The 72,089-nt window shown below is 38.3% G+C and overlaps 2 protein-coding genes across 4 annotated transcripts; both read left to right on the top strand.

Annotated features, from left to right (window-relative positions):
* Window positions 1-48,636: 48,636 nt before the first annotated feature.
* Window positions 48,637-55,025, top strand: LOC107804363 (serine acetyltransferase 2-like). 2 transcript variants are annotated; one of them, XR_012701501.1, is made up of 10 exons: window positions 48,637-49,169; window positions 50,061-50,258; window positions 50,339-50,398; window positions 50,894-50,989; window positions 51,092-51,116; window positions 51,258-51,352; window positions 52,846-53,012; window positions 53,111-53,184; window positions 54,244-54,514; window positions 54,701-55,025. XR_012701501.1 is itself a non-coding variant. In XM_016628253.2 (10 exons), the coding sequence occupies exons 1-10, from the start codon at window positions 48,915-48,917 to the stop codon at window positions 54,736-54,738; spliced, it is 1,068 nt and encodes a 355-aa protein (XP_016483739.1). In that variant the 5' UTR covers window positions 48,637-48,914; the 3' UTR covers window positions 54,739-55,025. The 2 variants fall into 2 exon arrangements, 1 of the variants encoding a protein (XP_016483739.1); XM_016628253.2 differs by having other exon boundaries at window positions 54,244-54,303.
* A 1,066-nt stretch (window positions 55,026-56,091) lies between these two features.
* LOC107804362 (protein GRIP) lies at window positions 56,092-70,772 on the top strand. 2 transcript variants are annotated; one of them, XM_016628251.2, is made up of 23 exons: window positions 56,092-56,398; window positions 56,790-56,958; window positions 57,084-57,591; window positions 57,798-57,913; window positions 58,879-59,048; window positions 61,039-61,132; window positions 63,681-63,767; window positions 63,860-63,940; window positions 64,194-64,319; window positions 64,980-65,088; window positions 65,166-65,245; window positions 66,603-66,731; window positions 66,841-66,941; window positions 67,259-67,392; window positions 67,490-67,587; window positions 67,660-67,779; window positions 67,909-67,939; window positions 68,042-68,100; window positions 69,088-69,159; window positions 69,235-69,282; window positions 69,551-69,656; window positions 69,782-69,840; window positions 70,278-70,772. In XM_016628251.2, the coding sequence occupies exons 3-23, from the start codon at window positions 57,087-57,089 to the stop codon at window positions 70,386-70,388; spliced, it is 2,436 nt and encodes an 811-aa protein (XP_016483737.1). In that variant the 5' UTR covers window positions 56,092-56,398; window positions 56,790-56,958; window positions 57,084-57,086; the 3' UTR covers window positions 70,389-70,772. The 2 variants fall into 2 exon arrangements, with proteins under 2 accessions (XP_016483737.1, XP_016483736.1); XM_016628250.2 differs by lacking the exon at window positions 56,790-56,958.
* Window positions 70,773-72,089: the final 1,317 nt, after the last annotated feature.

Below are 72,089 nucleotides of genomic sequence, written 5' to 3'. Positions count from 1 at the left end.
ACGGACAAATTCAAATCAACATATAGACGCACAAATCCATATCAACATATAGAAGATTAACCCCATGACAACATATAGAAGGAAAAATTCACATCTAAAAATTTGCCTAAAGCACAAAGGACTAGAATTTTCTCCTCCTTTTGTCAATTGTCGTTGACTTAATATTTACCAATCTTTTTTTTCCGCCTATGTAGTTTTGAAGAGATGGTTCACTTCAAAGACTACACATCTCTATCCTCCAAGCACAAGTATTTCGTAATTGATGCTAAGAATTGAGGGGTTATAACCAAGCTGTTGACTTACACTCCACTAGTTGGTCGATATGCAAATTTGTGGCCACCTCTGCAGAATTCCCTCCATATAATAGATTTCACTTCAGAGCACAAAATGTGGTCTCTTCAGACTCCTCACCAATGAAAACCCAATATCGTGAGTACCCTTCCTTGCCTAGGACAATGTATAATTCAAAGGGAGATACATTGGGGAGATTCTTTGAGAATTGATGGTGAATATCTTCATATCCAGGATATTGGGAAAGGGCTGAAGACATACTTGGCAGAAGTCAAAGGGCTTTGGAGACAGCAAGAATTTATGATGACGTCTATACTTCTTTATTTACATATGATCGAAATTCAAACATCTTGCAAGCATTTTTTGAAGCTTGGTGTCCCACAATAAATACCTTACTTACATCCGTCGGAGAACTATTAATGTCTCTTTTGGATTTACATACCATTAGTCGTTTACCTATTAGAGGTTCTCCCTATGAATAAGTTATGCTCGAAGCTATCGAACTCACATGTGTTAATGAGAAGAATGAAAGATTTACTCCTCAAGCTTGTGGATACCTGTTTACCGCCTTTAACCATCTTCAAGAAGGGGAGAGTCATAATCCAAAGGTCTCATTTAGCAAGTGGATTGAATTTTAGTGCAAGAGATACTTGAGATATAAACCTGCTCCAGCAAGGAGAGAGGAAAAGTCGACACGTTTGAAGTCAGCGCACAATCCCACTGGAGCTATACCAGAAGTAGTTGCATGGTCTAGTGCGGATGAGACGATGTTTGCTAATCTTGGGGTTCGACATAAAAAGAGAGAAGGGACGTATCTAGCGGCATTTTTATTTTGTTGGTTATGTGCATTTGTATTTACCTCTCAAGATGACTATTTCATTTGACCCGAGACTTTTAAAACGGTGAGCATGATGGCATATGGATTGAAATTCAGCCTTGCAATCCTAGTTCTGGCGAGCATCTACTATGGTTTGAATAAGATCTCAAATTCCTCGCATCTCGAGCATATCAAAATCTCTTTTCCCATTCATTATGTATATGGTTGGCTTGCTCACTACTTTAGGACACACTATGGGCTTCCAAAAGGACCATATGTTCCATTGATGGTGGTATTTTCTAGGGAAGGCACTGCACGGTATTTGGATGATACAAATGCAAGAAAACGCATCCATCAAGCGGATAATGCATCTTGGACTTCTACCATGCCGGAGGGGTCCGAACCTTACTATTTTGAGGATAATGATAAAGCATCGAAACGGAAAGTCAATTATTTTATGAGTATCCATTTTAATTATCTCCCTTTGAGGTATGGGAACTCTTTCATTCTTGAACCATATAGTCCACATCGATTCAGCCGTCAATTTGAATTTTATCAGACTAGTCCATTGTATATTGGAAAATGACCTTCATAGTGCCTCATTAGAAGAAGGACTCAGATTTTGGCGAATTTGTGTGTCACATAATTCCAGCAACGCGAGGGCGACTTTTTTCCGTCTATATCTATGGCAAAAAAGCTATTTTTGTCAGAGTACAGATCCTGGTGGACAAGAGTGTATGATAGCTTTTTGAAGATCATTTAGAATCTTTGGTGACTTTTGTTGGGCCAATCAATGTTGCGCCTTTAGAGATAATGCCTTAAGAATATAACAAGGAGGACAAACCTCCTACTTTAAAATCCAAAGTAGTTTCACCACGCGACATCAAGGGACCTCTATATAAAGAAGTTCAAAAAAAGATGGGACCTTCTCAGACTCATCAAGTCAATAAGGGTTCCTTTCTGTGGCGATTCGGCTGCTCGTTTTGAGAGTTATAGCCCCGATCCACTATTAACTGCTCCCCCTGTATCTTTTTCTGCTATTGTGACTTACCGGGAGGTTTCATTTTGGTTTTTGGAGTATTTCGGGACACTTAGTCCCTAAATGGGAGCTTGTGCCTTAGGATTTAGACTGCAGTCAGAACTGTGTGAAGATAACTCCGGAATGGGGTTCTGTTGATTCTGTTAGCTCTGTTAGGTGATTTTGGACTTAGGGACATGTCTGAATTGTGTTTTGGAGGTCTGTAGCTCATTTAGGCTTGAAATGGCGAAAGTTAAAGTTTTGGAGATTTTGACCGTAGTGGAATGTTTGATATCGGGGTCGGATTCCGATTCCGAAAGTTAGAGTAGGTCCGTAGGGTTGAATATGACTTGTATGCAAAATTTTAGGTCAATCGGACGTGGTTTGGTTGGTTTTGGCATCGGTTGTCGAATATGGAAGTTTCAAGTTCTTTAAGTTTGAATCGGAGGATGATTCATGATTTTAGCGTTGTTTGTTGTTGTTTGAGGGCTCGACTAAGTTCTTACAGTGTTTTAGGATTGGTTGGTATGTTTGGTTGAGGTCCCGGGGGCCTCGGGTGTGTTTCGGATGCTTAACGGAGGAAATATTGGACTTAGGAAATTTTAAAAGTTAGCTGGTTTCTGGTATTTCACACCTGCGGTAGGGGAATCGCAGGGGCGGGGCCGCACATGCAGATGAATAAGCGCAGAAGAGGATTTGGAGGGAGTGTTTAGGGGCCGCAGGTACGAGGTGAGTTCTGCATCTGCGATGCCCGCAGATGCACTGGAGAGATAGCAGGAGCGGTGGAGGACCGCAGAAGCGGACATAGGTCCGCAAGTGTGACCTTTTGATCGCAAAAGCAGGCAATGCGTTTTAAGTGAAAACCGCACATGTGATGGAATTTCAGCAGGTGCAGAACCGAATATGCAGTTGAAGGCCCGCAGAAGCGGTTTGACTGTCAGAAAAAGGGCTAAGTGTGAGGGTTTGATTTCATTCTTCATTTTTGGACTTGAGAGCTCGGAATTTGGCGATTATTTGAGGGATTTTAAGTGGAAGTTTTGGGGTAATGATTCCTAACACGTTGTTGGTTGTATTCCATTAATCTATAGCTATTTTCTCCATTTAATTTCGGATTTGGTGTTGAAAATTTGGGGAAAAGTTGAGAAAAGTTCTTAAGCCAAATTTTGGGATTTTGATCGAGATTTTGGTATCAAATTTGAGTTATTTTTGTATGAGTGAACTCGTGAGTGAATGGGTGTTCATATTTTGTGACTTTTACCCAATTCCGAGACATGAACCCGGGGAGGCATATTAGGGCGATTTTCCAATTTCTTGATTTAGCTTTGATTCCATTAGCTAGATTAGTTCCTTGTAGTTATATTTATGTTATGTAATTGATTTTGGCTAGATTTTGGCCATTAAGAGTTGGATATTCGTGGAAAGAGCATTGTTACGGATTGATTGAGCTTGGTTCGAGGTAAGTGGCTTGCCTAACCTTGTGTGGGGGAACTCCCCTTAGTATTGGTACTATTTTGATATGTGAACATCGTGTACGCGAGGTGACGAGTACGTACACGGGCTAATTATTGTAAAAACCTGATTTCTGCTAAGTAATAACCTGTTTTCCTTCTTATTTGAGTTGTATCAGCATGTGTAGTATCCTGTTAGATTAGAACAGCATGACTACTTGCCTTAATTGTTTATCTGAATTCCGTGCGGCATGTCTAGTAAATTTATTGTTTTTCCTTGTCTTGTACTTAGTTTAAATTGTAGGATCTCGTGTTGTAGCTGTTGAATTATATTGTTTGAGCTGTATATTTACTTTTGGGACTACGAAACACTATTTCGGGAGATCCCCCTGCATATTTACTTTTAGGACTACGGAATGGTATTCCAGGATATCCCCCTGCACATTTACTTTGGGACTACGAAACGGGATTTTGGGAGATCCCCTTGTCTTGCATATTTACTTTGGGACTACGGAACGGTATTTCGGGATATCCCCCTGCACATATACGTTTGGGACTACGAGACGGTATCTCGGGAGATCCCCTGTTCTTATTTCTGTGTACTGAGCTGTTACCTTTCTATGTTTTCATTCTTGTTAAATTTCTGTCTTTATTTTATTATGATATTTCATTCTGCCTTATTTTTATTATATATATACCAGTAGGGCCCTGACCTGACCTCGTCACTACTCGACCGAGGTTAGGCTTGGCACTTACTGGGTACCATTGTGGTGTACTCATGCCCTTTCCTGCACATGTTTTTCGTGTGCAGATCCAGGTTTCTCTTACCAGCCTCGTCCTTAGTTGCAGTTATTGCTGTTTTCAAAAATTTCAAGGTACATCTGCCCGCCCGCAGATCCTCGAAGTCCCCCTCTATTCCCCTATGTTCATTCTTCCCTTATTTTTATAAACAATGATGTATAGAACATTTAGAATCTCGTAGAAGCTTGTGACTTACGGTGTTCCGGGTCTTGGGTGTGTTATGTACATTCCGACTGTTGACTATTGTATATGCCGAGCGACATCTCAATTACTTATATAGATTATCTGCTACTGTTAGATGTTAATTTTTATGTTTTTATTTTATTTTCGCAAAGTGTTAGGCTTACCTAGTCGTAGAGACTAGGTGTCATCACGACATTCACGGAGGGAGAATTTGGGTCGTGACAAGTTGGCATCAGAGCTCTAGGTTCATAGGTGTCGTGAGTCACAAGCTGGTTTATTAGAGTCTCGCGGATCGATACGGAGACGTCTGTACTTATCTTCGGGAGGCTATGGAACTGTAGGAACAATCATACTTCTTTTGATTCCTTGTCATGCGAGTTATTGGCATCAAATTCTAAACTTCTTTATTCTATTCTTTCTCACATATGGTAAGGACCCATACCGGGAGATCTGACGACCAGGCACCTGTGCCCCCTACTAGAGCTGCCAGAGGCCGGGGCCAGGGTAGAGGACGACCACGCAGCCAAAGCACCCGCGCGAGCTGCGACAGAGGAACCCTTAGCAGCTCCAGCTGGAGGGCAAGCACCGGAGGTTCCTATTGCTGCACCAGCCCTCCAGGAGACTCTAGCCCAGTTCATGAGCATGTTCAGCTCCTTAACTCAGGCTGGACTGATTCTACTAGCTCCTACCACATCTCAGGCCGGGGGAGGGGCACAGACTCCTGCAGCCCGTACTCTTGAGCAGAGGGTCCAGGTTGATCAGGCCCTAGAGTTCATTCCTATGCAGCCGGTAGCTCCGGTTGAGCATGAGACCAGGACAACCTCTTCTAAGGCGGAGCAGCTTAGACTTAAGAGGTACAAGAAGTACCACCCACCTACCTTCAGCGGATTGGCTACAGATGATGCTTAGGATTTTCTGGAGGAGTGTCATCGTATTCTCCGTACCATGAGAGTAGCGGAGACGAGTGGGGTTTCTTTTACCACTTTCCAGCTTAGAAGAGCAACCTATCAGTGGTGGCATGCTTATGAGTTAAGTAGTCCGGATGAGGTAGCCTCACTCACATGGACTTAGTTCTCAGATATGTTTTTGAGAGAGTATGTCCCTCAGAACCTCAGGGATGCATGGCGCGCGGAGTTTTGAGTAGTTGCACCCAGGTTCTATGACTGTGTCAGAGTATGCAGTCTGTTTCAGTAATTTGGCCCGACATGCACGGGTCTTGGTTGCTACAGTTCAGGAGAGGGTCCGTCGCTTTATTAAGGGACTTCACCCCAATATCAGGATTAGAATGGCCAGGGAGTTGGAGATGGATATCTCTTATCAGCAGGTTGTGAGCATTGCCATGAGATTAGAGGGCATGCTTGCTCAGGACAGAGAGGAGATGGAGGCCAAAAGGTCACGAGAGATTGGTTATTATTCTAGAGCTCGTGCCCCAGCTGCTCGCCATGGTAGGGATTATGTGAGTCGCTCTGTTCATTCAGCTCTTCTAGCCGCCAGTGGTGTTTAATCCCCTTCTAGACCCTAGGAGCCTTATTATGCACCACCATTATCTAGTGCGCCTCCTGCTCGAGGTTCTATTAGCGGCCAGTCCAGCAGACTTGGCCCGAGTCAGTCACAACAGCCACGCCCTCCGAGGGGTTGTTTTTAGTATGGCGACACTCTCCATATGGTGAGGGATTGCCTCGGACTTAGGAGGGGTGCACCTCTACAGACGTCTAACCCACCACGTACTCTACCAGGTCCTCAAGCTATGATTCCAGCACCAGCTACCGCCCCACCTGCTCAGCCAGATCGAGGTGGAGATCGGGGAGGTCGTGGTCTCCCTAGAGAGGGAGGCTAGGCCAGGTATTATGCTCTTCCGGCTCGTGTAGAGGCAGTTGCTTCCAACTCTGTCATTACAGGTATTGTTCCAGTTTGTCATTGAGATGCGTCAGTATTATTTGACCCATGCTCTCTATATTCCTATGTGCCCTCTTATTTTGCCTCATATTTGGGTGTATCTCGGGATTCTTTGAGTTTCCCTATTTATGTGTCTACTCCTGTGGGAGATTCTTTTGTTGTGGACCACGTATATCAGTCGTGTTTGATTGCTCTTAGTGGTTTTGAGACCAGAGCCGATTTATTATTACTCAGCATGGTAGATTTTGATATTATCTTAGGCATGGACTGGTTGTCGCCTCATTATGCTACTGTTGATTGTCACGCTAAGACCTTGATGCTGGCTATGCCAGGCTTACCGCGATTAGAGTGGAGAGGTATCTTAGAGTATACTCCCCTCAGAGTTATTTCATTTCTTAAGGCTCAATGAATGGTTGAGAAGAGGTGTGACGCATATTTAGCTTATGTGAGAGATATCAGTATTGATACCCCTACAATTGAGTCAGTTCCAGTAGTGAGGGATTTACCATATGTGTTTCTGGCTGATCTTTCGGGCATGCCGCCTGACAGAGATATTGATTTCGGCATTAATTTTTTGCCAGACACTTAGCCCATCTCTATTCCTCTATACCGTATGGCTCCTCCTGAGTTGAAGGAGTTGAAGGAGCAGTTGCAGGAGTTGCTTGATAAGGGATTCATTCGGCCCAGTGTGTCGCCTTAGGGTGCTCCGGTCTTGTTTGTGAAGAATAAGGATGGTTCTATGTGTATGTGTATTGATTATAGCCAGCTGAACAAAGTTATAGTGAAGAACATGTATCCATTACCTCGTATTGATAACTTATTTGATCAGTTACAAGGTGCCAGGGTGTTTTCCAAGATTGACTTACGTTCAAGCTATCATCAGTTGAAGATTCAGGAGCTAGATATCCCGAAGACCGCCTTCAGGACCCGATACGGTCACTATGAGTTTCTTGTTATGTCTTTTGGGCTGACCAATGCCCCAGAAGACTTTATGCATTTGATGCACAGTGTGTTGCGGCCTTATCTTGACTCCTTCATCATTGTGTTTATTGACGACATTCTGGTGTACTCCCGGACTCGGGAAGATCATGAGCAGCACCTGAGGACTATGCTTCAGACTCTGAGAGAAAAGAGGTTGTATGCAAAATTTTAGAAGTGTGAGTTTTGGCTAGACACAATGGTGTTCTTGGGTCATGTAGTATCGAGTGATGGGATCAAGGTAGATCCGAAGAAGGTGGAGGCAGTGCAGAGTTGGCCTAGACCGTCATCAGCTATAGAGATTTGTAGTTTTCTTGGTTTGGCGGGGTATTACCATCGTTTTGTAAAGGGATTCTCATCTATTTCAGCACCTATGACTAGACTGACCCAGAAGGGTGCTCCGTTAAGGTGGACAGAAAAGTGTGAGGAGAGCTTTCAGAAGCTCAAGAGAGCTTTGACTACAACCCCAGTTTTGGTATTGCCTACAGGTTCGGGGTCCTACACTATATATTGTGATGTGTCGTGGATTGGTCTTGGCGCGGTGTTGATGCAGGACAGTAGGTTGATTGCCTACGCATCCAGACATCTGAAGGTACATGAGAAGAACTATCTTGTCCATGAGCTTGAGTTAGCAGCTATTGTTCATGCCCTGAAGATTTGGCGCCACTATTTGTATGGTGTTCCTTGTGAGATTTACACTGATCATCGGAGTTTACAGCATCTGTTCAAGCAAAAGGATCTTAATTTGCGTCAACGGAGGTGGTTAGAACTACTTAAGGATTATGATATCACCATTTTATACAACTAGGGAAAGGCCAATGTGGTGGCCGATGCTTTGAGTCACCGGGCGGAGAGTTTGGGGAGTTTAACATATCTTCCAGCAGTAGAGAGACCCTTAGCATTAGATGTTCAGGACTTAGCCAGCCAGTTTGTGAGATTGGATATTTCTGAGCCGAGTCGAGTGTTGGCTTGTGTGGTCTCTCGGTCTTCTTTTTATGATCGTATCAGGGAGCGTTAGTATGATGGCCCTCACCTGCTTGTCCTTAAGGACACGGTCCAGCACGGTGATGATAAGGAGGTCACTATTGGGGATGATGGAGCATTGAGGATGCAGGGCATGCTATGTGTGCCTAATGTAGATGGTTTGCATGAGTTGATTCTTCGGGAGGCTCATAGCTCGCGGTACTCCATCCATCCGGGTGCCGCGAAGATGTATCAGGACTAGAGGCAGCATTACTGGTGGAGGAAACTGAATAAGGACATAGTGGAGTATGTGGCTCAGTGCCTAAATTGCCAGCAGGTGAAGTATGAGCATCAATGAACGGGTGGGTTACTTCAGAAGTTAGAGATTCCGGAGTGGAAATGGGAGCGGATCACTATGGATTTCATTGTTGGACTCCCACGAACTCAGCGGAGGTTTGATGCGGTTTGGGTGATTGTGGATAGGCTGACCAAGTTAGCTCATTTCATTCCTGTGATGACTATATATTCTTCTGAGCAGCTGGCTCGAATCTATATCCGTGAGATCGTCAGACTTCATGGCGTACTAGTATCTATTATCTCTGACCGGGGTAAGCAGTTTACATCACGGTTCTGGAGAGCCGTACAGCATGAGTTGGGCACTAGAGTGGAGCTGAGCACAACATTTCACCCTCAGACAGACGGACAGTCCGAGAGCACTATTCAGATATTAGAGGATATGCTCCGTGCGTGTGTGATGGAGCTTGGAGGGTCATGGGATCAGTTCTTGCCACTTGCAGAATTTGCCTACAACAATAGTTATCAGTCGAGCATCCAGATAGCATCGTATGAGGATCTGTATGATAGGCAGTGTCGGTCCCCAGTGGGTTGGTTCGAACCGGGCGAGGCCAGATTATTAGGTACAGACTTGGTCCAGGATGACCTGGATAAGGTGAAGGTGATTCAGGATCGACTTCGCACAACCTAGTCCAGACATAAGAGTTATGCAAACCAGAGGGTTCGCAATGTAGTATTCATGGTTGGAGAGGCGGGTCTTGCTTTGGGCATCGCCTATGAAGGGCGTTATGAGGTTCGGAAAGAAGGGCAAGCTAAGCCCGAGGTACATTGGTCCTTTTGAGATGTTGCGGCATATTGGGGAGGTTGCTTATGAGATTGCCTTACCTCATAGCCTAGCAGGAGTTCATCCGGTATTCCAGGTTTCAATGCTCCGAAAGTATCACGGTGATCTGGCTCATGTATTGGATTTCAGCTCAGTCCAGTTGGACAAGGATCTATCTTATGTTGAGGAGTCAGTGGCTATTTTGGACAGGCAGGTCAAAAAGCTAAGGTCAAAGTACATTGCTTTATTAAAGGTTCAGTAGAGGGGTCAGCTAGTGGAGGAGGCGACTTGGGAGACCGAGCAGGATATGCGCAGCCGTTATCCTCATATGTTCATAGCTTCAGGTATGTCTCTATACTCATTCGAGGATGAACAATTGTTTTAAGAGGGGGAGAATGTGACGACCCAGCCGGTCGTTTTGAGAGTTATAGCCCCGATCCCCTATTAACTGCTTCCCCCATATCTTTTTCTGCTATTATGACTTACCAGGAGGTTTCGTTTTGGTTTTTGGAGTATTTTGGGACACTTAGTGCCTAAAAGAGAGCTTAAGCCTTAGGATTTGTACCATAGTTGGAAGTATGTGAAGACGACTCCGGAATGGAGTTCTATCGATTCTGTTAGCTCCGTTAGGTGATTTTGGACTTAGGGATGTGTCCGGATTGTATTTTGGAGGTCTGTAGCTCATTTAGGCTTGGAATGGCAAAAGTCGAATTTTTGGAGATTTTGACCGGCAGTGAAATGTTTGATATCGGGGTCGGATTCCGATTCCAGAAGTTGGAGTAGGTCCGTAGTGGTTGAATACGACTTGTGTGCAAAAATTGGGGTCAATCGGATGTGGTTTGGTTGGTTTCGGCATCGGTTGTCGAATTTAGAAGTTTTAAGTTCTTTAAGTTTGAATCGGAGGATGATTCAAGATTTTAGCAGTGTTTGATGTGGTTTGAGGGCTCGAATAAGTTCGTATGGTATTTTAGGATTAATTGGTATGTTTGGTTGAGGTCCCGGGGGCCTCGGGTGTATTTCTGATGCTTAACGGAGGAAATATTGGACTTAGAAAATTTCTGAAGTTTGGTGGTTTCTGGTGTTTCGCACCTGCGGTGGGGGGAACCGCAGGTGCAGGGCCACACGTGCTGATGATTAAGCGCAGAAGTAGATTTGGAGGGAGTGGTCAGGGGCCGCAGGTGCTAGGTGAGTTCCGCATCTGCGATGCCCACAGATACGCTGGAGAGATAGCAGGAACGGTGGAGGACCGCAGAAGCGGACATAGGTCCGCAGGTGCGCACACGCAGGTGCGACCTTTTGATCGCAGAAGCGGGCGATGAGTTTTAAGTGAAAACCACACCTGCGATGGAATTTTCGCAGGTGCGGAACCGCATATGCGGTTGAAGGCCCGCAGAAGCGGTTTGACTCGCAGAAAAAGGGCTAAGTGTGAGGGTTTGATTTCATTCTTCATTTTTGGACTTGAGAACTCGGAATTTTGCGATTTTTCGAGGGATTTTTAGAGGAATTTTTGGGGTAATGATTCCTAACTCATTTTTGGTTGTATTCCATTAATCTATATTTGTTTTCTCTATTTAATTTCGGATTTGGGGTTGAATATTTTGGGAAAAGTTGAGAAACGTTCTTAGGCCGAATTTTGGGATTTTAATTGAGATTTTGGTATCGGATTTGAGTAATTTTGGTTGAGTGAACTCGTGAGTGAATTGGTATTCATATTTTGTGACTTTTACCCGATTCCGAGACGTGGACCAGGGGAGGCCTTTTAGGCAATTTTCTAATTTCTTGCTTTAGCTTTGATTTCATTAGCTAGATTAGTTCCTTGTAGTTATATTTATGTTATGTAATTGATTTTGGCTAGATTTGGGCCATTCGGATTTGGATATTCGTGGAAAGAGCATTGTTACGAATTGATTGAGCTTGGTTCGAGGTAAGTGGCTTGCCTAACCTTGCGTGGGGGAACTCCCCTTAGGATTTGGTACTGTTTTGTATGTGAGCGTCGTGTACGTGAGGTGATGAGTACGTACACGGGTTAATTGTTATAAAAATCCAATTTCTGCTAAGTAATAACTTGTTTTCCTTCTCATTTGAGTCATATCAGCATGTGTAGTATCCACTTAGATTAGAACAACATGACTACTTGCCTTAATTGTTTATCTGAACTCCGTGCAGCATGTCTAGTAAATTTATTATTTTTCCTTGTCTTGTACTTAGTTTAAATTGTAGGATCTCGTGTTGTAGCTGTTGAATTCTATTGTTTGAGCTATGTATTTACTTTTGGGACTACGAAATAGTATTCCGAGAGATCCCCCTGCATATTTACTTTTGGGACTACGGAACGGTATTCCGGGATATCCCCCTGCACATTTACTTTGGGACTACGAAACGGGATTGCGGGAGATCCCCTTGTCTTGCATATTTACTTTGGGACTACGGAACGGTATTTCGGGATATCCCCCTGCACATTTGCATTTGGGACTTCGAGACGGTATCTCGGGAGATCCCCTGTTCTTATTTCTGTGTACTTAGCTATTACCTTTCTACGTTTTCATTCTTGTTAAATTTCTGTCTTTATTTTATTGCGATATTTCATTCTGCCTTATTTTTATTATATATATACCAATAGGGCCCTGACCAGATCTCATCACTACTCGACCGAGGTTAGGCTTGGCACTTACTGGGTACCGTTGTGGTTTACTCACGCCCTTTCCTGCATATGTTTTTCGTGTGCAGATCCAGGTTCCTCCTACCAGCCTCGTCCTTAGTTGTAGTCACTACTATTTTCGGAGACTTCAAGATACATCTGTTCGCTCTCGTAGTTCCTCGGAGTCCCCCTCTATTCCCCTATGTTCATTATTCCCTTATTTCTATAGACAGTGATGTATAGAACAGTTAGAATCTCGTAGAAGCTTGTGACTTACGGTGTTCCGGGTCTTGGGTGTGTTACGTATATTCCGAGAGTTGATTGTTGTATATGTCGAGCAACATCTCAATTGCTTATATAGATTATCTGCTACTGTTAGTTGTTAATTTTCATGTTTTCATTTCATTTCCGCAAAGTGTTAGGTTTACTTAGTCGTAGAGACTAGGTGCCATAACGACAATTCATGGAGGGAGAATTTGGGTATCATTGTCCGTACCTCCAATATTCAAACAAAGAAGGAGACACTGATTTGGTTGTAGTCGAGATTACTGACAGTATTGGTAGTGCTTCAAGGGCTTTGACGGTCATTAAAGAGGTAATGCTTAAAACTTTCATAGTCTTATAATATACAGGTAACTTCACTAACCGTCTATCTTTTTTTCTATGCAACCAAACAATGATCTTATTTCGATAGTGTCACACTAAATCAAGCCACAGGGTGGTAGTGAATCTGTGGCGGATCCGGACTCTAGGAAATCACTTCCAATATCTAAGTCGGACCTACAAGCGACTTCCATTCCTAATCTTGGAGCAAATTCGGGGCCTGATTTTCACCAACGATTAGCACCAACGATGTGTATCTTTGACGGAAGAAAAGTTGTCTTGACTTTTTGAAAAGATTTCATCTTGAATGCATGGGCTAATTCATGCCAAACTCTCCGACCTTACTGTAGACAATGCTTTTTCTCTTCAATTCGAGATCCAAGTGATTCTCGAGGAGATGGATGGAAAGGGTAGGGATATTTCCCCTCTAAAAGACCTATTGACGTCTTTCTTTAAGCTTGCCACTTCATATGACCAGGCACAATCAACTCTTTCTCATAAGGTTATGGACGTTGAAAAAGAAGAGCCATTTTTAAAAGCCAAAGAACATCTTAATCTTGTATTGACTAAAAAAGGGGAGAAGGTCGAGGAACTGTCTGTCACCAGTCAATCTCTCAAAGAGGTCAAGGAGAAGGTGAAACAGTTAAGAGCTCTCAGAGATGCTGCCAAGAAAGAGGTTGAAAAGATTGAATTTAGAGTCTCATCTGCTGAAGAGGAGTACCGTGGATGTTCTGATATTTCCTTGGCCGATGTGGAGACGAAGAAACAACATAGAGGCCACCCTTAAAGACTTGATCAATTACAAGTTGTGTTTAGATTAGCCTATATATAGTATTTTATTTGCCTCTTATTTTTTTCTTGCATTTGGTTAACTAGCGACTATTCTCGAAAACGAAAAATTTATATGTTTTACTTTATATTGCGTGTTTTTATTGATGTTTCCCTTTTTTGGGATCAATGTCAATTGTTGCTTGCTTAGCACGATGCATTGACATTACGTAATAGAATTTAGCTTTTTTTTAAACATCATTGTCGTTCATGTCTCGAAGTTCTCTGTATTTGAAGATACATCCTCATTTTCCTTTGAAGATAATGTTGTTCATCACCTTTGTAGCTTTGTGGTAAGAAGTACATATCTCAATGTGAGAACGTCAAAAATACTTTCGTAGAAATTAAACTTTATAATCTAACACGTATCCAATATCTGCAATCAAGCATCTTTAGAATCGTCCTAGACAATATTTTGAAGCCAACTTTATATTGCACCACACTGTTAATTTCAGATTTGTGCAGTTTCTAAAAAATCTGTATCTTAGTGTAGAAATGTCGAAATTATGAACTGTTTAATTTCTTGGAAACCAAACTTCAAAATCTAAGATATATCCAAAATTTAGAATCAAACACTTTCAGAATCATACCAAATATTATTTTGAAACTAACATTAAATTCTGACATGTTGATAGTTTCAGATTTGCGTAACTTCACCAAAAACTTTGTATCTTAGTGTAGGAACATCGAAATCATGAACCGTTTGATTTTTTGGAAACAAAATATCAAAATATAAACTATATCCAAATAACAAGATTTAATACCATAAGGATAGTTTCAGATAATATTTCGAAGTCAACATAAATTTTCAACATGCTGACGATTTCAAACTTGCGCGACTTCACTAAAACTTTTATATCTTGTTGTAGGAACGCCGAAATCACAAATCGTTTAATTTCTTGAAAAAAATACTTCAAAATATAAAACATGTTTAACATGTAGGATTTAATACTTTAAGGATAGTTTCAGATAGTATTACAAAATCAATATCATATTTTGATATACTAACAGTTTCGATATGGCGCGACTTCGCCAAAACTTTTTATGTTTTGGTATGGAAGCCTCGGGATCACAAGACATTTTTCTTGCTATCAATCGAAATTCAAGGGCTCCATTCTCACAAATATCTTGGGTTCAAGTCTCACTGAATTTGAAACGCTATGCCAAGAAATCTTTCTTATACTTGTGTTCCCTTTTGACGCCTCTCTTCTCTTCCCCTTTTTTTAGGGAAGTGAGCGGATATGAAGACCAACAAACTTGAAATTTATACGAACATAAACACATAGCGAATCCCCAGACTTCAATGCAAATACTTTGTATCCTCCTAAAAGACTATAATCATTTTATTAAAACACCAATTTGCCATAGCGGCTTGCCCCCTTTTAAATCATATAGGATCCAAAGTTTAACAGAAGAATGGTATCTCAGCTCGATTTTCAAGTGTTGATTGAATGGATTACATTACATCGTACTTCATTCGAACAATGATTAGGGCACTATGTATCTTTTGAACTCATGTGACTGAACTTAGAATGAAACTCAAAGTTGCCTACATACCTCGGTGAAGAGGATCAAGTCATGCCGTAGTTCATAATGGGTGAATTATTTTTTATGTCCTAACTTTTACCTAGGCCACCTCTTTCGAGGTTTTCGACATAGCAGAATTTTTTTGTTGGGTCGTACACAGTTTATACTCTTGTGGGACGGGAGTATAAGAACATGCAGTTTAGGCTCGTGCGTCAAAAAGCGTGGAAACTTTAAGGATAATACTTCTTTAAGAATTTGCCATTGGTAGGGTTAATTCTCATGCCATCTGCATCAACCAGCTTGTAAGCTCCACTTGAATAAGCTTCTTGCACGGCATATAACCCATCTCATTTTGAAGTGAACTTCCCTATAGGTCTATGGGAAGTAATAATGGGACTTCGTACGACAAGGACTTGATCTCCTACTTGAAAGGATCCTGGGTGAATCGAGATAATCGAGCTTGGAAACATTCAAGACATTGTTGAGCTTCCAACCTCTTCTCATCAAGAGCCTCCAACTCTACTAGTCAAAGTCGAGCATTTTCTTTATCAGTGATCCCTTCTTGAATAGCTAATTGTAATGAAGGTATTTGACGCTCAAGTGGCAAAATGACTTCGACTCCATAGATGAGTGAATAAGGGGTCGCTTATGTTGGTGTGTGGTGAGTTGTCCTATATGCCCACATAGCTTCTTCCATACGGTCATGCCAATCTCGTTTGGATTTGGAGACGACTTTCTTTAACAAGTTGCATAGAGACTTGTTGAATGCCTCAGCTAGACCATTGGTAGCAACATTGTACATAGAAGAGTTACGTTGCTTGAAGCCAAAGAGATCACAAATTTTGTTCATCAACCTATTGTCGAATGGCTTGCCATTATCCGTTATTATGTAACGAGGAATGCCAGAGCGACAAATTATGTTTACCTGAATGAAACTTGCAATATTTTCCTTCTTTACTTCCTTAAGAGCAACAACTTCAGCCCATTTTGAGAAGTAGTAAGTTGCATCTAAGATGTATAAGTGTCCACCAGAGGATTTTGGCAATGGTCCAACAATATTTAGTCCCCAAGCGTCAAATGGCCATGATGGAACAGTCGGATGTAACATTTCAGGTGGCTGATGAATAAAATTTGCATGGAATTGGCAAGCCTTGCATCTTTGAGTGTAGTCCAAGCAATCTTTTACCATCGTCGGCCAATAATATCCCATCCTTTTTATATGGAAGTGGAGCTTTTGGTCCAGACTGTTGTGACCCACATACCCCAGAATGTGCTTCTTGCAAAGCTTGGAGTGCTTCATCTTCCCCTAAGTTTCGCAAGAGTACTCCCTCAAATGATCTTCTGTATAAAGTATCTTTCTAGTAAAGGAAACAACGTACACGACGACGGATTTCAGTCCTTCTCCTCGGATTTTCAGGAAGTATCCCATAGCTTAAGTAGTCGATAATGGGTTGTCGCCATTCTTCCTTTTCAGTTTCACAAATCGCTACCAGATGCTCGAGTTTATTTTCTTCACTTTCCCCCTCATTTAGTGGCGGTACTACCCATTTTTGGCAGATAGTAACTTGCGCATGATCAGGCAGGGTTAACGATGAAGCTAGGGCAGCTAAAGCATCAGGCTTCTTGTTTTTTTTCTAGGTACATATTGAATAATCACATCACCAATCCATCCTAGAAATTTCTTAGCATAATTATGATATGGGCGTAGTTCAGGTTTCTTGACCTCGTAACTAGGAGTCACCAAAGACTTGCAATTGCAATTGCTTCATATCGACAGTTATTTCAAGCCCAAGTATTAAGGCTTTATTCTCAGCAACACTGTTAGAACAAAGTTGTGTCAAAGTGAAGGAGTAGGGCAAAACTTCCCCTTGAGAAGTGACAAATACTACGCCAGCACCAGTTCCTCCACGATGTTCAGCACCATCAAAATACATCTTTCATGGAGGTTATGCTTCAACAACCATTGCGTCTTCATCGGGTAGTTTATCAGTTAGTTCCCAATGATCAGGTATCGGGTGATCTACCAAGAAGTATGCCAATGTTTGTCCTTTTTCAGCCTTTTGAGGAATGTAAACAGTCTCAAATTGTTGAAATTGGAGGTACCATCTTGCTAGTCGATCGCTAAGGGCTGGTTTTGACATTACAAACTTAATGGGATTTGCCCTAGAAACAAGGCAAACGACATGAGCTTGAAAGTAGTGATTCAACTTTTGAATTGAGAAGACTAGCGCCAAACCTAACTTTTTGATTGGCGAATAATTCAGCTCATTTGTTGTCATCATCCTGATCAAGTAGTAAATTGAGTTTTCTTTCCCGTCACTATTTTCTTGGGCCAACAAAGCTCCAACATACCTTTCTTGTGCCGAAATGTATAGTATCAACGGCTTTCCAGGTATAGGGACTGCCAAAGCTGGAGGCTTCATCAAGTAAGTTTTAATACTTTCAAAGGCATTGCTACAAGCTTGGTCCCACTTGAAAGGAATGCCTTTCTTCATGTGGCGACTGAATGGTTGTCACCTCCCAGCTAGGTTTGAGATGAATATCCTAAGGTATGCTAGCTTTCATTGCATACTTTTTAATTCATGAATATACCGAGGCTCAGGCATTTTCAAAATTGCATCTACTTTGGCTTGATCAATTTCGATCCCTCAATGCCGGAAAATGAAACCAAGGAACTTTTCAGAAGTAACTCCAAAGGCACATTTCAATGGATTCATCCTAAGTTAGTACCTCCGGAGTAACTCAAACACCATTCTCAAGTCTTTCAAGTGGTCTCTCTTCTTTCTTGATTTTACCACCAAGTCGTCAACATAACATTCGACATTCTTGTGGAGAAGGTCATCAAAGATATTCTGCATAACTTTTTGGTAAGTAGCATCAGCGTTCTTCAAACCAAAAGGCATTAACTTGTAGCAATAAATACCCTTTGGGTACGGAATGCAGTAAGCTCTTCATCTTTTGCCGCCATGCGAATTTGGTTATAGCCCGAAGAACCATCCATGAATGACATTTCCTCGTACCCAGTGGTAGCGTCAATCATAAGCTGTGGAATAGTAAGCGAAAAATCATCCTTAGGGCATGCATTGTTGAGATCCCTAAAGTCGACACATACTCGAATTCGACCATTCTTCTTCCTTACAGGGACAAGACTTGAAACCCATGTTTGGTATTTAACTTCACGAATAAAGCCAGCTTTGATGAGTTTGTTAACTTATGTTTCAATCAGGGGAACCCAGCCCGGCCTAAATCGCCTTTGAGCTTGCTTAACAGGACGAGTGCCATTCTTGACTGCGAGGTAATGGACAACTACTTTCGGGTCCAAGCCAGGCATCTCTTTGGAACTCCAATTAAAAACATCCCTAAACTCCTTGAATAACTCAACATAAGTGTTTTCTTCATCAACTTATAGTAAAGCACTTAAGTAGGTGGGTTTTGGCTCTTCATCAGTGCCAAGGTTAACTTCTTTTAAGGAATCAACTATTGTCTTCACCCATTATTCAAGTTCAGGTGGAGCATCTTTCGCATCTTCATCTTCTTGAGGCTCTCCATCATTGAAGGATATATGATAACACGATGAAACATCCTTTAATTTCTCATCATCCTCCATTAGAGACAAAATACCATTCTCGCCTTGTGTAGTTACATGATACGAAGAACCCACACTTTCTTCGTCTTCATTACATTCCTTAGTGTAGACCACAATATATGGCTTTACCTTATAAAAGCATAAGTTTTGTTTGTCGCCTCATTCTAGAAGGAACCAAACTTTGGAAATCCTTAAAGGTCTTCTGGATTCTAGGCGAAGCGAGTGTTCTTATGCTTTGATAATTTCTTTGGAACTTGTTCCCCTTCTTTAATGGACCCAATAAATGAAATACAGAAGTCCTCACAATTGATTTTCCAAGTCGATCAAAGACAGAAGGCATGATAGAAGTGGCAGATTCATCTTCTACAGTGATATAATTCTTGCTCGCCCTTCTTATGGAGATGCGCACTGGTGACGGTTTCTTGTATCCCAAACCTTTATGTGGTTGCCTCGTAGCAGCTTCTGATGGGAGATTCCCTAACTTTGACGGCTCATTGGGATTGTATCTAGCTTTTGCAAATAGCCTGTAAGTATTAGGATCAAAACCTTCATTTGTTCGATCTGTAGTGAGTGCCATATTCTGCAAATGATTTTGGGCCACAAACCCTGCAAGTGGCATTAAGGAAAACTTTACTGACTCAATTCGTTTGACCAGAAGAGGTAATCCCTTTAGTATATTAGTTTGGAGATTAGATGATTCACCTTCATCTTTCTTCTTTTTAGAGATATATGGAGAGTAGGAGCTACTTTCTTGCCATAAGACATAATACCCCCTCTATAAGATTTATTCGAGTTAGATTGTACCTCCTCAGTAACAACTTTGGCTTTACTAGCAACCACCTCAGCTCTTTTAGTCGTCGGCTCGTCATTCTCATTTTTCATGACATCATCAGCTTTTAGCTCCTTCACAATGCGGTTCTTCAAGTAGAACTTTGCATCGGCGAAGTGTGACTCAGCTTCGGTGATTGGCTCATCACCAGAAACTATCTTCTTCTCGACTTCTCCCTCGTAGTACTTCAAACATTGATAGTAGGTAGATGGAACCACTTTATTCTCATGTATCCAAGGCCTTCCAAGAAAAACATTGTATGAAGTCTTTGCATCGACCACATGCATCCATGCACTTGATTGCATATATTCAATGGTGATCCCAAACTCGATCGCGCCTATCGCTCTTTGCTCCCTTTGGTTAAATCCTTGAATCATCACACGACTTTTCGAGAGTTTGTTCATGGGAATACCAAGTTCTTTCATAGTGCGAATTGGCAAGATGTTCACTGAGGATCCTCCATCAACCAAAATTCGATTTACCCTTTCATTGTGCATATATCCAACCATGTATAATGGGCAGTTATGAGGAGTGTCACCTAGTAGAAGATCGTCATTCGTGAACGTAACGTTTTCCTCACAAGCATTAACTTCTTGAGGAATGGACTCGATGAGCTTTTCTGAAGATGGTGCCAATGGTAGGTCATCACTCTTTTCTTCCCCTTTTCTAGTATGGCAATAAAAGGCCTATCTACCATCATGGGATATCTTCGTGCGAAACCAATTTGGCAAGAACTCCTCCAAGGTCACTAGATGTCGTGGCTTTTGAGGATGGTGCACCTCCACTTTTGCTTTCTTTAAACGCTTAACTGGATTCTGTTTCTTTGGTCTTTTTACCACTATTTTCCTTGTTGGTTGTTCTTTTGATTCTTTTTGTGGGCTTATTTTGTGGCGCCTTCGATAAGTCACCAATGTCTAACTTTCATCATTATCAGGCTGATCAACTTCAACCTTGTTGTTTTCCAACAATTCTTCATCTTTACTTTCTTTGAAACTACATAATTCATTTGGACTGAATGAGCCAAAGGTAATAGAATCTTGGTTTGCACTTGATTTCTCATCTTCAAGCACGGTCTTCTTTTCAGGAGCCAAGTCCATAACTTTGTCCTTGAAGACAAAGCACTTATCCAGAGGATGGTTCATAAATCGATGGTATTTTCAGTAATTTGGGTCATTCGTTTTCCCAGTTTTATTTGGCCGCTTCATCTCCATAAGATCAATGAGATTTAACTCGAGGAGTTCTTCAAAAATAGCTGGCACATCAGAATACAGAAATGGTTATTCCTTCTCTTTCATTTCTTTTAGAGTCAACTTTTCACTTGGCTTATCTTGAAAAGAATTGGATTTCGTACTCTGCTTCTTGCTCACCTTCGTTGTAAACTTCACAGGTGATGTGTTGACATTCATAGCTTCTTTGTTTTCAGACTTGGGTGCGTGCTCCATTTCCTGACTTCTTACTTGTCGTTCCCTTTGCGATGCTCATAGATAGACAACTTTTCATTTCAAGTGGAGGCCATGCTCAACTTCATGTCATGGGCACGAGTCGCAAGTTCTTCAAATGTGCTAGGTTTGATACCTTGCAAGATGTAGCGTATACCCAAATGCATGCCTTGGATGCACATCTTTATGCCAGAAGCTTCACTAAGCCCGTCTTTGCTGTTGAGGCTTGCATTCCTCCAACGATTGATAAAATCGATAGTTGGTTCATGTTAATGAGTATTTGTAAGTTATATCATGCTCACAGTACGTCTCGTGCTATAAAAGCAATTGAGGAACTCTTGCTCTATTTGATCCCAACTATCAATGGATCCGGCCTCAAGGTTTGTGTAACAATCAAAGGCATTTCCTTTTAGTGAGCGGACAAACTGCTTAACGAGGAAATCTCCATAAGTCCCAGCATTGTTGCACGTCTTAACGAAGTGCGCCACAGGTTGCTTTAAATTGCCTTTGCCATCAAACTGTTGAAATTTTGGAGGTTGATAGCCAGAAGGTAGCTTTAACATATCGATCCTTGAAGTGTACGGATTTGCCTAGGTAAGGGAGGACTTGGAAGTGACTTCATATTTGTTTTTTATAGTCCCTTCAATGAACTCTTTTAGTTGATTGATTGGAATCATCCCTTCTGAAGAGACTGGAATTTTCTTAGTGGATGCAACTTGTCGCATGGGAGGATCAATCTCTTGAACTTCTGGGAGCTTACCAAGTGCATGGGTGGATTCTTCTTCCATCAATATTCCCAACCTTTCTGTTATCTTGTCAATTCTAGAATCTAGATTTTGCATGCATTTGGTAAAGCTAGCGATTGCTTCCGTCAAATTTGCCAACTGCTCCTCCATATATGAAGCGTTTGTCACCATGGTTTGTATGATTGTTGTGGATGATGGGGAGTATCATGGATTGTCACATAGAATGATATTTGATTGGCTCACGTTATGTGGTGTAAGTGGGGAGGATCCATCATTTAAAGTATCACCATCTTCATTCACAACACAGAGCTAGAGTTTTCTTAATCTTTTCAGCAATATCGTTTCCTCCTTCAGGTGCGTTCATGGAGGATCTTGCTCCTTTTGAGGATGAAGATCGGCACTTGTAGTTCTTGTTGTCCTAAAGAGATTGCTTTGCTCCTTGTAACTAGTCCAAAGCTTCCAAAGGTAACATCGGGGATGCTTTTCACATCAACGTAGAACCTGGAATTAGCAGCCTTGGTGGAGTTGATCTGGAGTTGATTTTCTTTGAAGCCATTTCGATGTTCTTGAACTTTGGTGATTGAAAAGTTAAGATGAGAGGTAGCGATTGTCCCACGAGGCATGCCAAAATTTGTAGACAATAAATTTGCGTCGAGAAAATAAAATAAAGACTGAAAAATATTACAACAATTGTAGTATTTGATTTTAAATAATTTAAGTGTACAATCTCTATAATTCCTTTGATTTTTCTTTCCAATAGTAAATAAATTCAAAGGCCTTTGAGCTTGATCTTGAATTCAACTAGCACGAACTTTGATTTGAACTCGCACTCCTTGAACCTTGATTTGTTCTTTGTTCTTCAGCTTGAACATGATTTCTTGAACTTGAACTTGATTGCTTGAAGCTTGAAACTTGTAGAGAAATTTGTGGCGTTTGATCTACGAGCTCTCTCTTGCTTCTTGTTATAACTTCTTGTCTCTTTTCTAGGTTATGAAGACCCCTATTTATAGTTGTGGGAGGAAAAAGTTATGATAAAAATAAACTCTTTCAGACCAATCAAATTGAAGTGTGACAAGGCCTCATTTGATTGGCCAGAACATGTCATTTGCACATGTGGCACGATTTCATTGGCCTTTTAATTTGACTTGGCATGCCTTGTTATTTTGACATGTGGCATGATCCTATTGGCTCTTCTGTTTGACTTGACGTGCTATGTCATTTGACACGTGGCACCAAATTGGGCCTCTAAGAAGATGATATGTTGGGCTTAATAAAATAGGCTCATCATTCGTCGCACAACTAAATGGGTTAGCCCAACGTATTTGGACCTATTTATTAAATCCATATTTATTGGATTTGAATAACTAATTCAATCATATTAACCCATAATTGTTTTTGGACTAAAAATATATTTAATTGAGATTAAATCCAAATTTCTTACGGAATTAAATTCAATAAAATTTTAATTGCCTGCACTCACATCTGAGTGTATTCATCTAACCGAAAACTTATTCCTCCACCACTGCTTTTCTCATCAGAAAAAAGAAGTTGCCTCTTTCTCCTCCACCACCTTTCACGCCGAAAAATTATTGTATGAATACAGTGTGTTTTTTGTATTTTCGTCAGAGATCTAATGCGTGTTTTGTATTTTGGCCGCAGATCCGACGGGGTTTGATTGTATTCTTTATTTTTAAATACATTATATTTTGTATTCTCATCGGAGATTTGATCGAATTTGACTATATTCTTCATTGTTTAGTATAAATACAGTGTATTTTTGAAAGAATTTGAATGTATTTTTCATTGTTTTAGCGTAAATATAGTGTTATTATATATTTCGCCGGAGATACGACCTGATTTGATTATATTTTTCCTTCTTAAATGCAGTGTTTTTTTATATTTTCGTCGAAGATTTGACTGTATTTATTTCGTCATTTGTTTTAGTGTAAATACATTTAAATACAGTCGAATGCGTTCAACCTTGCGACATCAAACAAGGTTGGATACAACTGAACGGTATATTCAAATACACTCAAATACACGCGATTTTTTTTTTAAAGATTAAAAAAGCTTAACAGTGTATTCAAATACACTCAAATATAAGGCATTGTCAAAAACTAGCTACGAAATGTAAATACATAAAAAACAAAGTGCTACGGATTGTTAAAAGCCCCTTAAAAGGTAGTAATTTCCAAAAGAGAATTTTCCGTTCCTATACAATATTTGAAACTTATTTACCAAAATTATTCTAATTTTATATAATACCCGCCCTAAACAAGGATTACTTACAAATTATATACATTCCACCTTAAAAGGCTCTCAATCCATTATTAGTGCCTTCAATCAAGAGATTTAGTTATACCCTTTTCCTTTTTTCTCTCCTCTCTCCCCTTTTTTCTCCAGATAGAACTTATATTTAGGGATACGTCAAAGCCATGAGATACTGCTGAAGTTGTTATCTTTTTTTTTTTTGGTCAATGAGCAGAAATTTAAATTGCAAATAATACAAGCAATAAGTCTGAGTTTTGAACATCAACACCTCTGTATCTAATGATCTCGACACCCAAGGAGTTAACATACCCATGGGCAAATTTCAGTGACGTGTGCGGCGGTGGTTTTCTTTTCTCTTCTTCTAAAAGCAGTTAATAGTAAGAAAATTTATTTAAAGGATGCAACAATACAAGAGCAATTTTGTGGACAAATTAGATTAAAAAAAAATACAAGGAGCCACCTTATAGGAATTTTTAACAAATGAAGAAAGTTAACACTAAAGAAGGGAAACTAGTGTCTTCATGTTAGATCGAGTTGGTGATCAAATTGTGCGGAGTATGCAGATCGATTAAAATTTTTATTTTTATTTTTTAGGAACTGCAAGATTGGTCCAGAGCAAATAAAGTAAAGAAAAATTCAAAAAGAAAAAAAATGGCCACTGAACTCGGGGAAAGGCCAATTGATGCACACTCGCCTAGTATTTTTGTACTCATTCTATCTCATGGAATACTCCATCAATCATAGAATGATATAAATTATTAAACAAGTTTTTTAAATTAAGAAAAGCTATTGGTACAAATTTCATATAACTTATTTACAACTTATCTATAACTTTCATAAATTATTTATACACATTTAAATACAACTACAATATCATACAACTTAAATATAATTTTTATACAAATTTTATACAATATGTCTTTTGTATATTTTGTATCTGATTTATACATAGTAAAAATAAATTTCATACAACTTATTTATAACTTATCTACAACTTTCATACATTATTTCTACCTAGTTAAATACAACTACAATATCATATAACTTAAATATAAGTTTTATACAAATTTTATACAATATATCTTTTGTATATTTTGTATCTGATTTGTATATATTTTGTATGTGGTGTGTGCTTCTTCCTCTCTAAAATTTCAATTAAGACTTACTCTCATAATACAATTTTGATATATATCAACAACTTTATGTAAAAGATACTTCTCCTCTACACAAGTTAGCTCCAAAACAGACGAAGTAGAATAACAAGCTCTCATCAAAATATTTAACACAAAAACACAAAGCTCAAAAATAAATAAATAACAATCTACAATTTTTCTAAAATTTCTGCAATATAATATATGTCATGTCTTCTTCTTCTTCTTCTTCTTCTTCTTCTTCTTCTTTTTCTTCTTCGAGTTTCAATCTGAAATTCAGCCAAAATCAAGTCTAATCTTCACCAAAACACCCTCAAAATTAAGAGATAAACTCCAAACAATATTCTCAATTGATTGCAACAATACCCAATCCAAACAAATAATGATTTTTGAAAACCCAAATTCGATTTCAAAGCTTCAAAGCTTTTTAATGGCTGTCAATGGTGGAGAGTCAAATACCTTCAAACTTTATTGATTGACAATTTCAATTTGAACACCAATTGTGCAATATGAAAGGAAATTGCTAAGTTAAAATGATTGAAATCCATTGATGAATTCCATTAAAACTCTATACAACAAGAAAGTATAAAAAATAGAGAACATCAAATGAAGAAAAATTGGGGCGAAAATATAGAAGGAGAGTAGAGAGACGAAGATATATATATATATATATATATATATATATATAGATAGAGAGAGAGAGAGAGAGAGAGAGAGAGAGAGAGAGAGAGGGAGAGAGAGAGAGTGGGCAAGTATAAAGGGATAAGGAAATAACTGATATTCCTTATTCATTTTCTAATATAAAGGGATACTCATTTAAAACTTATTTGTATATAATTGATAAATTGTATATGATTATGTAATTAAATTAAAACTTGAGTTGTGAGGGTAATAAGGTGTCAAATAGTGTATAAGAAAGTAAAAATCTCTTTCCGAAAGTTCCCTTTAAATTGCCTATGAGGCCTGATCAATGGTCAACTAATTGGGTAACCAAAGACCCAATGGACCCACGGCCCAATTGACAATCTTTTTAGCAATGCGACGCTTTGGACAGCATATAAGCCAATAATATGGTATACTAATGAACAATATTGTGATAGAAATCAATGTCTGGGAAACTGGGATGCAGGTAATAAATTTAGTAATGATTTTTTATATGCATGAAATTAATATGTTAACATGCGATATTCTCAAAATCTTTTTGCATGTACTATAAACTAAATGGTACTAAATGATACGAGTCATTAAACTTTCATCATGCAAGCACTTGATCTTTGAAAATAAAATTGTAGTAATAAAATCATGTTTAAACTTTCAAAACATAATAGCTTGTTCGGCCAAGCTGCAAAAATTAAATTATTTTGAGAAGTATTTTTTTTCAAAAGTGATTTTCTCAAAAATACTTTTGGTGAGAAGCAATTTGTGTTTGGCTAATTAATTTGAAAAGCACTTCTGAGCAGCAATTAGTGTTTGGCCAAGCTTTTAAAAACTGTTTTTAAGTGTATTTTTCTCAAAAATGCTTTTAAAAAAAATGCTTTTAGAGAAAAACTAATTTTTTTCTTCTTCTGCTTCTACTTCTCCTCAAAAGCACTTTTTTTTCTTCCAAAAGCTTGGCCAAACACTTAACTTTGAAAAAAAAAAATACTTTTTTTGAAAAAAGTGCTTCTAGGATTAAAGAAGTTTGACCAAACATGCTATAAATCTGCATGCCCTTGTATTTCTATTTCATCGAAATTTTGGTAAAAATAGCATGGGCTAGCCAGTTTTCGGATTGGTAATTGAAAAATAGCCAGCGTTTGTAAAGACATTGAAAAATAGCCATTATTTTGTTGCAACACGGAAAGTTCCAGCATAATATACTGGAGATTGGAGCACCTGTGTATGAGCTTCCAGCATAATATACTGAAACTCCAGTATATTATGCTGGAAGTTCACATGTAAAAAATTCGAACTCCAGTATACTATGCTGGAATATTTTTAGGATTTTGGACAGTGTTTTCGTTCAGATTTATCTTTACATAAAAAGTGACTAAATTTCGATTACTTTTGAAACTGTGACTATTTTTCAATTACCAATTGTAAATCTAACTATTTTTGAATTTCACCCAAATTTTTGTGTGTCACCCATTCACTTGTTTCTACCCATTCGCTTGATCATGTTCACTTATTGTGTGCGGAAAAAAATCAGCTCATTGTCCTAACTCTCAAGACATAAATCTTGCAACAGCAAAAGGAAAAGTATACAGGAAATGTTTTGTAGTTCACCGAGGGTCCGAGGGAGCTGGGTGAGGGGCACTAAGTGGGAATATTTGTTTTAGGTAGCAACTTTCTACACAACTTGACAACAAAAGAAATCAATCAATTTTGTTAGGTATATAATAACTCAAACTGCTAAATGAACATGAATTTATTAGATAAATTTGTGTCTTACTAGAAACATATTGGGTCATCATTTCTTTGGCCAGCATCTGAATGCTGTGTAGAAATTTAAGGTCGTTTATATTATTTTCCACATTATTCAAATCATAGGTAAAATATGTCTCTATTTGTTTGCAAAGTATCCAATAGGAATAAAAGCCATGCAAGTATAATAGACCTAATATCACCTATCGAATAATGCATTAGTTATACGACAATTAGTTTTTTTATACCGCAAATCAAACATTTTATTATTTTATGTAAAACTTATACAAGATTTTTTGCTAATGCAACTATCCAAAGACCCTTTTTATGTGTAAACCATAGAGCATATTAAATCATGGTATGGTAGACTTTTGCTGTCTTAATTTGAACAATTCATGCTCTCGCCCTCAATCTTAGAGATGCGCGACAGTTCGTTCGATTATTCATGGGAAATGCTTTTTCAAGCACAAGTGCGGAGCTAGCCTATTAGGTGCGGGTTCGACGGGACCAATTTACTCTTGCTTAAATATTGTATTCGTATTAGGAAATTCATTAAATATATAATATAAAAATTTAATCTAAGATGAGATATGAGTTCCGCGAAAAATTCAAAATTCATAAATTTTAAATTCGATTTTTGCCTCTATTTTCGAACCAAGTCTATATGACTATGAGTCCAATTTCCGTTCTTTGCTCTCAGACAAAGAAGGCCGAATATTCCAGCTTTTTTTTTGGATTCTATCTCTGGTACTTTTCTTTTTTCTTCTTTTATTTGTATCTATCTTATGATTCTATGTATTTTAGCCAAATACAGCAGTAAAGGATTGCATCTCAGTTATCTTTCTAGTTCTAAGAATAGTCTTTAAATGTCTCTTTTAAACACCAAATACAGTAACTTCGGTTCGTTTGAACTGAAAAAAGCATGTTTCAGAATTTTAGACAATTTGTGGGAGAAACTTTTACACCTTATTTTTCGAAATAAACGTTATAATTCATTAGAAATTGTAGTTTGACGTGATAGAAATGATGGGACGGCTTCCGTCAATTTGTGAAATTCAATAATGTTTCTTCCAAGTCATTGTCCTACGAATACATGATAATGTTTCTTGAAGTGATAGACATACTTTAGTCTAATAACGGCATTAAGTACGTCGACGATCAATTAGTCAAAGTTTACAACATGTTAATTTAAATACTATTTGCATTGTTTCATTTTATTTGGACTTTTTAACTAAACATATAATTATAATTTTTAAGAAAGAGATAACTACTTTTAAAACTTGTAAATTTAAACAAGTCCAGATTTTTTTTGTTGTCGCTATAAAATTTTGACAGTAAAGATAAAATAAAAAATGTAAAATATATTATTTTAAATTTTTAAAAATATCATTCTCTTCCAAATAAATCTAAAAAAGGTATACCATAAATGAAACAAGTACTCCCTCCGTTTCAATTTAGATGAGGTAGTTTGACTCGGCATGGAGTTTAAGAGAGAAGAGGGAGACTTTTGAAACTTGTGATTTTAAAAATTTAAGGGTAAAAACTTCATAGGGTCATAACATTTGTATGATTATAAAAGTTTTTCGTTAAGGGTAAAATTGCTAAAATAAAAAGTGTAAAGTTGAATTATTTCTAGTTATAGAAATGCGTCATTATTTTTGGAACGAACTAATAAGGAACGTGTGTCATCTAAATTGAAACAGAGGGAATAGTAATTTTATTTGGCTTTTGTTTTTATATCCCAAGTTTAATCATATATAGGAAGAGATATGGTGTGACCAATAGGTCACATGTTCAAATCGTGATTATGGTCAATAATACTTGTATTAGGATTAAGTATCTACGTCACATCCCTAGGTGCGATCTTTTTTTTTAAATCCTACGTAAATACAAGATAAATATAAGATAATTCGCGTATCGTCCTTTTATTTTTGTTTTTAATCATAGGAAGAGATAAGAAACCCTATTGAGAAGACCATTCGCAGGGGCAATGTAGGCAACACGTGAAGGCCACGAAGGGACAACAATATATAATGACTTTGCCTTTTGCATTGATAAGAATAAGGCCATGTTCCGATGTATCTGGCCTTATAAACGACCAGTTACATTAAGGGAATACTGTAGGGTATACCGTCAGTTTAAAAAGGGGATCATGAATTTCTTAAACCTTTTGTCTTGTTTGTGAGATTTTTAATAAATCATATTGCAGTATTATTTATTTTGGTTTGATTACATACTCTGATATCAGTGTTACTCACCAACAATCATTGCAAATACAAAATTCCTTCTTCTTTGTTTTTGCATTCTCATTTTGTTATGCCGATATCAGTTTTGTTCGTTTCTTTTGTTAATGTTTTCTTCCTCCTTGTACTGTTTTAGAAATAACATCTCTATTAGTAACTAGTTATAAGTGAGCTAGCCCCTATTAAATACACTGAAGGCTATGTTATCAGCATTTCTATTTTTATTTAATAATTTAATTTTTGTTTGATAATCATCAATTTTATATATATAACCACAAATAGATACTAATGGTTCAGTTTTCTCATTCTAAAATTGGAATTTCCTAAATTTAGAAAGTTTTTATTGCCTATTTGGTTCTTGATAACTAAATGTAAGGATTATAATTCATATATACGTATAACAAAAAGAATTAACAGAAACATGCGCACATGACAACCGTTGCGAGGTTGCATTTCATCGAAGAGGTAGACAGGGTAGTTAAGTTACTAAATGCGCTAAAGGTAGGTGTATACTAGTCCCTCCTTTCACTTTTAGTTGTCAAATATTTTAAAAATAAATTTTTATTTTTATTTATCACTTTTAGCATATTAAAAAAATAATAATTTATTTCACATATTTTATCCTTAACATTAATTACTCATTCAAAGTCATTTTTCAAATCCATTAAGACTATACACTAATTAATACTGGTATCATGATAAATTATATATTTTATTTATTATTTCTTAATTAACGTGCAAAGTCAATAATGAACAAGTAAAAGTGAACGGAGAGTGTATTAGTTTAATTTCTTATAGGAGTAAAAGGACGTAGGACTAACGTGTGTGTGTGTGTATATATATATATATATATATATACTGTTAGTGTACATGTATACTCCATCTAAAACGTTAATTTTCACACTACTTCAATTGCTTAAAAGCTAATACCTTCAAATTTTCTAATGCTCTGAAAAAGATTGTTTATCTTATTCCTTTGGTATTATATATTTCATCACATCTACTTTTAAAAAATACTTAGCTAAATAAGTGTAAAATATTTTAACAAAAAATATGGATAAATCTTTTCCTCAAGTATAGAAAAATAGTTCAATAAAAAAATTATTCGAACTATATATAGTTGTAGTGTTTAGTATGATCGAAAATGCCTTTTAGAAAATGGCGTACTTTTTGAAAATTATTTCGTGTTATAGAGAGTAAATATATTTTGATTTATAAAAAATGAAGACTAATAATAATGTTAGTAAATTAAACAATAAGTAATACTTTATGTATTGAGCTAGTTATGAAGGAAGATAATTCACGACATGGGCGGATCTAGATCAAATATTACGGGTTCCCGTGAACTAAATAACTTTTATATTGTTTACCCGAAAAAACGGGTATAGTTGAATTTGTACGTAGTTATAAGGATATATGGTATAACTTAATACAAATCGTAGGGATAAATAGAAATATCAAATATGGATTGCAAAGAATGTGAAGTAAACAATGTTGTAAAGAAGATGATTTTTGGGACTCGGGATCAGGTGATGATTCAGACTCGGCCCCGGTTGGCCCCTGCCCCTTAAGCTCGAAATCATCTCATCTCAGTTCGATTCGGACCCGAGCTCGATGATGACTTCGAACTCGGTGTTTGACCTATACCTCGAATCCGAAGCTTGTTTGTACCATATTCGGAACCCATCTCGAAGTCTTTCTTCGATCCATTATGTTTCGACCTCGATCGATCGTACGAAGGCCGAAATCTATTTCGACCGTATACAAATAGTCCCCTCGTTTCTCGGGAAGGATGTGGTGAGAAACGATATGATTTTTCAACGGCTCGATAGGATTATAAGTTGACGTTTACATTGGACTCGATCATGACGTACATGATAGTTGTCCCGTCGATTTAGTCTTTCAAGGCATTTAATGCATGTCAAACTGTGGTCGGCCACCGCTGATACTGAACTGCCATTGCTTTAATCTATAAATAACCCTTCTTTTTTATCATTTACCACTTTTACATCTTCAATCTTCCAAATTTCCCAAGTTCTTTTTCGTATTCTTTGAGTTTATTCGCAAATTTGTGATTCCTCTTGGCAAAATTCTTCTTCTAAACCACCAAATCTTTGTCACCTTCTTTAAATCCAAAATGGTGAAGACATCAAAAATCATCCCCTAAAAAGAAAAGGCTTTTTCTTCTCAATCTGCCGCCGACAAAATACCGGTGGATCCACGGCCTGAGAAATGCATTCCGGCGGCGTGTGTTCTTACCTCCGATTTCAAACTCGATAAAGGTTCGCCGGTTCCTGCCGATGTGAGCCCGTATCGAGATATATTTGTTCGATAATCCGGGAGCATATCGAGCGGATAAAAAAAGATTGTAGCTGGGAGAACAAAGAAGTGGTAGTACCGTCTCCCGAAGAGGATATTACTACTCACGTGAGAGGGTTTTTAAGCGTGTATACTTACCCTTTCACGTTAGGTCCCCTCGACCCTGTTATTATAGATTTTTGTCGTAAATACCTAATAACCCTAGACCAGATACATCCTTCCTTTTGGCAGATCGTTATTTTGATCCGATATTTTATGAGTAAAATCGAGGCGATGCCTTTCACCCTCGATCATCTTGTCCGATTATACCGTCCTCGCCTTTTTCGAGGAGGGTTAATAAAACTCCAACATCGAGCTACCAAGGCTCTGTTCTCGAGTATAGACGAGGATAAAGATCGAGACTGGATGGGCAGATTCGTTCGAGTAAGGACTTCGGACCTGATTCCGACCGAAAAGATGCCTTTTTCCGAGGAGTGGAACATGAAGCGTAAGTGTAATTCTACTGTTATCTCCTATTATTTTGTCCTTTCATTTCCTTTCTCACCAATATTCCCCTTTTGTGATGCAATGGTTCCTTGAATGCCCGGCGCAATGCTCGATCTCAAGAACTGGGTACATGATCTGGTTTCGACCTCCTCATACACCGAGCGCTCATGGCATGACTTGTCAAAGGGCCGATGTGAGGCCAAAAATCACGGTAAGCACCTTTCTCGTATCTTTTGGTAGTTCGAATAAGATGTTTTTCACAAACTTTAATAAAAAAATCGTATGTAGGTGTGGGCAAAGATGCGATTTTGAGGCCCTCATCCATCGAAGAAGAGGCTTCGGCCTCTGTCCCAAAGTCGGTGAAAGATAATAAGAGGAAAAGAGCCCCCGTCCTCGAAGATCAAAAAACAAAGAAGAGGACGGCTCGTAAGCTGAACAAGAATATCATTCCTTTGACCGTAGAATCAGTTCTGCGTCTGAGGGATGATGATGATGAAGAAGAAGAAGAAGAAGAGAACGATGGGTCTGCATTGGCGGCCCGAACGAAGAAGACCATCGATGTTCCACAGGAAGCTGGATCGATGGTGATTCTTAAGGCTCCGCCTCGAACTGAGGATATATCGGAGAAAGATTCGGCCAGAGTCCCCGAGTTATTGGAGATCGAAGATGCTTCCCATCGAAGCCAACGGATGGGGGATGTGTCTGAAGGGGCTCTTCCCGAATCTTTTCGAAACGAAGAGAATGCCCCAGGTGATTCACTTGGGGCAGTAGCAATCGAAGACTCGCCCACCTTCCCTGCTTTTTTCGCAGGGGCGATTCGGGAAGCCCAAGCTTTGGAGGCCCTCGAATTAGATAGGCCTCATGATGGAGAGAATACTTTTCGTGACCTGTTTATCGGTGTCGAGGACGCTACCGGTACAAGTGACGCATCAGATCTTTTTCTCGGTGTGCAGTAGGCTTTGAATCAGGTAAGCCTTAAATTATATGGCGTTACCTTTAAGTTTTCTTTTCTTTTCTAACTCTGCTTCTTCTTTCTTTGCAAGCCGCGACAGTTCATTGAGAATCATGTTCTCGGTCCTGAACCGAGCTGCGTCGCTATGAGGCCGATCTTCAACGGGTTACGGAGGAGAGGAACTCCCTTAAGCTCCTCTTAGGGCAAATGGGAGAGGAAATAAAGGACCTCCAAGCTGAGTTGGCCAAGGCTTACCAAGATCAGACCGATCTGTCCGAGCAGGTAATGATACTTTTAAAAGCCTATGGGCTCGATACCGGAACGATGGCTAATTTTTTGGTCTCACAGCTGCAGCAAAAAATTGAGATGATTGGGAAACTCCGTGAGGAGGTTGATGAGATAAAAACGGAGTCTTTGAAGTGGAAAGAAGGTATAGATCACTTTGTTGCAGAGAAAGAAGCAGCTCGAGCCCAATTATCATCGTCCGAAAACCAACTTCACAGTATGAAGGAGAAAAGCTCGGTTCAAGCAAGAAGAATAGAGGAGCTCGAGGCTCAGTTGGCCTCTGAACTTGACAAGGCCGAATCTAACGCCGAAAAGGCAAAGGCTGATGCGGATGCGATCTTTGTCGTCTATCAGGCTGACGCTTAAGCTGTCCAGGTCCAAGCAAGAGAGGCAGTCGAGATCGCCGATACTCGAGCACATTGGGTCGCTGAACTTTCTAAGTGCTGATCTCGGAGGGAGACCCTCGAGGAGATCTTGAGGTTTCGATCTTGCTGAAGAGATAAAAAGAGCTAAAGAACTCGAAACCGATGCTGAAGCCTTGGTTTCTGATGATGACGATGATGATAATGATTATGATGATGGGAGTAAGAGCGGGTCCGAGAACGGGGGGGGAGCCCGATAGAGAAGAGACCCTTCCTGGGGATAACCAACAAGCTTAGTCCTTAGTTTCTATGTTGTAATCAATCATGTAAACAATCTTGTATATATAAAAATATCATTTTCTTTTGCCGACTTGCTTCTGTTTTGTTTCCTGTCTTATGAAGATTTTATTCATGCCTTATGAATATTTTCACAAGGATTTAGGCAATTTTGATCGAATTTGGACTTCGTAGTCTTTATAACTGAGTGAGCGTTTACTCAAACTTGAAATAAGGTAGCTCATGGGCTTAGTAGTCGAGTTGAGTGATTGTTTGAATTTGAAGTGATGTAGCCCTTAGGCTTATTAGTTGAGTGAGTGATTCGAACTCGAAGTAATATGACCTGTAGGCGTAATGATCGAGTGAGTGCTTGCTTGAAATCGAAATAAAAATAGCCCGTAGGCTTAGTAGTCGAGTGAATGATTCGAACTCGAAGTAATGTATCATGTAGGCGTAATGGTCGAGTGAGTGCTTGCTCGAACTCAAAATAAAAGTAGCTTGTAGGCTTAGTAGTCGAGTGAATGATTCGAACTCGAAGTAATGTAGCTCGTAGGCATAATGGTCGAGTGAGTGCTTGCTCGAACTCTAAATAAAAGTAGCCCGTAGGCTTAGTAGTCAAGTGAATGATTCGAACTCGAAGTAATGTAGCCCGTAGGTGTAATGGTCGAGTGAGTGCTTGCTCGAACTCGAAATAAACGTAGCCTGTAGACTTAGTAGTCGAGTGAATGATTCAAACTCGAAGTAATGTAGCCCGTAGGCGTAATGGTCGAGTGAGTACTTGCTCGAACTCGAAAGTGGCCCGTAGGCTTAGTAGTCGAGTGAATGATTCGAACTCAAAATAATGTGGCCCGTAGGCGTAATAGTCGAGTGAGCGCTTGCTCGAACTCAATCTTGTTTGCATAATAAATCTCGAAATAGAGGAATTTTTCTTGGATATAAGATATCGGTAAAGAAGAGAACTTTCTTTGCAAGTCATTATACATGTGTTCATGTTTTGCGTCAGGGCTCGGGCCAACTACATGATCATGGTTCGTTTTGACCATTTGGCTCTTACAACTTTTCCTATTGGAACCCTGTTGTTACGAAATAACTTTCTTGCATCAGAACTTGATATATTTGAGGGCTAATGACCCTCCAGTATTCTAGGTTGATTGTAAAGAGGCCTCGGATACTGTTTAATTATTTCTAAGTTTAGCACGATCACTGGTTGCCTCATTAAAAACCTTGCCGAAAAACCTATTTGGGATAAAAACCGATCTAAGGGAAAAAGAGTGCAACGCGTGCTTTCAGACATAGGGCTTCGTATTGAAGGATCCATCCTAGCTCCTGATCGGACTCCTGCATGGGTTAGTTTCGAAATGCAAACGAATATGAGAGGGTCGTACCTTAGCAGTAGTATCATTTTAGGTGCGACACATTCCAATTGCTTAATAGGTGTTTGCCGTTTATAATACCGAGCTTGTATGATCCTTTTGAGACGTTTTCGAGAACCTGATACGGTCCTTCCCAGTTGGGTCCTAGTTTTCCTTCGATTGGATTTCAGGTACTAAGGGTGACTTTCCTTAGCACTAAGTCCCCGAGTTTAAAATGGCGAAGCTTGGTTCTTCGATTATAGTATCTTTCGATTCGCTGCTTTTGGACGGCCAATTGAACGAGAGCAGCTTCTCGTTTTTCATCCGATAATTCGAGGCTAATGTTCATAGCCTCATTATTTGACTCTTCTGTTGTATACCGAAACCTGGCACTGGGTTCCCTGACTTCAACTGGAATCAAGGCTTCGGAGCCATATACTAAGGAGAAAGGGGTCTCCCCCGTACTAGATTTTGATGTTGTTCGATATGCCCAAAGAACTTCGGGTAGGATTTCTCTCCATTTTCCCCTAGCGTCGTTCAACCTCTTTTTTAGGTTTTGAATGATAGTTTTGTTTGTTGATTCAGCTTGTCCGTTCCCACTGGGGTGGCACGGTGTTGATAATATCCTCTTTATTTTGTGGTCTTCGAGGAATTTCGTCAATTTGCTGTCGATAAACTGTTTCCCATTGTCACACACTATTTTGGCGGGTATTCCTAATCGACATACGATATGATCCCAGATAAAGTCTATAACCTTTTTCTCTCTTACTTTCACGAAAGCATGTGCTTCAACCCATTTAGAGAAATAGTCAGTCATAAATAAAATGAATTTAGCTTTACCTGGGGCTGATGGCAGAGGGCCGACGATATCCATTCCCATTTCATGAATGGCCATGGGGATAGGACTGAGTGAAGTTGCTCTCCGGGATGATGGATCATTGGTGCAAACCTTTGACATTTGTCACATTTTCGAACAAACTCCTTTGCATCTTTGCCCATATTGATCCAATAATACCCTGCCCCTGATTATTTTTTGGACTAACGAATCGGTACCGGAGTAATTTCCACAAGTGCCCTCGTGCACCTCACGTAGGATGTAATCGGTGTCTCATGGACCTAAGCATACTGCCAATGGTCCATCGAATGTCCTTCGATATAGCGTTCCATCTGCAGTTAATGTGAATCGAGCAGTTTTGGTTCGTAGGGCCCTTGAATTTTTAGGGTCCAATGGGAGCTTTCCATTCTTTAAGTATTCAATATATTTATTCCTCCAATCCCAGGTTAAACTCGTAGAATTTATCTCGGCATGACCTTCTTCGATCACGAATCTCGAGAGTTGAACGACAATCGCCGAGCTTATCTCGCCTTCCTTGACCAATGATCCCAAATTTGCAAGTGCATCTGCCTCACTGTTTTGCTCTCGTGGAACATGTTGTAAAGTTCATTCTTTGAAATGGTGCAAAGTGACCTGCAGTTTGTCCAAATACCGTTGCATTATATCTTCTCGAACTTCGAAGGTTCTGTTTACTTGATTTACCAACAGCAAAGAGTCACACTTGGCTTCGATGACTTCTGCTCCCAAGCTTTTAGCTAGCTCGAGACCTGCAATCATGGCCTTATACTCGGCCTCGTTGTTAGTAAACCTAGTAGTTTTGATAGATTGCCTAATAGTGTTACCCGTGGGTGGCTTTAAATCGATGCCTAGCCCAGACCCCTTCATGTTCGAAGCCCCGTCCGTAAAAAGGTTCCATACCTCCGATGACGCACCTGATTTTAATAAGAGTTCTTTTTTGACTTCGGGTACGAGGATCGGCGTGAAATCGGCCACGAAGTCCGCTAATATTTGAGACTTGATGGTCATACGGGGTTGATATTCGATATCGTACCCACTGAGTTCGACGGCCCATTTGGCCAATCGGCCTGATAGTTCGGGCTTGTGCAAAATATTACGAAGCGGGTAAGTGGTTAGTACGCATATGGTGTGATATTGAAAGTACGGTCTTAACTTTCTAGAGGTGCTTATCAGTATAAGCGCCAATTTTTCTAGGTGCGGATATCTAGTTTCTGCTTCTCCTAAGGTTCGACTTATATAATAAACGAAAAATTGCGTACCTTGCTCTTCTCGAATTAGGACATCGCTTACCGCGATTTCCGAAACTACCAAGTATAAGTAAAGTGTTTCGTCTATTTTTGGAGGTATGAAGCAGTAGTGTGCTCGATAGATATTGTTTTAATTCCTCTAATGCTTGTTGGCATTCCATGTTCCAAGCGAAATCGTTCTTCTTTTTGAGTAGAGAGAAAAATTTGTGACTTCGATCTGACGACCTCGAAATGAATCGGCCTAAGGCTGCAATCCGTCCCGTTAGCCTCTATACAGCTTTCACGTTGTCCACGATGGTGATGTCTTCGATGGAATTGATTTTATCAGGGTTAATCTCGATCCCCCGATTTGACACCATGAAGCTGAGGAACTTGCCCGAATCGACTCCGAAAGCACATTTCTCGGGGTTGAGCTTCATGTTGTATTTTCTTAAAATCTCTAACGTTTCCTGCAAATGGGTCAAATGGTCCTCTGCGCGCAGGGACGTAACTAGCATGTCATCAATATAAACTTCCATTGATTTACCTATTTGTTCCTCGAATATTTTATTTACTAGGCGTTGGTAAGTAGCTCTTGCATTTTTTAGCCCGAAGGGCATCACATTATAACAATATATTCCATACTTGGTGACAAATGAAGTCTTTTCCTGGTCTTCCGGGTTCATTTGGATTTGATTATACCCGGAATAGGCATCGAGAAAGGTAAGGATCTCGTGGCCGGCCATGGCATCGATCATGCGATCGATGTTGGGCAGCATAAAAGAATCTTTGGGGCATGCTTTGTTCAAATCCTTATAATCTACACACATTCTAAGTTTGTTCCCTTTTTTAGGCACTGCAACTACATTGGCTAACCATTCAGGATATCTTACCTCCCGAATAGACCCTATTTTGAGAAGTATGGTTACCTCGTCCTTTATGAATATGTGCTTTAACTCGGACTGAGGTCTTCTCTTTTGCTTCACCGGTCCGAACCTAGGGTCCAAGCTTAGCCGATGCGTCGTTATATCCGGTGGGATCCCTGTTATATCTAAAGAGGACCAAGCAAAATAATCTATGTTATCGATAAGAAATTGAATAAGTTTTTTCTTGAGTTCGGGGGTCAACCCCGTTCCCAGGTATACCTTACATTCGGGCTAGTGCTCGATTAGTGTGACTTGCTCCAATTCCTCAATTGTTGATTAGCGTCGGAATCATCGGGAACAATGAAGGATCGAGGGATCCTTTGATCATCATCTTCATCGATCTTCTGATTTTCTGGTTGGGTTAAAGCTGATGTCTGTGATTGCTATTTGGCATCTCGTTCCCCTTTTGAGCCCGATCCTTTTATTGGCGAAGGTGAGGATATTGGATTTGATTCCTTGATGGCAAACATTTCTCTTGCGGCCGATTATTCTCCGTACACTGTTTTGACTACCCTCGATGTTGGGAATTTAAGAACCTGGTGTAGGGTCGAGGGTACAACTCTCATAGCGTGGATCCATGGCCTTCCAAAAAGGGCGGTGTACCTCATGTCGCCTTCGATTACGTGGAACTTCGTTTCCTGGATGGTCCCGGCCACATCTATTGGCAGAATTATCTCGCCTTTGGTGGTTTCACATTCCATATTGAATCCGTTTAGGATCAGGGTCATGGGTACGATCTGGTCCTGTAGCCCGAGTTGTTGTACGACCTTCAATCTAATAATGTTGGCCGAGCTCCCTGGATCAATTAACACAGGCTTAACTTTAGTTTTATTCATAAGTACGGATATTACCAGTGCATCATTATGAGGTTGTATGACTCATTCTGCATCTTCATCATTGAAAGACAAAGTTCCTATGGGTGCGTAATCCTGAGTTCGAGATCGCTTTTCTCTCACAATCGATGTCTTAGTGCGTTTAAGCACCGGCCTTTGAGGGGTATCGACATCGCCGATGATCATGTGAATGACGTGATGTGGTTCTTCTTGTTCGTTCTTGTTACATCCCGTACCTTAGCATTAGGATGTGCCGTGGTAAATCCACATGAGTCCGAAAGGATTATGTCTATTAGGAGGTTATAGTTTAAGATATTATTATTATGAGACCCTGTAAGTTTACAACCTTGATATCGTTAGATATTATGTTAGTGTGGTATTTTCTTTTAAGTGGAGTATTTTAGTAAAAGTTTTATAAGTATAATTTTGGATAGGTACCATTATTACTACTTTCGGATATGGTAAATTATACACATAATATGATAAAGTTTATAAATAAGATTTTCTTTATTGTAAAAAAAATAGAAATTATTTTCTCACAAGAAAAGAAGGTTATCTTTTTACCATTTTAAGAATTAAGCGTACGAAAATTCTTCTCTTTGTATGAGATTAGGAAAATTAGAATTTGAGAAAAAATATATATTTTTACACGGATATTTTAATGAAATAATAGTGTATATATTTATTTTATATGGTACCACATGACCATGATAGTATGATACATAAAGTGTGTTAAAAGTGGATAGTATTTTAAGTAATTTGAGATAATTCTTAATTATGCGGGTAAATTGGTAATTATCAAAAATGGTTGGGATAAGTACATCACGTGGCAATGATATGTGATATATTAAAGTGACTATTGAATCACTTTGATAAGGTGGCATCTCTTAACTATAATACAATCACACACACACACACCCCCCCCCCTCCCCCCAATTCATTAAGGATGTCTAAGATATTAAAAATCTTGAACCTTCTCAAGTTTGAAAAGCAATTTTGCCAAACAATGAAATATAGAGAGAGCTAATTAGCTGATCCTCTCTTCAGTCGTTCTTAGTTTGAATCGCAATATCAAAATTTAAACTCTTAGACTTTATCTTTACTCTTTCTTTCTAAGTGTATTTACTTCTTTTTCTTGCCTTTAATATGTGAAGTATAAATTTGACCAAAATAAAAGGTAAGTGTAGTATAAAGATAGTAGAGGTTGAGTTGGATCTATAGTTTTATTGGGATTGTTGAGTGTTGAGAGATTTGAATACAAGAACGAGAGCAATTCTCATACCTTTGAGACAGTTTGTTCTTCGATGATGATATGTTGTTTCTTTTTCCAATTTCTCATTGCCAAAAGATGAGTTACGTGACCTTATGATAATTCCCTAGTCGACAACACTACCTTCTATCTCACTGGTTCATGCGGCTCAGGTCTCAATTGCTTAAGGGGTCCAGGTATATTAAGGCTAATCTTTCTTTATTTTGGCATGATCCAAGTAATGATACATAAACGTAATGTTATTCCATAAACGTCTTTACTCTTAGTAGTTAAGGATGTCTACGTTATTCATTCCTATGTAAAATGATATTCAAAGCATGTCTAAGTATGTTCCTAAGTTTCTATTGAGGTATTTGATAAAGATGTTAATGTTCATAATATAGTAATACATGCATCTTCATGCATATTCATTTACCACCATGCTACGGCCAGTTGGGCAGCCATGCATATTCATTTACCACCGAGCTACGGCCGGTCGGACAATCATGTATTTATTACCGGGCTACGGCCGGTCGGACAGTTACCACCGGTTAGGCAATTATGTATCATTATTTACCACCGGTTGGGCAGTTATGCATTACCAGCAAGCTACGGCCGGTCGGACAGTTATCACTGATCGGTTGGGCAGTCATGCATCATACGATATGGATAATACAAACAGTCTCAAAGAGAAGCATTATATATAAGTATGATAAGTAGGTATATATATGGTGGCACTTCAGAGATTCATGTTGATTCTTATATGTCTTTAAAGTAATGTGGACTTATTGTTATGTTTCAGTTCTACCTTACATACTCAGTACATTATTCGTACTGACATTCTTTTGTTGGGGACGCTGCATTCATGCATGCAGGTATAGATAATCAGTTTGATGAGCCCTCATAGTAGATAAGATTGGCAGTCAGCAAAGGATCGGTAAGACTTCACCTCATTTGGAGTGCAGCCGAGTCTATGAGTCATCGTGTCAGAGTTTTGCTAAAGACTTATGAGTGGACCGGTACCCTGTCCCATTTGATGTCGCATAATCTTAGAGGCTTTGTAGACAGAGGTTCATTTTGTACAGTATGTCAGAGGCCTTGATGGCCCATATGTATTCATGTTTTAAGAACGATGGTTCATTGAAACCGCGTTTTCCCACTTATAGTTATACATTACGAGTTGTGGCCATGTTGGCCCATGATAGTTAGAAAAAAATGAGTTAATCAATGGTTCGCTCGGGCCAGCACGACACTGGGTGCCAACCATGCCTCCCCATGTTTGGGGCGTGACAAAGTGATATCAGAGCGGGTCGTGTCCTAGGGATTCTACAAAGTCGTGCCTAGTAGAGTCTCACTTATGGGTGTGTTGCACACCTCATTTATAATTGAGAGGCTATATGGCATTTAGGAAATGTTACCCTTCTTCAGTTTCGAGATCGTGCCATAGAGCCGAGTCATAAGAAGTCAGTATGAAACCTACGCCAGGTTTTGTATGCACCAGAGGTGCATGTATTACAGTAGAGCCTTAAGGCGTTTCCACTTACATGAAAGGGAAGTTATGAAAGAAACGGAAGATACGATGCAAGATTGAAAGATTGAAAGGTAAGTAAGGTAAAGGTGAAGAAGATACGAGATACTCAAGTACAAAAGGTTGTGAATAGTCCAGAGATCAGATAGAGGTTGGGTTTTAGTTTAGTATACAAGAGAGACCCTAGCGAAAGTTTTGAAAATCTCTAAGAGTTAATATTCGAGGACGAATGTTTCTAAAGAGGGGAAGTATGTTACATCCCATACCTTAGCATTAGGATGTGTCGTGGTAAATCCACATGAGTTCGAAGGGATTATGTCTATTAGGAGGTTATAGAGAGTTTAAGACATTATTATTATGAGACCCTGTAAGTTTATAACCTTGATATCGTTAGATATTATGTTAGTGTGGTATTTTCTTTTAAGTGGAGTATTTTAGTAAAAGTTTTATAAGTATAATTTTGGATAGTTACCATTATTACTACTTTCGGATATGGTAAATTATACACATAATATGAGAAAGTTTATAAATAAGATTTTCTTTATTGTAAAAAAAAAATAAAAATTATTTTCTCACAAGAAAAGAAGGTTTTCTTTTTACCATTTTAAGAATTAAGCGTACGAAAATTTCTCTTTGTATGAGATTAGGAAAATTAGAAGTTGAGCATATATATATATATATATATTTTTACATGGATGTTTTAATGAAATAATAGTGTATGTATTTATTTTATATGGTACCACATGACCATGATAGTAGGGTACATAAAGTGTGTTAAAAGTGGATAGTATTTTAAGTAATTTGAGATAATTCTTAATTATGCGGATAAATTGATAATTATCAAAAATGGTTGGGATAAGAACATCACGTGGCAGTGATATGTGATATATTAAAGTGACTATTGAATCACTTTGATAAGGTGGCATCTCTTAACTATAATACAATCCCTCCCCCCTCCCCCCCCGCAATTCATTAAGAATGTCTAAGATATTAAAAATCTTGAACCTTCTCAAGTTTGAATAGCAATTTTCCCAAACAATGAAATATGGAGAGAGCTAATTAGCTGATCCTCTCTTCAGTCGTTCTTAGTTTGAATCACAATATCAAAATTTAAACTCTTAGACTTTATCATTACTCTTTCTTTCTAAGTGTATTTACTTCTTTTTCTTGCCTTTAATATGTAAAGTATAAATTTGACCAAAATAAAAGGTAAGTATAGTATAAAGATAGTAGAGGTTGAGTTGGATATGTAGTTTTATTGGGATTGTTGAGTGTTGAGAGATTTGAATACAGGAACAAGAGCCATTCTCATACCTTTGAGACAGTTTGTTCTTCGATGATGATATGTTGTTTCTTTTTTCAATTTCTCATTGCCAAAAGATGAGTTACGTGACCTCTGATAATTCCCTAGTCGACAACACTACTTTCTATCTCACTGGTTCATGCGGCTCAGGTCTCAATTACTTAAGGGGTTCAGGTATGTTAAGGCTAATCCTTCTTTCTTTTGGCATGATCCAAGTAACGATACGTAAACGTAATGTTATTCCATAAACGGCTCTACTCTTAGTAGTTAAGGATGTCTGCATTATTCATTCCTATGTAAAATGATATTCAAAGCATGTCTAAGTATGTTCCTAAGTTTCTATTGAGGTATTTGATAAAGATGTTAATGTTCATAATATCATAATACATGCATCTTCATGCATATTCATTTACCACCGTGCTACGGCCGGTTGGAAAGACATGCATATTCATTTACCACTAGGCTACGGCCGGTCGGGCAGTCATGCATTTACCACTGGGCTACGGTCGGTCGGGCAATTACTACCGGTTAGGCAGTTATGTATCATTATTTACCACCGGTTGGGCAGTTATACATTTACCACCGAGTTACGACCGGTCGGGCAGTTACCACTGATCGGTTGGGCAGTCATGCATCATACGATATGGATAATACAAACAGTCTCAAAGAGAAGCATTATATATAAGTATGATAAGTAGGTATATATATGGTGGCACTTCAGAGATTCATGTTGATTCTTATATGTCTTTAAAGTAATGTGAACTTATTGTTATGTTTCAGTTCTGCCTTACATACTTAGTACATTATTCGTACTGACGTCCTTTTGTTGGGGACGCTGCATTCATGCCTGCAGGTATAGATAATCAATTTGACGAGCCCTCAGAGTAGACGAGGTTGGCAGTCAGCAAAGGATCGGTAAGACTCCACCTCATTCGGAGTGCAGCCGAGTCTATGAGTCATCGTTTCAGAGTTTTGTTAAAGACTTATGGGTAGGACGGTACCATGTCCCATTTGATGTCAAATAATCTTAGAGGCTTTTTAGACAGAGCTTCATTTTTATTTACAGTATGCCAGAGGCCTTGATGGCCCATATGTATTCATGTTTTAAAAACGATGGTTCATTGATACAATGCTTGCCCACTTATAGTTGTACATTACAAGTTGTGGCCATGTTGGCCTATGATAGTTTGAAAAAAATGAGTTATAGAGTGGTTCGCTCGGGCTAGTATGGCACCGGGTGCCAGCCACGCCTCCCCAGGTTTGGGGCGTGACAGTTCTACTTGCCAAAATCCCTCTTTTTGAAATGGTTCTTCGCCTTGTCGCTTAAAAATTCTCGAAGGTGCCTTTTATTGAATAACCGGGCTACCTCCTCTCTTAGTTGCCTGCAATCTTCCGTTCTGTGGCCACGGGTGCCATGATATTTGGACATTTGATTGGGATTTCTCTGGGCAGGATCGGTCTGCATGGGTCGAGGTCATTTAGTGTCTTTGATGCGTCCGATAGCCGACACGATGGCGGATGCATCAATGCTGAAGTTATACTCCGATAACCGAGGCGCTTCCTTAGATCCGGTAGGCCTGTCGAACCCACTTCTGTTCATCGGTCCCCGAGACCCTTGACCTCGATCACTTCTTTTGTTGATTTGTCCGGGGTTACATCTCGATTCATTGATTCTATGGTTTCTGTTATACGGTCGATATCGATCCCTGATCGGACCTTGTTCTTGATTGATATCCCTTCGAGCAGCGGGTTCAGCCCCCAACTGATCATCTTCGACTCTAATTTTTGATTGGTACCGATTGTGCACGTCGGCCCAAGTGATAGCTGGGTACTCGATCAGGTTATGCTTCAGTCGCCTTGATGCCGTCGAACTTCATTCGTTCAAACCTTGAGTGAAAGCTTGAACAACTCAATCGTCTATGACTGGTGGCAGATCCATTCGTTCCATTTGAAAACGAGATATGAACTCCCTTAGCATCTCGTTATCCTTTTTTCTTACCTTGAAAAGGTCTAATTTCCTCGTTGCGACCTTTATGGCCCTGGCGTGTGCCTTTACGAAAGAATCTGCTAACATGGCAAATGAATCGATCGAATTCGGTGGTAGGTTGTGATACCAAATTATTGCTCCCTTCGAGAGGGTCTCTCTAAACGTTTTCAACAACACAGATTCGATTTCATCGTCCTCCAAATCATTACCCTTGATGGCGCACGTGTAAGAGGTGATGTGGTCGTTGGGATCAGTCGTTCCGTTATATTTGGGAATTTTGGGCATACAGAATTTTTTGGGGATTGGTTTTGGGGCCGTGCTCGAGGGGAGAGGCTTTTGCACGAATATTTTGGAATCCAACCCTTTTATTATTGGTGGAGCCCCCGGGATCTGGTCGACCTTGAAATTATATGTTTTTACTTTTTTATCTTTGGCTTCGACTCACTTTGTGAGCTCCTCGACTATTTTAGCGATTTTGGGAGTAGTCCCTGATTCTTGCTCATTTGACCTCACTATGGATGGCTCCGTTCCGTGGGCAATTTCTCGGGGTGGACTGGGCTCCGGCCTGCTTGGTGGCTGGGTTTGGCTCTGTAATTGAGCTATCGCTACCTGTTGGGCTTGTAACATTTCAAAAAGCATATGCAAGCTGACGCCGTTTTCCTCAATGTTATGGGTGTTTCGAGCTGCAGACCGAGTGCCACCATGAATGCTATTTTCAGGTTCAGAATGTATGTTCGCCTCAATGGCCACATGCGAATTGATATCTATCGGCACTCCGATCCGAGCTCCAACGGTGTTGACAAGTGGTCTTTCGGTACTGGGTGTCAAGTTGTTGTTCTCATCTTGAAGACCAGCTTTGTTGTCGATAGATAATGCCATTTGATTGGTAGTTAGTCGTAGCTAATCAGAAATTCGAGATACTTTCGGAAACAAGTGCAAAACGGTGTATTTTTGCAGATTCGTATCAAATAACCACTGTTATCCTTAGCCCCACGGTGGGCGGTAAACTGTTTACCCGAAAAAACGGATAGAGTTGAATTTGTACGTAGTTCTAAGGATATGTGGTATAGCTTAATACAAATCATTGGGATAAATAAAAATATCAAATATGGATTGCAAAGAATGCGAAGTGAACAAGGTTGTAAAGAAGATGATTTTTGGGAGTTGGGACTCAGCAAGTTGAATCAATTTATGAAGTTTAAAAGAACAATTCTTCAATATAGGAGAATATGGTGCTTGAATTATAATGTAAGCCAAAAATTGGCTTCTACAAAAATGTAGTCATTCTCTTTATAGTGGATGATCCTACTTTAGATATAATTAAAAATACATAGTGGAGAATTCATGATAAATCAGCTTTTTCCTAATTTTCGCCGAGATTCTCTCCCTTAGTGTGTTTGCAACGGCTCTTGTCTGTGAGCTCGAACTCGATCGGCCTCGGTGTTGGTCGGTAGTACTTCTGGAGCTCGATATGGACTCGAGATCAGGTGATGATTCGGACTCGGTCCCTGCTGGCCTCTGTCCCTTAAGCTCGAAATCATCTCATCTCAGTTCGATTCGGACCCGAGCTCGATGATGACTTCGAACTGGGTGTTTGACCTATACCTGAAATCCAAAGCTTGTTTGTACCATTTTCGGAACCCATCTCGAAGTCTTTCTTCGATCCATTATGTTTCGACCTCGATCGATCGTACGAAGGCCGAAAATCGTATACATGTATAAACTCTGTATTTGTACTAAAAATATATTAAAAGTATAAGAATATTTGGCTTGGATCTCAATTTGTTGGTCCAGTTATCATGTAAATTAACTTGAGATTGTTGTAGGAACCCATAAGCTTAAAATTCTAGATCCGCCTCTCATTCACGACCAAAAGTAAAGCAAGTAATTTTCGCAATTTGGTGAACTTTGTTTCCTGAAAATTAACACTAGATAATAACTTTTTTACAAAAAATATTATTTTCCCTAAATTTTCCTTTTAAACGTAATTTTTTATGTACCTTATTTGCTACGTGGAGTTCTCTTTTGGGAGTTTAAAAGTACGGAAAATGGCAAACAATACCCTTAACGTATTGAAAATGGCTCAAAAATACCATTCGTTAACTTTTTGGTCCGTAAATGCCGCTAACATTTGTTTTTGGGCTCAAACTTACCCCTATATCTAACCGAACTAACCTGGTCAATTTTTTGACTTTAACTTCGCCATGTGGTATTTTCTTAACCTGCCACGTATATTATTTGTATTAAATAAAACCCACCTGTATATTTTAAAATACCCAACTACCCTGACCCGCTCCTATATATTTGGACGGTCGGCTAAAAATAATTATATTCGCTAGTTAAATATATAAAAAATATACATTAATTATATATAAAAAAATATATATATTATACATTAATATTTTAATATATATTTTACATGATATTATTTTTAGGACTATACCGTATAATTTCTCCTAAAAATAATATCATGTAAAATATATATTAAAATATTAATATATAATATACATATTTTTATATATAATATAATCAATATATATTTTTTATATATTTAACTAGCGAATATAATTATTTTTAGCCGACCGTCCAAATATATAGGAGCGAGTCAGGGTAGTTGGGTATTTTAAAATATACAGGTAGATTTTATTTAATACAAATAATATACGTGACGGGTTAAGAAAATACCACATGACAAAGTTAAGGTCAAAAAATTGATCAAATTAGTTTGATTAGATATAAGGGTAAGTTTGAGCCCAAAAATAAATGTTAGGGATATTTGCGGACCAAAAAATTAACAAAAGGTATTTTAAAGTTAATTTCATTGTTGGCCATTTTCGGTTAAAAGTATATAAAAAGTTCCTACGGTCCAAAACGTCCCAAAATTGCGTCTTTGTCAATCAACCACACGGAACCCCAAAACCTAAAAGATAAAAGAAAAAGAAAACATGAGAAAGCCCCCCCCTCCCCCTCCCTTGGTTGTAGTTGTAGCAAAAAGTTCAGTGTTTACACTTTAGATTTTACCATCATCATCATATTCTTCTTCCTTCCGTATCTCCTCCTTTTATTCTCTTTCTCTCTCATTTTCAACGGTTCATCATTGCATGCACCCTATAATGGAACCCTAGGAGTTTTCAGTACTCTTCTACAACACGTGGGTGCTCCTATATTAGAACACTAAAAACATATAATTAGTCTCTTTCAATGGCTTGTTTGGGCGACGACACTTGGTTCGCTCTTTCTCAAATGCGCAGCGCCTCGTTAACCCTCCAAGAAAACTCAGAAAATTTTGGACCCGATAATTCAGCCATGGGAGAGTACCGCTTGGAAAAAGTCTTTCCAGTTTACGCTGTTGGAGTATCCGAGCCCGACCCGAACTTGATCGTCTCAGTTGACAATACAGCTTCTACTGTAGGTGACCCTATCTGGGATGCTGTTAAGCTTGACGCTAAGTTGGAGGTATTCTTGAATTCATCGAGATTTTAGCTTTACATATTTTTTCTTTTAACCACCGTGTATTGACCAACTAAATCCGTACCTGCATCGTTTCACAAGAATCAAGATATCTGCATCTTTCCGCCTACGTTTAGTCAGATAAGAAGAAACCACGACTTTGTTGAGATATGAGCCAGTTTTTTGACATAGCTTTACATTAATTTCACCTCGGACAACTGTTTCATTCAAGTTAAAATGAACCGACTAGGATCAAGATTTATTTTTGTATCAGTTTCTAGTTCTTAGTCTTTTCATTTCTCTGCGAAGTGTTATTTTTTGTTGGAAATAGTCGTTCTTGGGATTGGATTTATATCAGTGGTATGATTGCTAAGGATTTAAGTTGTATATACTAATTAATACTAGCTAGTTTAATCGGTTGAAGGCTTGAAGCTCTTGTTTCCAGGTTACCGATTCACACGTGCTATAGATGGTTACTTGTAGCTTAATTTTAACTAACCTGATAGATTAATGATATTGATATCAATTAATCCGACTTCTAATGCTCTATGTTAATATTGCAATCAAATAGATTTTTTTGAGTGTCCAAGTGTTTGTTATCTTTCAGGACGGAGTTAATGTAACAATTTGATAGTTTAATAGTTTGAAAGAAGTAATAAGGAGTAACATAGTGACCAACTGGCCAAACCAGTTGTCTTTTCTACAATCTTGTGACTCCTATTATGCAATTGTTTCAGCTTTCGGTCATTAAGAGTAACTTGTCAAATAAAGATCTAAATCTACTATGTAAGCTTAGGTAGCTGGATTCTCTCGATTTGTTAGTTTTGCGTAGATTAAAATGTTCTTAGCTGAAAGCTTTCAGGAACCATTTAATGTTGTTTCTATTCTGTGATCCAGGCAGAGAAGGAGCCAATATTAAGCAGCTTCTTGTACGCGAGTATTTTGACTCATGATTGTTTGGAGCGGGCATTGAGTTTTGTTCTTTCCAACCGCTTGCAAAATCCTACACTTTTGGCAACTCAATTAATGGACATATTTTCTGATGTAATAATGCACAATAGGTGCATCCAATGTTCTATTCGACTTGATTTACAGGTAATCGGGATTCTAAAAGTACATTCTATTTTTATATACTTTTTGTACTGACAGTTCCTTTTGTCCCTCGTTCTTGACAGGCATGTAAAGATAGGGATCCTTCTTGTTTGTCATACTGTTCTGCTCTTTTGTACCTTAAGGTGCTATTCTTTTGGTCTTTTATTCTAGTTAGCTAATTATTGTTAGTATTTTTGTTTTATCCCGTTTCATCTCTTCACTCTGAAGGATCTGCTTTTATGTCCGCATCATTTTGTTGATTATTGTTTACCGTTACATCAACTTCTTTTGGTAAATGCTATCAATTACCATACTTCATCTAAACACTATTTAAATGCAACAGCCATTAGCATCTATATTCCAATATAATGAACTTGTAAAGGAACCTCATTAAATTTATCCTTGGTTTTTATCTGTTGTCCTGAAAGGCAAACTATTTTTTAGGAAGTCTGTTTCTTATCTTAGTTACCTCCATGCTTGATACTGGTGTTTCTGTATATTATCACCACCTTTTAGCTGATTTCTAGTGAAAGGGTCACAGGGAAAGAGAATCATGATTCTGTGTCTACTTGGAATTTTGCTTTTCTTATATTTGATTGCAATTTTCAAGTTCCTGATATTGAAGCTAATCTACTCAGGGTTATCATTCTTTACAAACACATCGAGTTGCACATGCATTATGGAAACAAGGGCGCAAAGTTTTGGCATTGGCATTGCAAAGTCGAGTTAGTGAGGTAATGTTATATCCTCTACTTGGTGATAGCCATCATTGTCAGGCATTGCACCTATTTCTCGATGTTGCTTCCTTGTAACATAAAACTGTCACTTCAATACAGGTTTTTGGAGTTGATATACATCCAGGTAATCGTTCGAGTTACTCCCCTAACATCTGCAACAAAAGATATGGCTTCTGCTGTATTCTTATCAGTTACATTCTCACAAGAGTTACTTTCGTAAGGGATAATTATGACTAGGTTATACCTGTGTTTGCCTATAAAACAGCTGCCCAAATTGGAGAGGGAATTCTTCTGGATCATGCGACTGGTATTGTTATTGGTGAAACCGCTGTCATAGGGAATAGAGTTTCGCTAATGCAGGTGAGTTATGCTGAATCCTCTATATTGGGTGTTGGTGTCATTTTATACCAATTTCCTGCAATATGGTTTATTTGATTGAGGGGATAAGATAATTAAGCGTTTGCTTCATTTTGCTTATTCGCTTTACCTTTATATTAAAAGATCTAACAGAAATTTGAGTATAATGACTGGTAAATTAAGTGTTTATATGCCTGTCAACATTTTTCGAGTTCTTCAAGCTTAACACAAATCATTGATCAAACATTTTCATTGTCTTGTATCTTCCAGGTTGTTAGTAATAGCCAGTGCTAGCCTTATTAGTGTATGGGATACTTACAGCTGATACACTTATATTTAACTTTTCTTTGCTCTCATCACGTGATCCCTATAACCTTGAACTTGTAGATGGTACATTTCTCCAATTGCACTGTTTTGATTCTTACTTTCCACATTGAAACTTCTACTTCTGCCTTCTTTTTCTTATTTGTTTTTTTCCCGTTAGCCCAAAAAAAGCTAGCAAAAGGTTATGTTCAGCAGATACTTTCGTTCTTTTGGAGTTTTTTTCCCGATGTTCTGCTATTGTAAAGGGCTGGTACAGATGTTGAACAAGGAGATTCCGTTCCTAGAGTTATGATTTTCCCAATTATCGGAATCCTTCCCGCTACGTCTCCTACAATTTCGCCTAAGTTTTCTCTACTGATCATGAGCACTCGACTTATCGTAATTCTCTCTTGAGCAACTACTATAATGTACTAGTCATATTCTCTCGAATTACGCTAGCTCGCACGTTTTCACCGCTCACTATGATCACGTCAAAGCTTTGTTATCTCTAATCCCACTTTTATTTCCTCATTATGTTTGGACGTGTAGACCTCGGCCCCACCATATAAATATCTCTTAAAGTTAGTTTTTGAAGGGGGAGACATTATTGGAGAGGAAAAAGGCTACAAGAACACTTGGGAGCGCGGATCACAAGAGTTTTTCTCTCCGTTCTTCCTTAATCTGTAGTTTAATGCTTTTGAATATTACTATGATTGTTTATACAATTATGAGTAGCTAAACTCTATAGGGTTTGATAGAACCGCACAAAGTCAAAGCTGGACAAAATTGGGAGGGCATTACTAACATTTTACTTGCCTTGGCCAACTTAGGGAAGGCCGAAGGGTCCTTTTACCTGCGCTTTAACCAACTCAAACAAAAACCCTGAATCCTATAGTGAATTCCATTTATTACCCCTCAGGTGATTAGTGAGTTATAAACTAGAGCGCCGACCCTTGTGAACCTGCTCTCTAACCAACTTAAACTTTAAATCTCTAAATCCTATTGTGAAGCTCATTTATTGCCTCCCAGCGTAGATAGTAGAACCCCATGCTCTTCCTCATGTATTTGTCTTTAAACATAGCATAACTTATTATTCATGCCCCACAGTATGTCTACATATTTGGTCGGTGGAGATGCTTGTCGGTAGAAATTCTCTTTAAGACTCTTTTTTCACCTAAATATATTTTGGGCAGGGGGTAACCTTAGGAGGAACTGGGAAAGAAACTGGTGACAGGCATCCCAAAATAGGTCAAGGTGCACTCATTGGAGCTAGTGCAACTATACTTGGAAATATAAAAATTGGGGAAGGTGCAATGGTTGGTGCTGGTTCCCTTGTAATGAAGGATGTCCCTCCCCACAGGTGGGGTACCATATATTTTAAACTTCTGGTTTATCTGTAAAATAGTTCTGATAATACATGATGAATTGGTTGTGATGTGCCTTCTATTGGTTTTACAGTATGGTGACAGGAATACCAGCAAAGGTGATTGGTTATGTAGATGATCAAGATCCATCTTTAACAATGAAGCATGGTATGTTTGTTTTAGCAGACTAGCAGTATATTCTTTTCTCTTGGAAGCTCGCTCTATTGCGGTTTTGTTTTATTATGATATATATGCCACATATGCATGTAAATATTAGTAGAAATTGGTTGCTTTGAGAAGAAGGGAAAAAGAAAGTAATGCTGCCCTCTCCTGCAAGAGTTAGCTCCTTTTGTCTTAAGGAGGAACAATATGATGGATCTTCTTTATCAGGTTATTTAGGTCTTGCCTTCTTGGAGGATGGTAAATGGGAGAATTCCGAGCCTCTTGACTGTAAAAGCTTTTCCTGGAAGATCCGATTTGAGTTGATTTGTTCAGAATACATATGTCTGTCTACATGAATTATATGGGAACACTAAGGTGGAGTAAAGAGATTCTACATTTAACCCTTTCTCCTAGGAAGCCAATGAAGTATCCTATTGTGGCCATTTTGGGCTTAAGTAAGCAGAATAATATAGGTTGGCAGAGAGAGAGAGAGAGAGAGAGAGAGAGAGAGAGAGTCCAAAATTATTATTGACTGACACTTTTTTTTCTCTCTAAAAAGACGCAGAGATAATGTCAAAACATGAGCGAAGCAAGGTGCATAGATTTGAACAAATGGATCCTAGATGGAAACTTTAAACAGAGACAGTAAGATGTAATACAATTCAAAATGAAAAAAGAACATGGGAGGTCATTACGGTCATGATCAATATTCATCTTTTACTCCATCAAAGTATGATGATGTTTAATAGTGTCAAAGTAAACGTCTTCACGAGAAGATGACTCTTGCAAGAAAAGTTTCTAATTTCTTTGAGTTAGCAAGAGCTGACATATTAGGCCCCCTGAATTCTCACCAGCCTAATATCCTAATAGCTAATACTGACTGATTATACTGAAAATTTAACATTCCTTTGTTGTATATAGTGATCTGCAAAAATATGATAATTATAAATTTTGGTGTGTTATTATTTGATTACTCGTGAGCTACCAACAGGAAAGTTTCATTGCTTTCTTCATTCCCTTTGCTTAGAAGTTAACTGCTCATTGCTTTCTACTGCCATATTGCAGATGCCAGCAAGGAATTTTTTAAACGAGTAGCCATTAGCTGCAATGAAGCAAGATCTAACGGTGAGATTTCATTATGCAGTATGTTGCTTAAAGTAGGGATATATTTGCCTTAGTTGGAACAAATCAAAGCCCTCCAGTTGGACTTGAGCTTTGCCCCTACAGCAGCTTCTGCCTGGAATCAAGCTATCCTTTTTGCTACATCCAAATCAATAATAACGAAGTTATAGAAGTTCCAATTTGGCTCTTCTCTTTTCTTTCTTCACCCAAGTAGGTAAGGTGCTTCATAAATACCGCGTAGTATCTTTGCTGTTTCTGAACTCCAGTAGTCAAATCTATTGAAAAAGTTTTCTTACCACTTTTAGCAGTCATGAGTACTAAGTCAGATCTTGTATTAGCAGGCATCATATTTTTGGTTAGCCACATAATTCTTATTGTGCTCTGTATTTCTTCGTGACAGGAGCTGTGGCTTCAGAGAGGGACGATGGTGCAACGTGAGAGATTAATGAACTCCATTTGACTTAACTTACCCCATTCACTTCAACATGGTGAAAATGGTTTTAGTGTTTTCACCATCTTAAATATAGGATTCTGAAAAGAAAAATAAGGCTCCTTTATAGATTGATGGTCATTCAATCTGCGTGTAATGCCATGTAATTTGTGCCAAGATGAATTATGTATTTGTTATTCCAAGAGATAGTCATTTGTATATTAGACTCATCATTCAGCAACATTGTTGTTTGAATTAGTGCCAGAATGAGGCCGTTTGCAAATATTGGGAGAAACTGCTGTCTAGTGTTGTTGACTAAATTTTATACATTTCCTTCTGTTAATTTGGATACAAAGTCTTACTCTGAATTCATCGAGTTTATGTGAGAGCTCTGGCATGTGAGTCGAAGCTCAAGGTACATGCGTTACGGGTTCGATTCCCCACCTTGTAATTCTTTTTCTCCTTTCTTCTTGGTAGGAAAAAAAAAATTAGAGATACATCCGTCTCGCTTTTGTATGATCAGTACTATTTTTTTACTGACATTTTTTGGGTCCAAGTGTGGATTATTCTACTTATAAATTATCAGATATAACATTTAAACTTTCGACAATTCATATGAATTTAACTAGCTTGAAACTGCCATATAGTTTATTTATCAAACCAACTTTTCGATTATTATTTCAATATTTCCTTTCACTACTACTAATGAAATATTATATTAAATTAATAGCTAAAATTTGTGTGCGCACTTATTAATCTCCATATATTGGGTCGTGGGGAGGTACTTCGATTTGGTTTCGTCACCACTTAACCACCACTCTAGTTTCTCAATGCCACTTACTGAGTCTAAGCTAGCATTTGAACATATATTTGATTGAAATTTACAAAAATAATTTTTAAAGTTATGTTGAAAAATAAATTTTGAAAGTTGAAGTTGTGTTTGGACATGCATCTTATTTGAAGAAAATTTGGAGTTTTGTGAGTGAAAGAAAATTTTTCACCCAAAAAATGCCTTAAAACAGTTTTTGGGAACTTGTAAATTTTTGAATTTTTATTTCCCAATTATATTTCATAAACAAGCAATATTTTCATTTTTTTTTTTTTAAAAAATGAAGACAAAATCTTTGACCAAACGAGAGCTAAGTATTTTAAGGAATTTTTTACGAGATCAGTTCGATTTTATAATTTTATATTTCTCAGTAAGATTTTCATATTAAGTTAGCAGGAATGTTAAGTAAAATTACATGTTAAACTATAAATTTACAAGTCACCATGGAATTCTTACGTAAAATTACATTATCCAATTTGTTGATATTATTGTGGATCATTAATAAATATCTATTTGAAAAATAGTTTTCCTCGACCAAACCAAAAACTACTAGCCAAAAAAATATTTTTCTTCCAAGTAAACAAGAGAAAGTTAGAAAAAGCAGATAGTATGCGGGAAGCTGTAGTCTGGGAAGCGTGAGACTGCAAACTCCACCCACGCCTCACGCGATCTCAGAGTTTTCCCCTGTCTTCTCACGCTCTTTGCGGACTATTGAGTATCTCAATCATAAAGGGATTTAATAATATTCACTCTCAAACCCATTAATTCTCTCTTTTTGCACCTCTGTACATTTCACCAGATCTGCAGTTCCCCACTGCTTCATCCATATTACTTCAAAGGTTAGCCCTTTTTTCTGTGTCAATGCATTTGGTAATTTAGCTTTGTGGATTAAATTGAGATTGGTTCAATTTAGTTAAGCGTACGATCTGGTTGATACTGTAATCTGCAAATGTTTAATTTAGCAACGGAAATATGAATTCAGCTATTAAACCTCAACCTCTATTGAATTTCCAGTGTTCTTTGGAAACAATGAATAGGAGCCAATTTCCTGTGTTTGCGCAATTAAAAAAAAAAAAAGGTTACATTGGTGTGAACAATGTGAGATGATGATAGGGAGATAGTCTGTGAAGTGTGGAAGCTTATACTAGCTTCCATTTCATCGAATTAGCTTGCCCGTTGGATCTTTCTGTGTCACTTCTATTTACTTTCCAGAATTTGACATTCAAATAGGAGCTTCTTTAATCAAGGGAGACAAAAAACACGAGGCGCTTTCTTCCCATATGCTTAAGCCTTGGTGGTCAGAGTTACTCGGTACCTCTGTTGGTGGGAGGTAGCAGGTACCCGGTGGAATTATCAAGGTGCAAGCCGGCTGTGAGGAGCTTTTTTAATTTTGCTGATAGTAAGGAGCTTTCAAAGCTGATATTTGTGTTACTTTATCTTGGTTCTTTACTTTCAAGGCTGAATTACATGATGCGGTTTTTGTGGATTATTTATTTCGTGTTTTGTGATTGTTACTCATTGCAGTTGATGGTGAAACAATTTAATCCCTCCTACTTTGAGGCAAAAGCCGAAACAATGGAGGGAGATATTAATAGTGGGGCTGCAGATAATCACTCGGAAGATGCTAGCAAAACGGAGAAACAGTTCAATAACTTCAATATTGAGAGTAATCATGTAAAGGAGAACGGAATTTATGATGGTTATCAACATACAGGTGATAGCCATGATGATCTTGTACAAATGCTTGTTGAACTCAATTTCCAGAATGAATATCTGAAATCTCAGATTGTGGGGTGGCAAAACATCAACCTGTATTCTGATGAATCTGGCCAACAAGTGAGAGTAGTTGGGCATGAAAATGGGGCAAGTGATAATTCATTTGATCTTAATGAGAAGATAGAATCCTTGGAGAGGGAACTTTTGGAGGAAAAACAAACACGAGGTGCGGCTGAGGAAGCACTAAAGCATGTTCAGACTCTATACTTAGAAGCAGACACAAAGGTCCAAGAGCTGTCTGCCAAAGTTGCTGAAGGTTGTGATTTACTTTGACTTCTATTTTCATCTTCAAGTTGCTTAAATTCAACATCAAATATAGAACTTGAGCTTTGATGATAAGTTCTAAAAGTGTAGTGATGTATTTTCACTGGTAGTTGCAGATTCTTTTGGTTTTCTTTTCTTAGTTTCAATCGATAAAGCAGATAAGCTATTCTGAAGTCGATAAATGGTTTGTTTGAATAGTACAACATAAGATGGATCAGGAAATAAAAGAACGTGATGAAAGGTACTCAGAGCTAGACTCAAAGTTCAACAGACTTCACAAACGAGCAAAGCAGCGCATTCAAGAGGTGCAGAAGGTAAATTCTGAGATCATCCTCTTTTATTTGATAAGTCTGATGTCTTTCATTAATATCTCATCAGAACTTGGTCAACTTTACTAAAGTTTTTTACATGTACAACACTTTCGGAATTCTAGCAAACCATCCATTGATAATAGTATTTTCTCACAAACCAAAAACACAAATGAAACCGAAGAGGACTTTTGTTTATGGATAGGTGGTTATCAACTCCTTCAAATTTTACTACTCTTTTCCCTCCAAATCGTCCAAAGAAGAGAATTTCAACTACTCTTTTCTTCTTTATATGCATCTTCCTTGCCCTTCAGCTTATCGTTGCCTTTGCACTAGGAGTCACCCATGATATATTGAAGAGGGGGCACTATGGACCATAACTCCGACGTGAAACTCCCCCCCCCCCCCCCCCCCCAACACACACACACACACACACACAAAAAAAAAAAAAAAAAAAACCTCCGACGTGAAACTACATTGTAGAGGAAGATAGCCTACTCTTCCATTTAGGTTGAGATGGCTGCTTAGTTGTTGGATTGGTGTTGATAGTAAGTTACTTATGCTCAGTAGACTGTCCCTTAGTTCAAAAGAATTGTAGCTCAAAAGAATCGGACTAGTTCACTTGTGAATCTGCCCTTTGTGAATTACAGCATTGTGGAATGGTTTAAGAGCTGCTGATTAAAAACTTAAGTGTGTCCTTGATGAAAACAAGTCCAAAAGTAGAGCTCAATTCGCCTGAACTTTAAATCAACTAAGACAAGCATGAAAGCACTGTTTGAATAAAGTGGAGGAATCATGAATGTGGTCATGATGTGGTCTTATTTTCTTCTCTTCCTAAAGATGCAATTGGCTTGGAAATTAAAATTAAAAATGCCGTGGACAAGTTAGTCAAGTTGTCCATTAGTTGTTTTCATTTATAAAGCGAGAATCACAATAATTAACTGTTCTTTGTCGAAGTTCTGTTTATTTAGGAAAAAGATGATCTTGAGGCCCAGTTTCGTGATGTCAATGAGAAATCCGAGCGTGCGGCTTCTCAACTGTCTGCATTGCAGCAAGAACTGGAACGCAGTCGACAACACGCTCAAGAGGCACTGAAAGCAATGGATATGGAGAGACAACAGTTACGAAGTATGAACAACAAGTATGTTCTCCTCATGAATTTAGTTGACACTGCTCATCTACAAGTGATTTTGATGGATTATCTGCTTATTATTTTAAATTAGCTTTAAAGGAAAAAAGAAAAAGGAAAAGAGCAAAGAGATATCAACAGAGCTACATGTCGAAAAACTTCTTGATTTTCTTTTTGATGAATTAAGAAGATTTCATTAAAATTGCATCAAGAAGATGCAGTAGGTAGAATAGAAAAGAGATGAAGTAGTTATCTACTTAGCTCCAATATATGAGTAGCTACCCTAAGATCAGGGAGCAAACGACGTCCAAAAGAATTTCAGTACTATTTATAGGGGTCAGAAAGTTCCAGCTAAACAAGATAACCAAGCATCTGGCTTTCAAGGAGTATGTTGGAGTTGAGATACCTTAAAACAGCTGAGTTTCGTCTCTATCCAGATACACCAGAAAATAGTTGTTGGGATCATTTTCCAGATCCCTTTGATGGCATTATCAACTCTACAATAACACCAGCTTACATATGCTTCTTTAATTGTCTGTGGCATGACTCAACTTAGACCAAAAATAGAATAAAAGATGCTCCAAAGGTCGAATAACTTCTTGATTGAGCTACAACATTATCCTTTGAGCTCCTCCAGTGTCCATATACTAACTGAGCAAATAATTTTTCAAGTATTTCTGACTAAGAAGTTACGTACGTGGACAGACTGGATGCACGCCTGACCAGAATGAAAGCTGTCTCCTGCGACGCTTTCATGCTTTTGACTTCAATCGATGATCATTTATGGTTCTTTAGTTGGTTAAAATATGTGAAGGCTTTAATTTTTGTCAATTTTTTTTATCAAGAACATATGTTTGCCTCCCCTGTGTGACAAGAAAGTGCCACTGTTGCTCAAAGGTAAGTTCTAAAGAGTGGTGGTTAGACCAGCAATGTTATATGAGCCAGAGTGTTGGCCGTTAAGAACTCACATATCCAGAAGATGAAAGTAGCAGAAATGAGGATATTGAGGTGGATGTGCGGGCACATTAGGATGGATAAAATTAGGAATGAAGATATTCGGGAGAAGGTGGGTGTGGCTCTGATGGATGACAAGATGCGGGAAGCAAGCCTCAGATGGTTCGGGCACGTGCGGAGGAGAAGCCCGAATCCCCCAATGAGGAGTTGTGAGCGATTGGCTTTGGCGAGTACGAGAAGAGGTATAGAGCGGCCCAAGAAGCATTGGGGGAGGTGATCAGGCAGACATGGCGTGGCTTTAGATTTCCAAGGACATGGCTCTTGATAGGAAGGTGTGGAGGTCGAGCATTAGGGTTGTAGGTTAGGAGGTAGTGGAGCACCTTTATACTTCGTACCAAGTGAGAGGCTAGTCTGATAGGGTTGTGTCCTAGACTGCTACTGGTTATTGTTGTGTCCACACTGTTCTCTTACTTTTCATAGTACCGAGCCTTACGTACGTGTTATTCTTATTGCTTTTCATCTATTCTCTGGTACTTATGATGCTGCTATTATTTCTATGGTTTCTGTTGATGGTACTGATATATTGTCTTTTTCGTCTTCTTGAGCCGAGGGTCTATCGGAAACAGCCTCTCTACCCTCTTGGGGTAAGGTCTGCGTACACTCTACCCTCCCCAGACCCCACTTGTGGGATTTCACTGGGTTGTTGTATATGTTTGCCTCCCCTCTTATTCAGCTTGCATTCTGTCAATCTGTCTTATCTTTTTCACATAGAAATTGCTCGCTTTAATTATAGAATCAATGTTCTCTTTTTTTTTTTTTAAACGCAAGCCAAGTCCTTATTAGATAGTTACATCAGGCTCTGGAATAGTCAATTTTGTTTAGACGCAAAGCTAGTTCATGTCAACTGATCCCTTACGTTCTATTGATTTTGTTATATCAAATAATTGCAGTATTCCTGTTCTGAATGTGAAACTTTCTTTGAGATTTTCTAATCTTAAGATACTTTCTATCCTTCTTATTTTCACTTTATATAATTGTTGATTTTTAGGCTCAGAGACAACATTGAAGAGCTGCGCCGTTCTTTGGCACCAAAAGAAATTGCTCTGGAGGCATCACAGCAGGCGCTTTTAGAGAAAGAGCAGGTATGAAGCCATAAGAAAGTTTTCACACCATGTGTCAAGTTACATGCCTATAATCAGAAATGGTGTCAATTGCTTAATGGCTTCCTGAGTCAACCTTATGTCTTTACCCATCTTACTTCTAAGCATTTCTTAGTTCCTTTTGGCACTTGTATGCAATTTTCTGTACGTAGGTGGTTAAGCTCTAAGTTGAAACAGGAATATACCCTGCCACATGGGTGCTCACACCTGACACACACATACCCGTGAAAAAGTAAAAAAAGAAGAGACAGAAAGGAAGAAATGAAGGCGGAACAAGGGAATAGGAAGAAATAGGACAACCAAATAGGACTGGGTTGAACCATCGCTAATCTACTTATCATGTTTGGTAAACTAAAAAAAAACTTAAGAATCTTTATTCCCTCTGCATCACAGATAAAAAAGGGAGAGGGGAATGGAAGGGAGATAGGCAGTGGGCCCTGGAATTAAGGAGAGGACAAAGACATTTAGGACACTGTACTGGTCTGAAAGAAAGGAGGGAGACAGTTAAAATGCTCCGTATTCTTTTCCCAATGTCACTGTAGTGCTCACTGTTTTTATTTATCAGTTCTGCAGAATAAATCTAGCCCTTCAATCTAGATTATTCGAATTAATTGTTCTGCTTAAATTACATCAAAGGCAAGCTCTTCATTAGCTCAACTATCCCATTTGCTCGGCATAGATCATCACTTGAGTTGTCTTCACTTCCCTCAGCATAAGGTCGGGATTGGAAGATCCAATCTTAGTCTTGAAAATGTAGTGTTGGTCTTTGTATCTGACGATAGGAAGTTTCAACTTCCTTGAAGCATAGTGCGAAAAAGTCTTTTGACTTTCATTGTGCGGGTAAATGGCTATATAGAAATATTATTAGTAAAACTGAAAGAAATAGGACAAGGCCAGGCTCCAGTTTGAGGTGGGCTCTCGGAGGAGGGATAAGAAGAAAAGAGTCTGATTATTAGCATCAAGATTGGATTCAATGCTAAATGTTTGTATGCCCAAAGCTGGTTCCTTGTTATAGACTTTTGTGTTATTGGAGGCTTATGAATTTTTATCCTTTGCTATGTCATTTCCATGTTCGAGAAAGCAATTCTGAAATCAGATAACCTAAGTGATGTCTGAGGCATTAGATGAAAACTTTCAGATTAGTGAGTAGACAAGTTGATCTGGCAGAACTCATTAAACCAACAGATCAAGTTGATTTGGCAGTGTGGCATTTGTTGATCTGTGCTTACCTTTTTTTCTTTTATAAGAAAATTGTTAGTAAATTTACTATTTGTCTTTCTTTTCACTGGCAAAAGGGCGTCTTTAAAGCTCTTTAAATTTGTAAATACTATTGTCAAAGGAGAAATAGCTCGAAGAGTGCCAATTATCAGCTGCGGCTTTAAGTACATGGTGCCGGAGAAAGCTGGTTTTGAGAAGAAAGGCAAGACGAAAAATCAATAAGTATAATGTAAGAAAAAATTAACTGTAAACAATGAAGTAGTGGATTGGGAACTGCAAACATATGAAATTTGTGAAGTAAAACTCATGTCAATCAAAGTTAAGAACTGTTCTAAATCTCCAATTCAGATGCAAGATACAATTTTAAGTTTAATTCAGATACTTGCTAGTTTTCTTATACTAAATATTAATTTCATGTTCTTTTTCACTCAATATTCATCCATAATATTATTAACTAATTAATACATCACTCTATCATCGTTATCTATCATATAGTGTTACTCACTTCAAGATAGATCCCGTGGGTTTAGAGGCGACGACCATGGTGCATTGAAGCTTGCATAAGCGGCCAAGCTCTTATCCACCTGCTTTCAAGGCGTAAGCGCGCCTCAAGCTGGCCTTTAACTAACATGACTCGACTCTTGAGTTTTTCTTAGATTATTAGTTTCTGATTTTATTGTTGTCCCCTTGTGTCATTTCAGATAAATGTATTTAATCCTTTTGAGATTGAGACAATGTTAATTATTTGTTCTCGTTTTAACAAGATATCTAGTAAAAAGAATCCACTTCTTGAGTTATTTTTCGGGGTTTTCCACTACTATAACTAATTGCACTTCATGTGTGGTGAGGTTATGTGATTTCTTGTCTTTTGTATTTAATCATCTTTAATAGATTGCTAGCTGCCTAGCTGGGTTCAGATTCAAATCAGTGTAAATCTCTGCAGACTTCATATGTGGATGGTTGTCCAGGGTTTTATTCCAGAAGCAAAGACACATTCTGTCTTTTAAATGGCCTCGTGTTCTTTCCGGTTTAAATGGATAAGATTCAATATAAGTCTATCAAGGTCTGGAGAGAAGCTATTGTATTTTCAAGGAGAAATGAGAAGTCAATTTGAGGACCAGGAATCTCATATTGGATAGAAAAAGCTAGAAATAAAACAGTTGTGCAATTCTGAAATTCATGATATTTGTAATGTTCATGGCCTTATCATGGTATAGGTGGCCTATGTTTAAGTTCTCTCTCTGATACATCTCTTGAACTTGGAGGATCTTTGCTTTTCTTAGCATTTATGTAACTGAATCTTGGTTTGCAGAAATTAGAAGAGATGGGAGCATTGCTGCAGGCAGCAGATGAGAAGAGGCAAGCTTCACTTGATGACCTCTCTTCAAAGCACCAGAAGGTACAAGGGCAGTATTAATGCTGATCGTGCTTTAGCTTCTTTCTTTAGTCCTGAGTAGTTTATTTCCTAAATAAAATTCTCTTTTATATCAGCAAAGAGAGATTCTGGAAGCCCAAATTACTGAGGCATTGGCTGAAAGAAGCAAAGCAACTGAAACAATCTCATCCCTACGGGTAATAATTCTATTCCTAGTTGTACACAAGAGGTGGAAGGAATACAAGATATTTAAAACAACTTCATCTTGCTCATCTATATTTTGGTAATTTAATGAGGCATCAACGATCTGACAAATGACATCATTTATATTTCTTGCTCAGCCGATTATTGGTTCCATAGCATTCTCAGGATCCTGTCTATTATGCATTAATTGTTCAAGTTTTGTATCTTCTGGATATACGGAGTTTTAGTGTGTTTTTTTCCTTGTAGACTCTGATTGCGGAGAAGGAGTCTAAGATTGCAGAGATGGATGCAGCTTCCAGTGGCGAAGCAGCAAGACTTAGAGCTGCTGTTGAAACTCTAAAAGGAGACATTATTCATCTGAAAAGCGAACACGTATGAGCTGACACCTTTTGCCAATTTGACCTTAAAAGTCATTCCTAATTGATGCTTTTCGGTTCATGTCAGTCATTCGAACATTACATTATTCCAAGACAATAAAGTTGCTAAAGTTCCACTCGCTTTTGAGATTGCTAAATTTGAAAAGGAAGTTACTACTTCAATTGCAGTCAAACACCTGATAATGGGCTTAATGGTTGGGAGTCTAAATTATACTTGTTACTCTCTGCCTACCAAAATTTCTTTACCAACCCGTCCCTTTTTAGTTGAGTAGAGGAAAAGGTGGTGGATGAAACTGCTGATCTTCTGAAGAATAGTGTTGCAGTTACTCCTTAGCAGTCATAATATCTAGCTTCGAGAGCCAGTACGGGAACATAGTTAAATATGTGCTGGGAATTCCCTTTTTGATTAACAATTTGATGCGTGTCCCCATAAGGGTCAATTCTCAATCTCCCATGATGTAGTCTTTCATGATCAAATTTGGTCATATGTCCATTATTGTTTGTGCTTTTGTCAAGTGATATGTGTAATGGAGCAAATAACTAACTAATTTGGCCTAAACATTTTCTAAATGATTTTCTCTCGTCTCTGGTAAGATGTGTAGCCTATTTTTTTTTTAAAATCTTTTTACAACTGTAATGTTTTTTATTCATTCAGGAGAAAGAAAAAGATAGTTGGGAAACCACCTGCCATTCACTCAGAACAAAGCTGGAGATTGCTGAGAGTAACTGCATCCGTGCTGAGATTGAAGTAGCCAAATTTAGAAGTACATCCCTGTATTCTGGTTATTTACCTTGTTTTAGAAGATGAATTTGGATCTTATACTTGTTTTCCTCAATTTAGGTCAGCTGGAGTCAGAATTATCAGCTCAGTCTCAGGTGTTAAACGCAAAAGAGGCTGAATTGATGGCGACCAAAGAAGAGGTAATTCTAATCTCTTATTCTAACTCGTATTTTTCGTCTTCTCGCAAATGTTTTGGCACCATTTAATTTTATTAAGATTAGGACGACTGAATCTGTATACACATCTGAATTTTAAGATGTTGCATCAAGATCTGAATGCTGGATAATTAAGACTGTTTTTTCCAGCAATTGAATGTTGATACTTTATCTTTATTTAAAACTAATAAATATAATTCAAATAAATTGCTAATAAATATTATATCTACAAAATATTAGAAAATATGTATTAACATGGTGTTATATAAATTGTTTATTTGATGAATCACACTATAAAAACTAGCGGCAGTGACTGGCGGTGGTGGTGGTCGGCTATAATAGCTGTAAGGTGGTGGGTGGTGCTTGTGGTTGTATGGAGGAGATTGGAGATGGTGGTTGTGCAGCTGTGGCCGGAGCTGATAGATATCGGTGATGGCCACAGTGGAGGTGATGGTTGTGCAATAGCAGTTAGTGGTAGAGGTGGTTGGTAGTGGTGACTAGTGGTGAAGGTGGTTTGTGGTGGTGATTGTGCAGAGGAGACTGGTGGTAGAGGCAGTTGGTTGTGGTGACTAGTTTTGAAGGTGGTTTGAAGGGTCAGCACTGGTGGTTGTGCGGTGGAGGCTAGTGGTGGTCAATGGTGGAGGTGGTTGGTTATTTGGTGGTAATGGTTGACGGTTGTGGAGGTGGCTGGTGGTGGAGGTGGAGGTGGTTGGTGGTTGTGGTTGCACGGTGGTGGTTGGGGGTGGTAATATTCACTGGAATTTTAAGTGAACGCTCTTAATGATTTTAAGACTGTGTACAAGATCCGAATTATTCAGACCTATTAATAGCTAATAAGTGGATGTGAAAGAAAAAAAAAAGCACTCAGTAGGCTGACGTTCGATGATTTAGATTCAGAGCTTTGCCTGATTAAAAAAAAGGAATCAGTTTCAGAGCTCCATCAACAGCAAGCATATAGGGCCTTAGTCGGAGATATTCCAAGTTGATGGATGTTTGGATGCTTATTACTCTTTTCTGTTTCTGCTGGTTATTAGTTACTGCTTTCTTTAACCAAAAATCTACCCAAAAAGTATATGCGTTAATAATTTCGTCATTCTTTAATTCCCAGATTATAATTCCAGTATTACTTGTCCATAAACCAAAACCCTCAATAGAATTAGGCGAGTTTAGGATGTTGAGTAACTCGTCATTGACTTTAACTATTTCCTCCATAAGAGTTTGGTATTAGAGAGAGTTTTGTTGCATGAAAAGTGGGCTAATATTTATTACTGCGATACCAAATGTTGACTCAAATGCTCTTTGCTTTATGTATCATGATTTGCTCTTCTATGGTAACTTGCAGATCAGTCGCATTCAAAGTGAATTTTCGTCTTACAAGGCTCGTGCTCACGCACTTCTTCAGCGAAAGGATGCTGAATTGGCTGCTGCTAGGGACAACGAACAACTTAAAGCACTTGAGGAAGCATTGAAGGTACATGCTTCCTGGTGTTACTATCTAACATGCGAAATGCTTTGGATTAACAGTTTAACATTAAGGTTGTTTAATTGTTGCTAAAACATTAAAATCTTTGCTCTTTTAGGAGGCTGAGAAAGAGGTAATGTCAGTCTCTTCTGAAAGGGATAAAGCCCTTGAAGATCTAAAGGACACTTTAGCTAATCATGAGAAGGAACTTTCAGACAGGTAATCCGAGTTAATGACTTGTTTCAATGTCCAGATGGACCTGAAAACAAATTTTGCGCGGTTTTGTTTTTGACGTGCTTTTTTCAGACATTCACAGTATGCATCTCAATAAATCTGGTTGCAGTTTGTTTATCTTCTTCTGTTTGTTGAATATTAAGCTCACACACATTGACGTTCTCTTAGCTCATTCACTCCCTCAGGCACAATTGTTTTGAATCTAAATTGTTGAAGTACAGTGAGCTTTTTACAGAGTTGATTTAGTTTTTTATTGCTTAAGGAGAATGAATTAACACACTTATCCATCAAATCCTTTCCAGAGATGAAGCTCTTCGTGCTACAGAGCAACAGATCAGAAGCATGGAAATGAAGCTCAATTCTGCTTTTTCTGCCCACCAAAAAGAGAAGGAAGCATGGGAAATAAACCTTCAAAATGTGGAAGAAACATGGCGATGTAATCTTAATTTATTATGATTATCAACCTTTCTCTTTATGTATTGCCATTTATTTAGCTTCCAAACAGATATATCATTCAAGATACTATTTTGCAGTGAAATGTGATGCATTTAAAGCGGAGAGTGCGGTTACCTCCAGTGATAATGTTCAAAAAGAACTAGAGGACCTCAAACTAAGCTGTAAAAAACTGAAGGTAATGATTTAAAATCATATTATGATCATAACACTTTTTAGTTTTAGTGATACTGAGTTCTTTAACTTGTAGGAAGAGCTTGATTCTTTTCGTGACCTTGCTGATAAGATGATTGAGGAGAAGGACAATGAGATCTCTCGACTTCTAGATGATAATGAGAACCTTCGCCACAAACTTCAGTCCAAATTCTTTGTAAGTGAATCAGTCTCCAATTATCTATTCATACTGTGTCGTTCATGTATCTGCTTTAGCAATGCACCCATTTAACATTTGTATTCAAGCATTCTGTTAAAATCATTATCTTTCTTCTGCAAATCTCAGGCCGATCACAATGGCAATTCCAATGCAGGAGGTATAAGATCTTCAGCACTTTTTAGTTCATTCTACAGTTTAAAAGAGAATTCTTAACTAGTTGCTTCAGTGACTAATACTGCTCTTGGAAATGATTGTACAGTGTATGACAAGCAGGATGCTCCAAATTCGACTACCTCAGCTGCTGAACAACAGATTCTAGTATGGACAATTTTCTAATTACATTACTGTGCAATATTTTCATCAAGTTACTGCGAAGGGGAAAAAAGAAATCAAAAAGAGTGAGGTATAGATGGTATGGGTGGCAACAGTTTTTAAGTCCATCCAAACATGGTCGGACATGCTTTATGCAATTCTTTGAAGACGATAGTTGGATGTCAGGGGACAGGCATTGCCGTTTGATTACGTATGAATGTTTAGGAGTAGGACTGAATTCTATTTCCCGAATCATTTGAGTACATGCAAAAGGTCTAGTGACATACGTGAGGAGAAAGAATTTGTCTTCTTTCCACCTAATAAAGAAGTAATTCTCTGGGGGTTGGAAGTTATCGAATTAGCATTATAAAATCTTGTAGTTACTTGAGGTAGTCCTTGCAAAATCTCTACGTGTAAGAAATTTCGTTCGATAGTTACAACGTGCAAGTTGAGTCATCAATATGGTAATGTTCTGTGAAAGTCTTGTAAATTTAGGTTTTTATGTTTTAATAGACTGCCAAATAATTTCTTAGCCTTGAGGGTGCTATAATGAAGTGGGTATGGTGTGAGGTTTCGATCCCTCAACTCTTAACCAGAGGTCTAGGTTCAAGCCCTAGAGTTGGAGAATCTTTCAGTAGGGCGCATATTACCCCCCTTAGTGGGCCTACCTAGCACGAATCGGGATCAGTTAGGTTATTGAGTTTCGGGTACCGAATGGTTAAACTAGACAAAAAAGAAGAAGGTGGATTCATAATAGAGGTAAAAGGTTCAGCTTCTGTTTGTGTGACATATTTACAGTGGAAGTTGGTAAAGTCATTGGAAGAAAGTATAACAACATTCCAATCTGTAATTTGAGTGGATGGAACTTTTTGAGGTAATCAAAAGCTCTGTATCTGGGTTTTAGTTATTGAACATTAGTTTTTAGCACTCAAAGACTCCATTTCTGTGTCACTAGTCAATACCATTGCTTATTTACACATCTTTGGTTTTCAGGTTTTGGCAAGGCAACAAGCGCAAAGAGAAGAAGAGCTTTCTCAGTCACAACGTCACATTCTCGCACTTCAAGTGAGTTATTCTCTCCAAGAACATCAATATTCTTAAGAGATAGTTCCCTCATTAGACTCTAATGTATTGATTCAGGAGGAGATAGAAGAGCTCGAGCGTGAAAATCGTCTCCACAACCAGCAGGTATGTCTGATATAGAAGTCTTGTATCTGTCAATATACATCATGTTCTGCTTCTAACTTTTGTACTCCATCTCGATAACTAATTCTCTTCTTTCTTGGGGATTGGCTGGGGGAGTGGTTGCTTGAGTTGTTTGGCCATTGGTTTAATGTTTGATTTGGGCTTAGGCAGCTGAATCTTTTCTTGTCGGCTTAGACAACCTCTGTGCTGTCTTTTTACCTGGACTTCTTATGATTTTGATTCTAATGTAATTTTGCTTTTATGAGTGCAGGTAGCTAAGTTGAAAGAAGAGCTAAGAAACATGGATAGATCACAGAAGAGGGAAGGGGTAGATATGACGTATCTTAAGAATGTCATTTTAAAACTTCTCGAGACAGGTAACTTTTCAGTGTTACAGTGAAAAGGTTTAAAATTTGTTCCCTGTAAAAGCAGGATGTTTTTTCAGTTGAACTAAATATTTCCATACGTAATTATTTACTTGTTTGTGATAAATATTTCACAGGTGAAGTGGAGGCTCTGTTACCTGTGGTTGCAATGCTTCTCCAGTTCAGCCCTGAGGAGGTGATATTCTTGTTACCCAATTGTAGTAGCAAACTACTACTTTCATTTCTAAAATATTGCTGATGGTTATGTTAATATATCTCAATGATATTCATGAATAACTGTTAACATAAGAACATGGAGACTTATTGTGACTTGGTACCTTTTAGCTCATCTGACATGGGCAAGTGTATGCATTTTAACTGCAGATATAGGAAACTTATTCAGATAATCATATTTATGCGTCTATGAAATGCAAAATGTAGTTCTATAAAATGAGTAGAAATTGCAAAATGTGCTATCACTTGCGTATATCTTAATTTGGAAGGCATATGCAGCAGAAACTTTTTGCAGTTTTCAGTCTGATGCTGATATTTACTCAGTTAAATACTCCTACGTCGATACTGAGTACCATAGGAGTGTAATAACCTGAAAACCTCATGAGTTTACTCGTGCAGATGCGGAAGTGCCAACAAGCATATCGCTCCTCTATAGAAGCTCAAGCCAGCCCTGCAAAAGATACTTCAGGATCTGGGACTTCACTGTTTTCTAGATTCTCATTCTCTTAACAGCCATTAGATGGTCGCAGAGGTGGTATATGTTGTATAATCCAGCTTCAAGTAGATTGGATAGCCTGGAGCCGACGTGGAAGCAGAGCTGCAGTAGAGGAAATTTTTGTGTTCTTATGTAATTAACAAAGAAATGCCGTGTGAAAAGAGATTTTGTTTGTTGTATAGAACTGATGCAAAAGAAAAGCAGAAAACAAGCAATACGAGATACAGGCAAGAATAGGGCATCCTTTGTCGCTCTTCACTTGAGTTGTATACCAGTGGTATTTCGTTCTTCCATTTTTTCTTTTTGGGTGTAGAGAGAGGGAAGATTACATTTGTTAAAATCATGAAATAATAGTGGAAGAGTTATTCTGAAATCAAAGATTTACGTTCTGATTGCCAGAGGTTATTTGATTACCGCTATGGAGCCAATTGCTTATCACACATTTAAGCGCTGTGTAAGGGGTAGTCATAATTGTAATTAGGAGAAGCTTTAATGTGCATAAAAGCAGTTGCTGGTGTGGTGATTCTCTGGTTGTTGGTGCAATGACTGTAATGATTCTCTAGCTGATTGTCAAAATAAATGTGTATGCTAGACTATGCATCTTGTAAATCCATTTAAATTATACGATTGCTTGTATAACTCGTTTGCTAAAATCACAGAGGAAAAAAAACAATGATCACCCAATATTTATATCAGTTAAACAACAATGGATATTGAAAATTTTCATTGAATATCTATAGTTGGAAGTAAGGATGCACATAGGTCGGATTGGTTCGGATTTTTCAATTATCAAACCAAATCAATGATGTTAGGTTTTTAAATTTATAAACCAAACCAAACCAACAAAGTCGGGTTTTTCAATCTCGGTTTTTCTCGGGTTTTTTCCGGTAAAGTCTTCATAACATAAAATATGTAACTTGTGCTCCAAATATTTCTTAAGTCCTAGTAAAATACAACTATACAATGTGTTTTCGAAGAAACTAACACAATAATATGAGATAAATCATAGCATTATACTAAAATATTCAGTAACAAAAATAAAATAATAAAATTACATAAAACAAATTATTGCTAATTAATAAGCCATAATGAAAATTAACATAATCTAAAAATACTATATAGGTCATGCTAAAATAAGTATAGCTAATAAGTACTAATATTAATTACATAACTAAGCACTAAAAAAAAAGATAAACTATGTTATGCATTTTTATTATAAACCAATGTAAAACTAAAATAATTATCCAACACTATCGTTATTTCTAGTATTGAATTGAATTTATTTTGTTAGCATTAGTATTGATTTGAACTTTGTTTGAGTTACTATATTTATGGCCTATAAAATTTATTTACCATTCAAGAATGTTAAGTCTAAACTTGAAATAATACGTTAAAAGATAAAACTGTGAAAAAGTTTAAGAAATATTTATAAATTACATTACAATAAATATTTATATGTATAAATATTTTTTAAAATTATATAAATGTACTATCGCGTCGGTTTGTTTACGGTTTGACTTTTTTTAGTTAAAACCAAACCAAACCAATTATGGTCGGGTTTTATTTTTCAATACCAAACCAAATCAAACCAAACTACATCGGATTTTTTTTTTCCGGTTTGACTCGGATTATCGGTTTGGTGCGATTTATCGATTTTCTTTGTACACCCTTGGTTGGAAGTTTCAAATGCATTGCAGTATTAAATCTGTTGTCTA

This window comes from Nicotiana tabacum, chromosome 17 (genome assembly GCF_000715075.1).
Source record: "Nicotiana tabacum cultivar K326 chromosome 17, ASM71507v2, whole genome shotgun sequence".
Taxonomy (NCBI): Eukaryota; Viridiplantae; Streptophyta; class Magnoliopsida; order Solanales; family Solanaceae; genus Nicotiana; species Nicotiana tabacum.
The sequence above is the reverse complement of the archived record's forward strand: the minus strand, read 5'-3'. Positions and strand labels throughout refer to the sequence as shown.

Excerpts from the sequence above, each read along its gene's own strand:
- LOC107804362 (XM_016628250.2), top strand. The coding sequence starts at position 57,087 with ATGGTGAAACAATTTAATCCCTCCTACTTTGAGGCAAAAGCCGAAACA. Across the intron at positions 65,246-66,602 it reads TGATGGCGACCAAAGAAGAG|ATCAGTCGCATTCAAAGTGA; the intron begins GTAATTCTAATC and ends GGTAACTTGCAG. Across the intron at positions 69,657-69,781 it reads TTTAAAACTTCTCGAGACAG|GTGAAGTGGAGGCTCTGTTA; the intron begins GTAACTTTTCAG and ends AATATTTCACAG.
- LOC107804363 (XM_016628253.2), top strand. The coding sequence starts at position 48,915 with ATGGCTTGTTTGGGCGACGACACTTGGTTCGCTCTTTCTCAAATGCGC. Across the intron at positions 49,170-50,060 it reads AGCTTGACGCTAAGTTGGAG|GCAGAGAAGGAGCCAATATT; the intron begins GTATTCTTGAAT and ends TCTGTGATCCAG. Across the intron at positions 50,399-50,893 it reads CTGCTCTTTTGTACCTTAAG|GGTTATCATTCTTTACAAAC; the intron begins GTGCTATTCTTT and ends TAATCTACTCAG.